Here is a 63,993-nt window from a genome sequence, read left to right as displayed (position 1 = left end):
TGCATCTGTTCACGACCAAATGCTCTGGTGGCGAACAAAAACATTGGCAGGCAGTTTCCCTACGCGCGTTCGTACGCACCAATGATTTGGCATTCTCTGTTTCCCATTTTCTTTTGTTTGCATATACAGGACCTAACGAAGCAGCTGATGTTGCAAAAGGAGTTACAATGTTAACCAAGCAGAGGTCTCAAGTGCTGGAAGAGGTGGGAAAACTATTGCTAGTGTGGTTGAACGAGAAGCAACTTGCAGGGGATAGCGTAAGCGAGGCGATCATATGTGAGAAAGCCAGGAAGATTCATGGCGATTGGCTGAAAAAAAATCCTTCTTCGAGTGGTGAAGGTTAGGAATTTAAAGCAAGTAGAGGATGGTTTGAAAAGTTTTTCAAGAGAAGTGGCATTTTTTTTTTTTTTCCCCTGTGCTTAAAACTCATTAAAAAAAAGTGTTTACAGTGAGCGGTTCGTAGCACTATAGCGCGAACTGTTACAATGTTAGTTTTCTCTGTTGTTCAAGGTTTTTACATTTAGTTTACTATTACACTGTGCATTCTATGGTATAATTGCCTATTTTTGTGCTTAAAAATATATATATCTACATACCGTTTGTACGGTCTGGAACAGATTCATTGAATTTTCATACAATCTTATGTGGAAATTACGTTCGGGTCGCAACCAAATCAGGTCGCGTCCAGAGTTTTGGAACGAATTATGGTCGTGACCAGAGGTACCACTGTATTGGGATTTCTTTGAGGCGGCCACCATCAAACTGTAGAGAACTTTGGTGCTCCACATGAGCTTCAGAGAGCTCACATCTGTCCCCTCCGCCATAAAGCTCAGGCTCTGTTTTTTCTTCTCCCCTTCCTGCCTTTTTGCACTCTTTTTTAACAGAGTATCCGCGTCTCTTTCCATGGCACCCTCTCGGAAATTGTGGCAACAGACCCATACCTCACAAAGGTCCTCCCTATAAACATCTATCCAATCCACCCATCTTAAGTCTTATGCTATATTCCATATGTGCTCCGACGGAGACAAGGTTCACATTGGTTCTAACATAACAGAGAATAAAGATAAACCAGCAAATAAATAAATGTATGTGGCAGTGCTACAACATACCAAGACAGTAAAGAAATTTTGACTCAACAAATTGCAAATTTTTAAGACGTCGGCACACATGAAAATATGCCAAGTGTTGGCTCTGTGGCTAAGGCTGCTATCTAGAAGGCCGTCGGTTCAAATCCCGTTAGTGCCAAAAGTTGATCCTACTGCGTTGGACTCATGAGCGGTGTTTGGGGGAGGCAAGTAGGGCGACCGCCCCAGGCCCCTTTGCCTAAGAGGTCCCCGCTTTTGAGGTCCACGTATCCCGTTTGAGCAGATTTTTCAAGTTATATTCTCCACTATATATATATTTTAGATGCTTCTAACAGGAACCCTTTTAAAATCCCTCTTCTAGGTCTTTGTAAACATTCCATAGTCCACCTTCATTGCCCGAAAAGGGTCACCAGTATAATCCCTTCCTAAAATAGGTTTAGCCCATCAGTCGCTGGGTTGGCTTCTCCTATCAATAGAAAAAGACACTGCAGATCCAGATTAGACTACGACGATGTCATCAACGACTTTTCCAATCGGAAAGCAAGAAAAGTGGATTTTCGTCTCTGAAACCTGGAAACCGGTAAGAGATTTCATGATGATACCTCTACGCTAATGTCACACTTCCTGTCGAAACACTGAAACACATTTTATTTGTAGGCCATAAACATGTTCGAATATTAATACACAAAAACATGTATCGGTAATGGTAACCGGCTGACATGACCACGACATCCTGCATATCGAGACTCCGAGTATACATGCAATTTGGGTACTTTTGTAGAAGAGGCCCTGCTAATTTCCGCATGACATTGCATCACATTTCACACTCGTGGTATTGTCATGAGTTATAAATTGCACTTTTTTAATAGATTATATCATTATATTTTGATAAAGTCCACATGTTATCTTGCAAAAATTTAGCTGAATACTGTCATGAGAAAATCCGGTGTATGTTACCATTATTTTTATTACATTTGCACGCAAGTTTATACAGTCCACAGATACTGATAGCAGCGTTTGATGTAACCGGCCCCACGTGGAGTTGGTCAACCTTAGGCCTCGCACACCCCTAAGGCCACCTCTACCCTTCAATAAGACCCTTAACCTGAAAACTGCTCCAGGGGCACTCATTGTACAATGGCTGACCCAAAGGTCATGTGAAATGTAATAAAGTATATCAAAACAACAAAGTGAGATAGTGTCATGAAAAAGAGATGATGTAGTAAATAACAATAAAGATATCAACAGTCCGAACTAACACTTGGATGTTCCTAAAAGCTAACAAGTTTGACAAAGAAAGCAGTAAGCCTGACAAAGACCGTGAGAGACCACGGAACAGAAACGTCACTAAAAACAATTCCAATTGGCTCTCTCATCAGCAAATGGCCTTTCTGATCTCCCATCATGAGCTTGTTCAGGACATTAATTTCAGGACTCTGAATTTCCCCTTGGATTAATAAAGTATCTATCTATCTATCTATCTATCTATCTATCTATCTATCTATCTATCTATCTATCTATCTATCTATCTATCTATCTATCTATCTATCTATCTATCTATCTATCTATCTATCTATCTAATGTCACGCTGTCTGTTCACCAGATATGCTGTGTGAACGCCGCTCGTTTATGATGTGGCTGTGTTACTCAAGAATTGTAACACCAATGAGATGACATACTTCACACATAAACAGTGGGCCCAGTCATTTCATATGGACTTCGATGAGACCCCCCACCCCCAAACCTGCAGGCTTAGGCACAGTTTAGTGTAAATTCTGAAGTTCAAGTTTTAACATTTCTTGACAACCTATAGGAATTTGTCACCATTCAAAGGTTGATCTTTGATGGCTTGTGAGACATGTATGCTTCATTTAAGATTCAGCTTTGTCGCTGATGTTTCTCCTGAAATGCCTCGGGAGAATTCGCTGCAGACAGAAAGGAGACACGAGATATCACTGAGGTTAAGGGAGTCAGAATTGAGAATTTAGTTTGAAACGCCTGCTACATTTGTCTTATTTTAATCTCTTTGAAGACATCATTTGGTTTTACTTTATCCAAGGTGACTTACAACATTTGAGAGAAATCACTTCCATTTCTTTTGTTTGTCCAGTTTTGGAGCACGGGCTGCTCAATACAATACAGTATAATTTATTTTATTTTATTAGAGCCCAAAATCGCGCAAGGAGTGCAGCAATGGGCTTTAACAGGCCCTGCCTCTTGACAGCCCCCCAGCCGTGACTCTCTTAAGAAGACAAGGAAAAACTCCCAAAAATACCCTTGTAGGGAAAAAATGGAAGAAACCTCAGGAAAGGCAGTTCAAAGAGAGACCCCTTTCCAGATAGGTTGGTCGTGCAGTGGGTGTCAAAAAGAAGGGAGTCAATACAATATAATAAAATACATGGAACAGAACAAATCCACAATACAGTATAATAGTCAGTCAGACATTATCCAACCCGCTATATCCGAACACAGGGTCACGGGGGTCTGCTGGAGCCAATCCCAGCCAGCACAGGGTGCAAGGCAGGATCAATTCTCGGGCAGGGTGCCAGCCCACCGTGGCAGTATAATAGTGCAATAGAAATATTACAAGTACAGAACAGAATTCAACAGTAAATGATATCACATAATACAATTTGGATTTGTTTAGAGTCCTGGAGACCTCGGACATCAAGCTGCCTCCCCCTATTGGCCATTCCACAGCCGAGACAGCCAATCTGATGAGAGGACCCCTCTACCCAATGATTCCTGCGATCCTCCATCAGAGATGAATTTACCTTAGGCAGGCAAAACAACTTGATGCCACGGCCCACCTGCCAAGTGCCACATTTGAGTACCGAGAAGAGAAGTGGAATAGGTAAGGGTTTGTAACAAATTATAACTTATATCTTATTAGTTATGTTTTAGTGCTGATGACTGACAACAGAGATGCAGTCTGTACAATTAATCAGGTGACTTGCTTCTGATCACAATGGTGTCAACAGTGCTTACCAGGGTGGTACCCCGACCTTTTATGGCTGTCTCTGTCAGCCTTCTTCTTCGGGGCACAATTGTCTAGATATACGTAGAGTAAGAATAACAACAGAAGCAGATGAAGATTTAGGGGACCGTATTGAACTCTGTATAATTGTCAAATCGAAACAATTGAATCAGAATAACAAAACTGAATTTTCAGACGCGAGTCTCCATTCAACTGGCTCCAAGATGGCAGTGGAGTGGGTTTTTACTCTGGAGGACAGGAAAAGGCAGGTTCAGGAACAAGAAGTGACGTCATTGGTGTTGCAACTGTCATTCATTACTTTGGCAGAGAGAGCAACAGCACAGTGTAATTACATTTATATGAGCCTTGAAGTTGTCTCCCAAGCACACATATGTGACTATTGCATAGTTTACTGTGAAATAATGCAAAGAGTACATAACACGTGTTTCGCCCTTATTTGGGCTCATCAGACGTAAACACTCCACTGCTCCCCTTGCGGGGATCGAACCTCGGACGTCAGAGACGAAGTCCCTTTACGCTGCGCCACGGCATGTAGTTTGTTTATTTGACAGCCTGGAGATCGGAGTAATTACATTCATTGCATTCGTAGTCTGAGGCCCGACCTGACTGTATGGGAGGTTACGTACCAGGTAATGCATGTGGTTGGTCTGCCATTCGACGAATGCAATAAATGTAATTACTCCGATCTGCTCCTCGCAACTGAAGAGGGCCCCGTGGCGGATGTTTGCTGAATGGCAGACCAACCACATGTGTTACGAATGCAATGAAATATATATATATATATGCAGGTCTGTTGTTGAATGTCTCCAATAGCGTATCACATCTGAGCCACTGGGATTGTCGCCCATTCCTCCAAGCAAAACTGCTTCAACTTCTTCAAGTGTGACAGGTTGTGTTGGTGTCCAACCATCTTCAAGTCATGCCACAGATTCTCCATTGGATTTAGGTCTGGGCTTTGACTCGGCCATTCCCAGACATTTTATTGTTCCCCACTTTAGCGGTGTTTTGTGGGTCATTCATTGTCCGGCTGGAAGGTGAACCTTCATCCCAGTCTCAAAGCTCTGGCAGAATCAAACAGGTTTTCCCTCAAGAATTTCTCTGTGTTTAGTGCCATCCATCTTTTCTTCAGTCCTGACCAGTTTTCCTGTCCCCACAGCGTGACACTTCACTGTGGAAATGGTTTTCATGGAGTGATGGGAAGAGTTGGGATTGTGTCACACATGGCATTTCTCATGATGGCCAAGAAGTTCAATTTTAGTCTTCTCTGACCAGAGAACCTTCTTTTCATGTGTTTTGGGAGTCCACCACATGTTGTTGGGCAAACTCCAAACGTGTTTCCTAATTTGTTTTTTTAAAGCAATAGCTGATTTCAGGCCACTCTTCCGTAAAGTCCCGCTCAGTGGAGTGTACAGCTTAAAGTGGTCCTGTGGACAGAAACTCCCATCTCCACTGTAAATCTTCAGTATTATCCTTGGTGTCTTTCTTGCATCTCTTATTATCGCCCTAATTGCCCACTCTGTGAGTTTTGGTGGGCGGCTTTCTCCTCAGGTTTGTAGCAGTATCAAATTTTTATCCACTTTGTTAAACTGGAATTAATGGTGCTCTGTGGGATATTCAAAGTTTGGACTATTTTTTTTTCTTATAACCCAACCCTGATCTCTGCTCCTTCACAACTTTGTCTCTGGCCTGTATGGAGGTCTTCATGTTGCTGGCTTAGTGGTGTTGCAGAGTTGGGGACCTTTCAGGACAGGTCTGTTTATACATGTGATAGGTCATGTGACATTTTGATGACACACAGCTGGGCTCTAATCAACTAATCATGTGACTTGTGAAGTTAATTGATTGGACCAGAGTTTATTTAAAACTTTATGTGGATTCAAGCATGAAAATATACGCACGCAAACAATTCACAGAATTCAGTTATGTTGTCCCCCCGGGGGACCCCCCCCCCCCCCCCCCCAAGTCCCCCAGCAGCAGCAGCTTTACAGCACAGCCCACAGAGAGGCCTGAGAAGATAAGCTGTCCTGAGCATATCCATAATATAAGGGAGAGTCAATTAAAGGTTTGATTTTTTTAATAGGTTGAAATTTTTCTGTTGCTCTGCATCTTTATTCCCAATCACATTTCTTAAGAAAGTTAAAATATTTGGTTGGAATTTTTGTAGGCCTTTTTTCAGGCCTTTATGAAGATGAGAAGATCAGGCTAAATTAGGAGACGCTGCAGCTGCTTTTAAAACTTAGGACATGCTGCCCAAGTTGTGTTGTCTATGAGGGGAGGTGCCATGTGCTTTTCTACTAAGACCCTGCGTGGGAACATGTGAGACGTTCACCCTTTTCATCATAACATGGCCCATGTAATTTACGTGCTATATCAAAGAACGTATTTTTGGAAAGAGACAAGCAGCTGTTTCCAGATTGGATTACATCTTCCTAATTTATTTAAAGAATCTCGTTTATCGGGTGTCAAGTGGTGAGTGTACAGTACAGCAAGTCAAACCTGCACGTCTAGTTTTAGAAAGGAAAAACAAGTTTGCACTCGATAGGCCATAACTATGGGGAGGATTCAACAGGTGTGACTGTGATCAGCACAGAACTTCTCATATTGTACATGTTTGCGATTCGTTTCCAGTATCTCCTGTCTCTTTAAGTTTTCAATCTGTTCCTTCTTGCTTGCTGCAAGGACAAAATAATAGAAAAATAATTCAACAACAGAGACAGCATAGGTCCGTGATCTCAAGGCCTAACAGGCAGATATACATAAATTAGGAATTTATCAAAGTCAAATTCCATATACAGTAATCCCTCACTACTTCGCGGTTCACTTTTCGCGGATTCACGACTTCGTGGATTTTATATGTAAGCATATCTAAATACATAACGTGGATTTTTCGCTGCTTCGCGGGTTTCTGCGGACAATGGGTCTTTTTACTTGCTTCCGCAGTTGGTTTGCCCAGTTGATTTCATACAAGAGATGCTATTGGCAGATGGCTGAGAAGCTACCCAATCAGAGCACGCAGTTAAGTTCCTGTGTGCTGCTGATTGGCTCAGCGACGGAGTGCTGCATTAACCAGGAAGTCTCATCTCACTCATTCAGCATTAACGTGCTCCTGCTACTGCATTCAGGGGATTATCACCTTCATCGTCATCATTTTTACTGCGCAGCATATTCATCACCATCATCACGCCATATATAGCTACGTGTACTTCGCTATACAGTAAGTGTAAAATTATCTACCGATTTCATATTGCTAAGCAGTTGTCCCTGTTATTAATAGAGTAAAGGGTGGGTTGTAAACAATACAGGGAGGGTTTAAAAACGTCCAAATACACGTTAAATAATTAAATAAATATGGTGTCCCTACTTCGCGGAAATTCAGTTATCGCGGTCGGCCTTGGAACCTATCTCCCGCGATAAGTGAGGGATTACTGTAAAGTATATTCAGCGGGGAAAATAAGTATTACTTATTCCCAGTGTCATTCCACTTTATTACACATATCTTAATTTACAGATTTATTTGTGTTGATTTCTTTGTATGTGTGGATTACTTGGGTTGTTACCGACATCTGGTGAAAATTTCATGTCAATAGCCCCATTAGAAATATATTTACTGAGAAAAAAATGTTGACACGCTTACTGAAGTGAATATATATATATATATATATATATATATAATATAAAATATACTAGCCATCCCCTGTGGCTTCACCTGCGTATTAGTGAAACAGGACAGTGAGGAGGACCCTGACTGACTCCCCACTCCTGACGTCAAGAACCCCCCCTCCCCTCAACCCGCAGCCTCTGTCCCTGATTAGCGTGAATATATCACTCCTTCAAGCAAGCTATGGTACTTACCGCTATGAGAGAAGTTGCAAAATCAACCGGAATGTTCAAGCAAATTATAGAAAAAAACCCGATCAAAATCCGTGAAGTAGTTCTCACGTTCGCTAACTAAGTGGAGTTAAGGTTACGCCCTGAGGCAGACGCGTGAGTGAGGATGTCATCGTCCCCCCCTCCCCGCAGCCCAATGACCCTCTCTCAGATTCACACTAATAAATTAGTACCACAAGCGAACTATGATACTTCGCGCGAAGAGAAAGTCGCAAAATCAATGGAATGTTCAAGCAAATTATAGAAAAAAACCCAAACTAAATCCGTTAAGTAGTTATCTCATGAAAAGCAGAAAGACAAAGACAGACATACAAACAGGTCAAAAAACTATCAGAAATTTTGCGCTTGGACCACAATTTTTAAAACTGTTTCTTAGTGAGCACCTATGGGGCAAAGGGTAACCTACATTCCAGTTTCAAGTCCAAAGTCCTCATGGTTCAGGGGGTTTCGTGATGAGTGAGTCAGTGGTATTTGGCTTTTTTATATTGTAGAAAAGGCACTATATAGCACCCGACCCAGCACAGAATGACACAGAGGCACGTATAAAACACAAGGGCTTTATTTTCTTCTTCACCCGTGGGCGCACATCTTCCCCGTGACCCACAGGCAATACACAGTCCCACAAACACTCTTCTCCACACCACAACAGCACTCTTTTCTCCTCTCCCACCACTCCTCGCAAGCTTTGTCTCCTTCCTCCCAACTCTGGCTCCCCGAGTGGTGGTGGCTGGCCCTTTTTATATCCCACCCAGAAGCGTTCCAGGTGCTTGGCCACCTGGTCCTAATTGCCCTTCCGGGTGGGGCTGAAAATATGACCAGCCAGGCTGCTGACTCCATGCAGCTCCCCCTGGTGGCCATCTGAGCCCCCAACCAGGCAGTGGAGGACTCCATCTCCCATGGAGCCATGCGCCGGGTAGGGGAATCATTGGCTGCCATGGAGGCTGCCACCAAGCATCCTGGGGGAGGTATTGAACAGTCCATGGCTGCTCCCCCAGAACAGATGCAGCAGAGGCGTCCCTGCTGGGCATGGGACCCGGATGTCCTTTACAATATATATATATATATATATATATATATATTTTGTAAGGTTTCTAAACTCTTTTGGGACCTCACCAAACGGGATGACATGGCAAAGAGCATCCCAAAGCACGATTGCCACATCTGTGGAAGATGACTTATCCACTGCCAGGGTAACCATAGGCTCCCAGCGCTGCAGCGGCTCACAGCAAAAACAAATCTGAGCCGATTGCGGTCACGCTATAAGTGTCTGTCGTTGATGGGTGATGCAAGGAACATTATAAATGCAGGGAACAGGATTACTTGGCCCCGACCCTGCCTGTGTGCTGTGTCTCTGTATAGTAGAGTGGTAGATCCCGCTACAATAAATAACCATGCTGTACCTGTTTCAAGTTGAATAAAGCTGGTTTTGCTGAAGTACTGAGACAGCCTTGTGCAAGACAGTGACATGTCACGCACACATATATTATATATATATATATACTGTATATATATATATATATATATATATATATATATATATATATATATATATATCTAATCCCAGCCAACACAGGGCGTAAGACAGGAAACAAACCCCGGGCAGAGTGCCAGCCCACCGCAGTATGTATATATATGTATATATATGTATATATATATATATATATATATATATATATATATATATATATATATATAGTGAATGTCACACAAGCTGGAAGGGTGTCCCAGCCAGGAGTCAGAAAGATCCTTTACCTTGACGGGAGGCCCCACGGGAACATAAAGGCCCCCCAATTGCATTTAACACCTTCCCTCACCATGAAAGAAGAAGACAAGGGAGGACTATCCCTGGAGAACGTTCATTCCCCCCAGGCGTTAGATGACAGCAACCCTTCCTATCGGTGCCCATTCAGGAACGAGCTGAGAATGCTGGGAGTCCGCTGGGGTCCGGGGGTGCCGCAGGGTGATGCGCTCCCCAAAATTTGGGACTTTTGTATGACCCGGGAAGTACTCCATCTGGCAGGTGCCCTGGCACCGGAAATACTCCCAGGTCCTTAATAAAAGGGTCTGCACTCCCTTATCCAGGTAAGTCGGAGCTGGCAGAATGGAGAGCAACACTGAACTGGAGGAGGGCAGCACTGTGGTGAGAGGAGAATCTGTGCTTGTGTTACATTGGAGGTACTGTGGTGAATTAAAACCATCCTTTATTTGAACCTGAGAATCTTGGTGTGTTTGTGTTGGGGTTTGGGGCTCGTTGATGCCCCGATTTCTATCACAATATATATAATTTATTCATTTTAATTTCAGTTTTAGTAAGCATGGTGTGACTAAAGAGATTATTGTTCAGTTTAGTTTTGTGTCACAATCACAGCCGTACACTTAATGGGTTTAATATCATGTTTGTAATTGTTTAATTGATTTTAATTTATAATTGTAAATCAGTCAGTCAGTAATTTTCAAACCTGCTAATTCCTAACCCAGGGGGTCTGCTGGAGCCAAACCCAGCCAACACAGGGCAGGAACCAACCCCGGGCAAGGTGCCAGTCCACCACAGGGCACACACACACACTAGGGACAATTTAGGATCGCCAATGCACCTAACTTACATGTCTTTGGACTGTGAGAGGAAACCGGAGCACCCTGAGAAAACCCATGCAGACAAGGGGAGAACATGCAAACTCCACGCAGGGAGGACCCGGGAAGCGAACCCGGGTCTCCTTACTGCGAGGCAGCAGCGCTACCACTGCGCCACCTTAATTGTAAATGTATGAGATTTTTTTTGAGATTTCTTCACTTGGGGCAATCAACTTTTGTTCATGTCTTATTGCACTTACTTAACAACCAGACCCAGACCCAACCAGCCTAATGTAACTCGCTTGTTTACCGGTTTTGTAAGTCGCTTTGGAAAAAAAAGCGTCTGGTAAGCAAATAAATGTAAATGTTATTTGACATTGATTCCCTTTGTTTTGTTGACATTCAGTGTCATGCTATCTATCTGTTGTATATGATTGTTTAATGATGCTTTTGTCCATTGCTTTATGTTTGGGTGTTGATTGCTATGGTCTGCGTCTTTTGAGACGTATGACGGCCGGAGGGAGGGGTGTGGTTCAGAGGCACGCAGTATGGAGAGTTGGTTAAAGAGGGTTAACAATAAACAGCATTCGAAACGTTATTCTGAGTGTCTCGCTACTTCAATCTAGAAAACACTACACTATCGTTCTTTTACAATTCCGTAAGTTGTTCGACTTCCTCTCTGTTAGCCATGTCGTCATCACCACTGATGAGCCCTATCACGGTTGTGTCACTTGTAAATTTTATGATGTGGCTCATGCTGTACCTGTTACAACAGTAATGGATCAGCTAGGTGAAGAGTAGAGGACTCAATATGCAGTCTTTGGGGTCACCAGTGCTCAGAAGTATGTTTGATGTATTGTTTCCAGCTTGGAGTGAATGGGGTTTTTATGTCAGGAAGTTTAATAACCAGTTGGGGAGTTTCCAGGGACAGGGGCTTCATTTATTAAACTGTGCATGATTTTGAGTGTGAAAATACGTGTACGCCAAAAAAACAGGAAAATGTATACGCTAAAAATAAAAAAATCAGATTTATAAAACCTGGCGTGTGTACATTTCTACGCAGTTTGAGCTTTATAAGGCACAATCCTCTGATAAATGCCTGTCTGTGAATGCGCCTCAAACCCCGTCCCGTTTCATTCTGAAACCACCGTGTATGAACCATGCTAATCAACCTCATACATATGCAATCAGAAGGCGGCAGGCCTTCATTGGCTGACAGCGCAGTCACATGACTCATCTAGTAGCGCGAGAGTGAATTAGTGATGGGCGGAGTGAAGCCTCACGAAGCATCAAAACGTTTGAAGCAATTGTGTCGGAAATCGTATCGAAGCTTCGAAGCATTTGACATTCACCTCTCTCGTGACACCTCCTGACCATTTTCATTAACTTTACACAAACTCATGATCCACTTCAAAGACGTCTGTTACAACTCTTATTGCTTTTATTTTTTCGCTGCAACAGACTGACAAGGAAGAGAAGGGTTCGTCAGCAGGTTCTAGTGTCTGATGTCTAAAAAATATAAATATAACGCCGACAGGCAGAATGCACTATACTATACATGTGAATTTTCCCTTGAGATTAATAATCTATCTATCTATCTATCTATACGATAGCAAGAGTTAAACAAAATAAGACGCCTCACTCATGGATTCCCGGCTCTTTCAATTAGTATTTACTTTTGCACTGTATCATTATAATCGCTCCTGTTATTAGTATTATAATTAACCCTCATCTTTTCTTGAGATCACATTTAATAGCCTTAAATGTTTTCTTTGGTCTGACTTAATTAAAACGGAGTATACAGAAAATAAAGGTTTATCCCTGTACTTTGCCATGATATAGGTAAGCACATTTGAGAAAGAAAAGGTGAAATCCTTAAATCACATATGTTATTACTCGACCAAGTATTAAAATATTTCATTTATTAATACTTTGCAATATTTTGTGGAGCACAAAAGTAACGAGTTCGCTACGAGAAAAGACGCCGTCAGTGGCTCAACTGACTAAGATGGTTGCTTTTCAAATTCTGAGCGTAGTGCTAGCCCGAGTTCGATCAGAATTAAAGACTCATCAAAATTAATTATAATTAAAAAATGTTAAGGAGTGAAATCTTTATAACCAAATTGAACTAAATAATTTTGAGAGATACTGTGGAAGGATCGCATAAGAGATATCTGTTTGTGAATCATCCCCACTTAGAATCGCCATCAAAATGCGATGACTAATTGCGTAAGGCAGCTCACGTATTTACTTTAATTCATCTTCTATTCATCGCCATTTGACGTCCATGAACCCCTCCATTGAATAAGGTGATAACAAACCTACTGTGGTAGATGAGGTTGAATTTGCTCTGCTGCACCAAACACCTCTGGATGAATTCGCAAAGTTTCTTTACAACTTTTTTGTCTCATTAACGCAGATATACCGAGGCTTTCCTAAAATTGCAGAAGACACTGTGGATGGCGCTGATTCTGTTTTAAAGACAGTTGTGATTAGTTATGCAGCACACGCTTTTACTCTCATTGCTTTTTGGAAATCAATAATACAAATCAGCTACAGATCTGGGAATCACTGAATAGAAAAAACGTTAACCGAGAGAGTCTTGCGCATATACTGGTGTAATGACCACGTCGGCTTTAGTGAAGCGTTTCTTAGCCTCTCTGATATGATCGACATGGGGTAGAGTAGATTCTGGATTGTTATAATACGTGCTACCTTACGCAAAATATGCTCATTAATTTGATACAGATTCTAGGTGGACACGATTCCACACCAAGGAAAAAGGTGCCCCATGTAAATCGTTCATAATGTCTCCAAAATATATTTGTTAACTTTCAGACAAGTACTACATAACTGTTTTTTTTTTTTTTTTTACAAAGTCCTTATTTTAACTTTAAACAAGAACCATACGCAATCCCCAATTAGGATTTAAATTCGTGTCAGTACACCTTACCGCTGCAGCAGGGACAACTGTGTTTATGCTTTGAGCCAAAGAAGTTCAGCAGAAGAGTGAGTGATCAAATCGACTACTGACTGTGCAGATCATAGACATAGAATTACTAGACGTCTCATGACCAGCAGCATCGTATGTCAACGTCGCCGCCATATTGCGAGTGGCACTGCTGTGGAGTGAGGTAATGGATAAAGATGCCTAATGTATGTGCTGCTTGGGATTGTACAAACCGCTGTACGCTCCAAACCAGATCACAGGGGATTACATTTCATAGGTAAGGCTGAGCAATTGTTTAGGTTATATTTGGCCATTAGAAAATCCTGTTTTATAATCTTAACTTTAACTACACCAGGCTAAGCTGGCAAAGCTATGCATTTATGTGCTCAAGTGAGCCTCCAAACAACGTTTTGGCTAAACGTATTTAGTCACTAACTATGAAGATTGTTGTTAGCTGTTAACATTTCTCAAACTTTGAAAGTTTCCCAAAGAAATCCACCTCTGGAAGCAGTGGGAGGTAGCCCTTAGACGGGATTTTGAGAAAGCTGTCCTGTGATGTGTACTGTGCTAGTTTGGTAACAGATGCTGTACTGGCATCATATGATCAAAGCTATCACTTACATTAAAAAACAAAGGAGGTTTGATGATTCCTTCTGAGAGTACAGTCAAGGTGGTCAAAGTAGCTGAGCGTGTTATCCGACAGTCGACATTAAGGCAAGCTGTCAGTGTATCTGTGATCAATCAGTTTGTTCAGGCTGAGATTGGTTCAGATGATGTGTTTTTCTCAAGGAGCATGTTGAGGAAACACAGTTTGAAATTGACAACCATCATTTTATGCTCACGTCTTTAATTGTGTCTGTCTTCCACAAACTAAGGCTGCACCATATTGCCAGACTGAATACTCTGAAGTTACAGAGTGGCAACACACAGAAAAAGCTATGTAAGACAGTTCTGTTTCAAGGATTTTAGATCCTATCCTGTAAATATTTAAGTAACCACATTGTGTGTGTGAGAGAGAGAGAGGAATGAGTGAGGAATGAGTGAAATGTTTTCAGAAATTATTAAGCCAATTTGTATACAATAAAATTGTTTATTTTTGTCACTGAGTTTAATATTTCACTGGTAAAAGAAAGAAAAACAAAGATAACTGGCAGTAACAGGGCAAAATTCACAATTGGTATGCCAGTCTGAAAAGATAAGTTTTGAGTGTAGTTTTAAAATGTGTTATTGAATCGAGCTGACATACAGTGCATCCAGAAAGCATTCACAGCGCATCACTTTTTCCACATTTTGTTATGTTACAGCCTTATTCCAAAATGGATTAAATTCATTTTTTTCCTCAAAATTCTACACACAACACCCCATAATGACAACGTGAAAAAAGTTTACTTGAGGTTTTTGCAAATTTATTAAAAATAAACAAACTGAGAAATCCCATGTACATAAGTATTCACAGCCTTTGCTCAATACTTTGTCGATGCACCTTTGGCAGCAATTACAGCCTCAAGTCTTTTTGAATATGATGCCACAAGCTTGGCACACCTATCCTTGGCCAATTTTGCCCATTCCTCTTTGCAGCACCTCTCAAGCTCCATCAGGTTGGATGGGAAGCGTCGGTGCACAGCCATTTTAAGATCTCTCCAGAGATGTTCAATCGGATTCAAGTCTGGGCTCTGGCTGGGCCACTCAAGGACATTCACAGAGTTGTCCTGAAGCCACTCCTTTGATATCTTGGCTGTGTGCTTAGGGTCGTTGTCCTGCTGAAAGATGAACCGTCGCCCCAGTCTGAGGTCAAGAGCGCTCTGGAACAGGTTTTCATCCAGGAGGTCTCTGTACATTGCTGCAGTCATCTTTCCCTTTATCCTGACTAGTCTCCCAGTCCCTGCCGCTGAAAAACATCCCCACAGCATGATGCTGCCACCACCATGCTTCACTGTAGGGATGGTATTGGCCTGGTGATGAGCGGTGCCTGGTTTCCTCCAAATGTGATGCCTGGCATTCACACCAAAGAGTTCAATCTTTGTCTCATCAGACCAGAGAATTTTCTTTCTCATGGTCTGAGAGTCCTTCAGGTGCCTTTTGGCAAACTCCAGGCGGGCTGCCATGTGCCTTTTATTAAGGAGTGGCTTCCGTCTGGCCACTCTACAATACAGGCCTGATTGGTGGATTGCTGCAGAGATGGTTGTCCTTCTGGAAGGTTCTCCTCTCTCCACAGAGGACCTCTGGAGCTCTGACAGAGTGACCATCGGGTTCTTGGTCACCTCCCTGACTAAGGCCTTTCTCCCCCGATCGCTCAGTTTAGATGGCCGGCCAGCTCTAGGAAGAGTCCCGGTGGTTTCGAACTTCTTCCACTTATGGATGATGGAGGCCACTGTGCTCATTGGGACCTTCAAAGCAGCAGAAATGTTTCTGTAACCTTCCCCAGATTTGTGCCTCGAGACAATCCTGTCTCAGAGGTCTACAGACAATTCCTTTGACTTCATGCTTGGTTTGTGCTCTGACATGAACTGTCAACTGTGGGACCTTATATAGACAGGTGTGTGCCTTTCCAAATCAGGTCCAGTCAACTGAATTTACCACAGGTGGACTCCAATTAAGCTGCAGAAACATCTCAAGGATGATCAGGGGAAACAGGATGCACCTGAGCTCAATTTTGAGCTTCATGGCAAAGGCTGTGAATACTTATGTACATGTGCTTTCTCAGTTTTTTTATTTTTAATAAATCTGCAAAAACCTCAAGTAAACTTTTTTCACGTTGTCATTAATGGGGTTGTTGTGTGTAGAATTCTGAGGAAAAAAATGAATTTAATCCATTTTGGAATAAGGCTGTAACATAACAAAATGTGGAAAAAGTGATGCGCTGTATATAAGAGGGAAGAGAATTCCCGAGTTGAGGATCACTATAAGAGACGCTCGAGCTCCCAGAGAACAGAGTTTGATGTGCGGTACAGAAAGTCGAGCTGCAGATGAGGATCTGAGTGAGCGAGAGGAGTGTAAGTCTGGAGGAGATCAGTGAGGTTGTGGAGAGCTTTAAATGTTAAGAGCGGTATTGTGTATTGCATTCTGTAGTGAACAGGGAGCCAGTGAAGTTGAGAGAGAAGAGGTGTAATATGTTCAGTGGATTTAGAACAGCAGGTTATTATCCTGGCAGCAGAATTTTGAAGAAGTTGTAAGCGATGGATACGTTTTTGTGGGATGCCAGATAGAATAGTATTACAGTAATCTACACGTGAGGTGACTGTAGCATTAACCAATACTTCAATACTGTGCTTCCAAAGAATAGGACAAAGTCTAGAAATGTTTCAGGGATGGAAGAAGGCAGTCCGAGAAATGTTATATTTATGGGAGGAATTATTTATTATTATTATTATTAATAATAACAATAATAACAACAACAATACTACTACTACTAATAATAATTATTATTGTTATTATTATTTAATAATTGCCATTATTAGTGTATATAGAGATATAAATAATTGCATTTAAACGATTCGCCAAAATCAGTTGTATGTAAACGATACTGTTTTAAACGTTATTGTTTTTTCATCAGAAAACCCGGTTTCCACGTCTACCTGTATTAGTTTAAATGGCACTTTTGACACTCGCAATATGGCGGACGCGATGACGCAACGTGCAACTGGGCAGCACACGGAATGCGGCGTTAATCTATATACTGTACTGTATGTCTATGGCGCGGATATCAATGACGTCATTACGCTAGTCAGCCTCAAAATCACGTGACGGACGCATTTCAAACACGCCTGGAAGCAGCGCTTCAAAAATCTCTACACGGTGTCGAAACCTCAACATCGTGCGGCCCATCACTAAGTGAAGTTCTCGTTTCTAAATGAGAGCTACGCAAAGAACTTTTATTTGGTGACCTAAGCGCTGGTGTCAGCAACAAACGCAAATATGCGGAATGGCGACACGTTAACGCTGCTGTAAGTGTCTTGTGCTCCAACCACAACATGCCTGAATTAAAACAAAAAAAGGTCTCTTTCCGGTGACGAAGCCGATCGCTAGTCACTGGCAGAGCGCGCACGAAACTGGAAGGGTGGGGGTAACAAATATACGCTCTCTGATTTTGATCTGTAATTTTAGATGCCTTTTTAATTATGCTGAAGCAGTCCTGACGATTGTCGGTCTTATCTTGGCGTCACAGATGACCTGTATGTTAATAGAATGTAACTGCATACGGTTAACGAAATCAGCTTCATTCTCGCTAGGTGCTTTATTGCAAAGTGGGTTCATTAAAGTGTCCCGATTACATTAGGAAACTTTACACTGATACAAATTGCCTTTTTATGTTGGTTAAGAACATGTTGTGTCATATGTACACACCATACGAAAACTGAATTTAGCACTCCATCGACTGGTTAAAGGCTTCCAAGACGGTGGAAACACAGACGATGGAGTCAAGCTTGGCTGAGATATTCCTGATCTGTCGGCCAATTCCCTGAGATGTGAAAAGAGGTGTAGATTGAACTGGCTAAATCAATCAATCAAAACGGTTCTTCAGTGCAGATATGCAGCATTGGTCCTCTTACACTAAAATACAGTCTGTGCTTCATATTCATTACATTTGAGCTTTAATATATTTGTCACGTCAATGCACATTATAATAAAGGCGCGGTGAAATGAATTATTATACTTGTGAGTCATCATTTAACCGTTTGACTGCATTTTCCAGCTTGATCAAAGTTGGTCCAAAATGTTTTGCAGGCATGGGTCAGAGTTGCCATAAATATACGCACGTTGCCCCGTCTCATTTCCTTTTTTAAATCTCAAAGTTTTCAAGCGTACGAACGTTTCGAGTCTCTTTGTCTGCATGTGCAGGCTGTACAAATGAAGCTCCATGCAGGAGAGCAAGTTTGTCTACCAGGTTTTGGGAGATGACTGCATTGAATATGGAGATGAAGTCTAAGAAAGGCATTTAAACGCAAGTGTCTCGACCCCCCAGGTGCGCCATGCTCAGATGAAGTGCATGCGGCGTTATCAATTACAATGGGATCAAGTATGTGAGAGAGTCTGCTTCCTGTTCCTTTCTCTTTATTTTTATTTTTTCAGTTTTTCTTATTTTTGTCCCCACAGTTTCAGATGATAGAGAGAAATGAGGAGGAAGTCAGCTTGGTGGATTTATGTCTTCTACTCTGTGGTGGCTCCGAGGCTAGGGATCTGCACTGGCAATCAGAAGGTTGCCGGTTCGAATGCCAATAGGGACTCTGCACTGTTAGGCCCTTAACCTGCAATTGCTGAGCGCTTTGAGTAGTGAGAAAAGCGCTATATAAATGCAAAGAATTATTATTGTTAAATGAACTTCTCTAATCTATTCTTGCTCATCATGTCCGCATATTTGTTGCAGGTCATACATAGACAGACAGAGGTCTCGATAAATGACTTGACGACTAGGAGCAGAGCTGGACACTCAGGTGGTCACTGAACAGCATACTGCTAGGATATGAACTTGAAAGCCAACGCAGCTCATAAAGGCGCTATATACCTGGCAGTGTCTTCTATCTGTCATGTCTTACCCACTGATGAGACGAAGAGGGCATTCAAACCGGACAGGAATATCACATATCATCACTGATCTTGTCCTCTTCTCCAGTGTTCAGATGGACTTGTTATAGTTGGGGACAGTGGAGTGACCAACTTGGATTTCTGTCTGTCATTCAGAACTCATGGTGTGGACACAAATGGACTGATTTGTGGGAGGCCATTTAGAAATGCCAGCTTCTCCAGGTGTGCATATAAGCAGGAGTAACAATAGGGAAGCTTTGATTTTATAAAGCGCCATTCAGAACAAATGAAACACAATGAATCACAAGGGAGAGCCAACATAAAGGAGGACATGACAGTCCAGACCAGGAAAGGACAGACGGAGGGTCACCAGACACTCAAAGTGATGCTCCACTCTGACCAGTCATCCTCTCTCAGACCTGTCGGGACACACTCCACTCAGCCAGCTGATGACACGGGTTCAAGCTGACAGGTTTGTTGTGACATAGTGAGCATCTCTCTGTGTGTCAATGCACTTACCAGGCATGGTGTCACATCACTCACACGGCGTACGCACTCATCTTTCTAGATTACTTTGACTTGGTTTTGTGTTTCAACACTGCAGGCAAGAATTAAAACATCAACTTTCATTGTTTTCAATTGATTGGATCAGGAAGTTTTTAAAAATGTAAGCATATTGTTTATGGGGTAAAGTGTATTATTGCCATGTTGAGTGTGTAGTTTTGGTTTAGTAAGTGAATCGAGGTTTACAAACTACCACAGTGATGAATATTCCACTTATATTGTGCTATCTTGGGCATTTATAATGTCTTGGACCTCCATAAGGCTTTTACAAAATGTGAATGTTGGGGGTAAGTCAGAGATACGACCATATTATACTTTCTTTGAGGAAAAATAAGTAGGATAAGAGATACTAATTAATTACTATATCTTTGCAATTTAGAACCCGATTGTTTTTAAAGGTCACAAGACACATACAGCCATCTCAGGGCCTCACAAATCGGGAGGTCACTTAACACCCATGGCAAGTGCACACTGCTGTGATAGATAGATAGATAGATAGATAGATAGATAGATAGATAGATAGATAGATAGATAGATAGATAGATAGATAGATAGATAGATAGATAGATAGATAGATAGATACTTTATTAATCCCAAGAGGAAATTCACATACTCCAGCAGCAGCATACTAATAAAGAAAATACTGTATTAAAGAGTGATAACAATGCAGATATAACAGACAATAACTTTGAATAATGTTAACGTTTACCCCCGGGTGGAATTGAAGAGTCGCATAGTTTGGGGGAGGAACGATCTCCTCAGTCTGTCAGTGGAGCAGGACAGTGACAGCAGTCTGTCGCTGAAGCTGCTCCTCTGTCTGGAGATGACACTGTTTAGTGGATGCAGTGGATTCTCCATAATTGACACGAGCCTGCTCAGCGCCCGTCGCTCTGCCACGGATGTCAGACTGTCCAGCTCCATGCCTACAATAGAGCCTGCCTTCCTCACCAGTTTGTCCAGGCGTGAGGTGTCTTTCTTCTTAATGCTGCCTCCCCAGCACACCACCGCGTAGAAGAGGGCGCTCACCACAACCATCTGATAGAACATCTGCAGCATCTTATTGCAGATGTTGAAGGACGCCAGTCTTCTAAGGAAGTATAGCCGGCTCTGTCCTTGCTTACACAGAGCATCAGTATTGGCAGTCCAGTCCAATTTATCATCCAGCTGCACTCCCAGGTATTTATAGGTCTGTACCCTCTGCACACAGTCACCTCTGATGATCACGGGGTCTATGAGGGGTCTGGGCCTCCTAAAATCCACCACCAGCTCCTTGGTTTTGCTGGTTTTCAGTTGTAGGTGGTTTGAGTCGCACCATTTAACAAAGTCCTTGATGAGGTTCCTATACTCCTCCTCCTGCCCACTCCTGATGCAGCCTACGATAGCAGTGTCATCAGCGAATTTTTGCACATGGCAAGACTCCGAGTTGTATTGGAAGTCCGATGTATATAGGCTGAACAGGACCGGAGAAAGTACAGTCCCCTGCGGCGCTCCTGTGCTGCTGACCACAATGCCAGACGTGCAGTTCCCAAGACGCACATACTGAGGTCTGTCTTTAAGATAGTCCACAATCCATGCCACTAGGTATGAATCTACTCCCATCTCTGATATCACTCTTCCAGAACTCTTCACATCATGGAATGGTCTTGACTGTGAGGACCCCATGTGTGCTCAGGGTGCCTGCACTCTCAGCCATTGATGAGCAAATTAGAAGAAGAGCACACGGCCCCAGTCGGACAGCCAGCAGAGTCGTTGAGTTCATTCATCATAAACACAATTGGGCTTCTCGTCTCGGAACATCTGTGGGTGATGTCTTGATTTATAGAAACAAGATGGGCAGAAGAAACATCAATTCTGTTTCATAGACCAGGCCTCAACAATAGGAGCATGCTGGGCCACCTTCTCTCCTCTCTGCACTTCCTTACATGTTATTTGTTCTGTTGATGTGGACTGTCTTCAGTCCTTTGTCTTTCCTACTGATTCTTTGCATTCAATTCCAATTATTTCCCGATTGCTCTCCTCCGATCTGCTGCCACCCCTTGTGTTATTTTCAGTTTTCTCACTCCCAGACTCCTCACTTTCACTGCCATCACTGTGTTCTTATCTGTCATCCTGGTGCCCTCATCATGTCATGTCCTGTTGTGTCTTTGTCATCCTGCTATCTTTATTTCACATGTGCTCATCATGCCATCATCTCCAATGTTCACACATTGATAAATGTCCTCCTGCAGATGGAGGCTCTGATCGGGGCTCTCGAGAGACTGAGCGAGGAGTCTGAGTGTCTGGGCTTGCGAGTGTCCTGATAAAAACCAACATCCAGGCCTTTAATAATAATAATAATAATTCATTACATTTATTTAATGACCTCTTGGGCATGGCCATCAGCAGTGTGTCTGTCTGTGGAGTGAGTGTCGACCTCATTGAGAGGTTTACTTACCTTGGCAGTGACATTCATGTCTTTGGTGACTCTTCCTGTGAAGTCTTTAGAGACCTGGTGCTTCCTGTCTTGCTATATGGTTGCGAAACATGGACACTCTCCAGTGACCTGAGACAAAAACTGGACTCCTTTCTCTCTCCGGAAAATCCTTGGGTACCAGTGGTTTGACTTTGTGTTGCTCATGGAGTCACGAATGAGGCACATTACCTGCATTATGTGGGAGTGTCAGTTACAGCACTACGGCCATGTGGCGCCATTACCCGACGGTGATCCAGCTCATTTTTGAGGATCCGAATGGCTGGACCAGGCCAAGGGGGACACCCATGTAACACCTGGCTATGGCTGATAGAGGGTCATTTCCACAGGGTGGGACTCGTCTGCCTGGGGGGGTTGCCAACTAGGATCCTGAGCTGTTTTTCGTGTGGTGGATGCAGCAACTTGCTGTACCAGTCTATGCCCCCCAACCTGACCTGACCTGATCAGCAGATGCCCACTGTTCATCTGTTCCTGTGTTTCTATCAGATCAGTGAGGAGATGAGCTGAGAGAGTACAAAATGGACATAAAGATCAGAGAATACCACAGCTGAGTTGTAAGATACATGTTGTCCTTTATCATGTCCCTTGAGTAATGGATGATCACAGGCAGCACACAAATGAAAAGCTAAACCAGGACAGGGTTACACCACAGCACTTTAACACGTGTGGAGACTCCCAGAGAGAAACTCACGTGTCGGCTTGAGTGCAACAGGGGTTAGCTCAAAAATGTTCAAAGCTGTCAAAGTGAAGGGTCTCCTGTGAGCCTGTGGACGCTGGCCATCTGGGACAGTCCAAAGATGGCTGTGAATTGTCAGGTAGTGTGTGTGTGTGTGACTGCGTTGTGACAGACAGTGGGCAGAAAATGTGGATTTGTATTAGAAAATTTGCTTTTGTTAATCCGTTAAAAAGATTAAGGACATGCTGGGCATTTGAAAGAAATTAGGGTCCCTCCATGTTTTTGTGTCTATCCTATCAGCACAATGGCAATTTCAAAATGGCCTATGAGAAATGAGCCCGAGTGAGTGTGTAAGTGAGGTGACCTCAGTGTGACAACAGGATGGGTTTCTGCTTAACATCAGAGGTTGGCACAAACAAAACCAGAGAAAGGTTAAGAAGGGAAAAAAGTTCCTGTCATTTTCTTTTTTTACTTTTGCTATTTTTTATTTTTTTGTGCGTTCTGGTTCACTATGGTTCTGTCCTTAAAAGATTTTGGAGGGGTTTGAGGGGTGACTTTATGCTAATGACATAGCCAGTGCAGCAGAGTTATATGTTGCATATAATTTGGTACGTATTTTGCGTGTCTTTATTTGTAGAATTAGCATTTTATTTGTTATAATGTTTAAAGAGCAAAGAAAATGGACAGACTAGTTTTTTTTCTCTCTACCCCCAAAGCTTCAGGAATGCTGTTATTTTATGAATGAATGAATGGCTAACCACCTGTGACAGAGAGGGCTGAGTTTTATTGCTTAATGACTTGCATTTCCTTTCTTGGTTGTCTGTTTGAAGGATGCTGACGAGAAACAAAATTACTTGAGGTGTGTGTTTATGGCGGGGGCTTTACCATTGGTCGGGAGCTATGCAGGGACAATAACGAGAGGGCTTGGACTCTATCTCTCTGTCATGTTACAGCCTGACAAAAGCAGACCAGATGATGGCCTGAAGATAGCAGGCCGCCTGTGGAGATGAGGAACTGACTAGAAAGAGTCAAATGCAACTACAAGTTATTGGGCCACCTGAAATGACACATCTAGCACGAGCAGGTTGTCTGGTCTTGGTTTGCAAAGCCACATTCTGTTTGCTTGTATGGCACTAGTTATAATAAAATGTATTACTCCAAATACACAGTTAAAAGCAGGGCCGGAATGGAGAAGCTTATTCAGGCCGGGAATCCCAAGTCTAACTCTGGCCACACAATCTCTATATATAATCTTCATTTGGATCTTGATCTTTGTTTGTCTGCGAATGAATTAGAAGAAGAAGCACTAGGTGGCAGTAGAGAGACAGCTAAAACATAGGCATTGCATTAAGAATCTCCTCCAGTACTGAAGACTGTAGTACTCCAGTCACACCTCAAAACACAAAATTGTTGTGCTTTAAATTAACTAATCTTTATATATAATCTTCATTTGGATCTTGATCTTTGTTTGTCCGTGAATTCATGCTCCCCTGACACTGCCTTGGTTGTTACTTTTGTTTACAAACACTGTCGATACCACTCATTGTGTTTAGATCTGGTGTCGACTACCTTGAGTAGCAATCGTACCTCGAGTACAAAAAATTAAAATGAAAAGAAACGAACTTGATGAGGAGAGAGAAGAAAGGTTGAGAAGAGATCGTGAGAGGAAACGACAGCGTTGTGAAAACGAGACGGACTGTGAATGGAGAGAAGCAGAAATGCTCCTCCACCACCACATAATTACTATTCGGACAGTGATTCTGAGTAGGCCGTTCCTATCGAATCAATATCTAAGGGTTTTGTTTTGTAATTTTGTTTCCCTTATTAAAAAATCATAATGCTGTGCGACGAAGGGCCCAGTTCACGACTGGCAGCCGCGTTTAAACAGGGAGCCCTTCACAGACAACTTTAACACGCGCAACGTAGTTGGGCGCACATGGCTAGTATACATATACAAAGCAACGAACACCATTTTGTCTTGGAATTTGTTATGAATGAGGAGGCAGTAGATTCAGCTTTTACACATACCTAACATTTGACTCTTAAATATTAGTCTCAAGACAACCTCTGATAAAGTGTGGAACAGTATAATGAAGACAGGCGTCTCCCACAGCTTGAAGAAGATAGCCCTTTTAACTTTAAACTAGTTATCCACACCCTGAACACAGAACATCATCAGCTTGATCAGTCTACACCAGGGGTCTCCAACTCCAGTCCTGGAGAGCAACTGTGCCTGCAGTACTCTTTTCTTAATTTGTGACCAGTTCTTGCTGCTAATTAACTATTTCCCTTTATTTTAATTGACTTTTCTTGAGTCTCTGACCACTGAATTGATTCTTTTTTCCTTAAACGGAACCTAAACATAAATTTGAAGTGAAGTGAGCCAACAGATGAACAATTAAGTTGGGGCCTCAAACTCAAACCAACTCCACCTCATTCAGTTTCTTAATTTGAAGCCAATTCTCATTGCTAATTAATAATAATAATAATAGGTTACATTTATTGAGCGCCTTTCACAAACCCAAGGTTGCTTTACATACAGAGTAAAAAAAAAATTTACACAGATGACAAAAGTTCGTAGAAGAGGAAAGTTTTCAGATGAGGTTTAAAGGTGGAGAAAGAGGAGCAATCTCAGAGAGACCGAGGAAGAGAGTTCCAGAGTTGAGGGGCTACAGCACTGAAGGACCTGCCCTCCCAAGGTGGAGAGTCTGGTGCGTGGGACAGTAAGGACCTGAGAGAGCGACAAGGAGTGTAAGGGGCTAGGAGCTGAGTGAGGTAGAGGGGGTCTTTGAAGGTGAGAAGCAGAATCTTGAATTTAATCCTTGATGGAACCGGTAACCAGTGGAGCTGGGAGAGAACTGGGGAGATGTGAGCAAACCGCTTTGTGTGGCTGCAGCGTTCTGAATGTACTGTGGCTTCTGCATAGATTGGGAGGCCAATGAAGAGGGAATTACAGTAATCAATGTGAGATATTATGAAACAATGAGCATCAGACAAGGACAGAAATGGACGGAAGCGGACAATGTGACAGAGATGATAGAATGACATTTTGGAAAGAGACCTAATGTGTAGCTCAAAGTTAAGTGATGAATCAAACAAAACAACAAGATTTCCGACAACAGCAGCAGGTTTGACAAGTGGACCATCAACAGAAATCCCTTAGAAAGTTGGGATTTTGGGCCTACCAGTAACACTTCAGTTTTATTGCCATTAAGTTTGAGAAAGTAATTTTCCATCCATAGCTTAAGATCAGTGATGCAGTCCATGAGTGTGCTGGGAGGTGAATCTGTAGGGGAGTCTGTACTAAGACATAAGTGTATATCATCTGCATAACAGTGGACGTTAAGGCCATGTCTGTGAATAATTTGACCCAAAGGAAGGAGATAAAGTAGAAAAAGTAATGGCCCACAGACTGAACCCTGAAGAACACCACGCAACACAGATGAGGTGGAGGATTTATATCTGCCGAGTGTGACAAACTGTTGCCTATTAGAAAGATAAGATGTGAGCCATTGAAGGGCTAAGCCAGAGATGCCTACAGCAAAGAGACGTGACAGGACGATTTCATGGTTAACAATGTCAAATGCTGCACTTAAGTCAAGAAGGAGGAGAATATTAAGGGAATCGCAATCTGCAGACCAGAGAAGATCATTGACTACACAGAGAAGAGCTGTCTCAGTGCTGTGCTGTCTACGAAAGCCAGACTGAAACGGCTCATAGAGTGTGTTATCTACAAGAAAAGCATGGAGTTGTGTAGCAACTAAATCCATTATTTCATTTCATGGCACTCATTCTGCCATGGCAGACATTTCCAAAACTGTTGATATTCTTTTTTAAGAGTGCTGTCAAAATATTTTGTGGACCTGAGCAGATCTATGGAAGCCGAGAGAGGATGTGCAATATCATTATTTTTTAAAAAAAAATTTTTTCTCGAGATAACGGACTAATTTTATCGCAATCTCGAGAAAACGAAACTTAACCTTTGCTCCTGGCATCAGGCTCACTTAGATTGCAACGCCTATACAGCTCAAGACTTGCTAACCGTCTTCTTGAACGACGGACACTAATGTTATTATTTTCTAAACTAAGGCATAAACATATTTCGGCCCGTGTCAGGCCTTGATTGAACAAAAATGTGACGCGCTGATCGATACAGTTCTGCTCTTCTGCCATTTCAAACAGGACGTGGCTTCAATAAGCTAAACATCTAAACATTGGATACAATTATTTCATAAGTTCGAGAAAACAAGATGTTTTGTTTTATCGAGATCTTGATAAAATGATTCCATTATCTCGAGGAAACAATAATAAAAAAAAAATAACGATATTGCACGTCCTCCCTTGGCTTCCGTACAGATCAACTTTCCCGAGGCCTTCACCTTTCTTTATTTTCAGTTATTGTGTGATGGACGCAGGTGGTTGTTTATGTGTTGGTACATTTTGTGTCTTAAAATTGTTTGGTTGCTAATTAAGGAAAAAAAGAAATAATTAAGGGGTCAGAGTCTTAAGTTATACATCAATTAAAATTAAGGCAAAGAGTTACTGAGCAGCAAAATCTGGTCACTAATTAAGAAAAGGGTTACAATGAAAACCTGTAGCCACTGTAGCTCTCCAGGACTGGAGTTGGAGACCTCTGGTCTGGTCCTGGAGGGCCGCAGTGGGTGCAGGTTTTCATCTTCTTAATTAGTGACCAGTCTTTGAAGCTAATTAACTTCTTTAGCCTTAATTTTAATTAGCTTGACTCAGGCCCCTTACTTGTTTGTTCCTTAATTAGCAGCCAGACAGTAATGAGACATAAAACAAGCCGTCACATGACCAGCTCACCTGTACCCATCAAACAAAATCTGAAAATAAAGAAAGATGAAGAACTCAGTAAAGTTGATCACTCAGGTTACCAAAACATTTTCACGGAGGTCTTAGGAAAAAAACAAAAACAGAATATGAACAGTTTTGGAAATGTCTGCTGTGGCAGAATGAGAGCAGCAACAAGTCATGATATTCAATAATTAACAACAAGAATCGGCTTCCCGTTAAAAAACTGGTTGGAGTGAAATTGGCTGGAGTTTGACGTCACAATTTAGCCGGTCTTCTGGTGGCTTGTTTGTCATTTAATGAAGAAAAGAATCAATTCAGAGGACTGAATCCTTAAAAACAGGGCTATTAAAATGAGGGGAAAAGGAGTTAATTAGCAGTGAAAACTGGTCATTGACAAGGAAAATGGTTTAGAATGAAAACCTGCAGCCACTGCGGCCCACCAGGCCGGGAATTTGACACCCCTGGTCTAGACTATTAATGAAAGAGCACACCTGTGGGCTGCTCAAGAGGAGACGTGTCAGCTAATAATAATAAGTCAGCCATCATCTGCCAATACCTAAGAGCCTGCCTGCAGGCAAACATCAACCAGTGCCTTCACCTTGAACCATTATCAGAGCACCAGTGAATGCTGCCTGCCCATACCCAGCCATCTTGCACCCCTCCAATACCTTGCACTTGAAAGGGCAGTCTCCAATCAGAACACGGAGTCTTTTAAAATGTATTATGTCATTACAATCGGGAATATGCGACGCTTGAATATAAAAGCAGCACGAATGCATTTGTATGTCGGTGTATTCCTTCTGCACATTGAACCATCCATCAAACATCGCAGCACGCACAACGATCATGAAGGATCCGCATGGCGGCTTTCTGTCACGTGTAGATAGTAAACAGAGACGCTGACGTCACGTTCCGAGTTTTATCACACAGCGCCTCCCGACTTTTTATTGGAATTGCAACTCGCGCACGCGTTGAGGTAGAACGAATCATTCGCTATATGCTGCACCTTTTCTTGGGTAAGAAGGGTATGCCCTACACCTGCCGGCCCCCTGAGAAGTGGTTATGCCCAATCTGAGAAATGCTGAGAAGTACTTGCTAACAGACCCAGTTAAGGTCGCATCTTATACTGTGTAGATTAAGAAGATAGATAGATAGATAGATAGATAGATAGATAGATAGATAGATAGATAGATAGATAGATAGATAGATACTTTATTAATCCCAGGGGTACTAGGGTGCTGTACCGTGTTAGCCATTATGAATGTAGAGAAAAGCCAAGCAAAATGACACCTTGTCATTTTGCTTGGCTTTTCTCTACATTAATCCCAGGGGGAAATTCACATACTCCAGCAGCAAAAAATATTAAATTAAAGAGTAATAAAAAATGCAGGTAAAAAACAGACAATAACTTGAATAATGTTCAACGTTTACCCCCTCTGGTGGAATTGAAGAGTCGCATAGTTTGGGGGAGGAATGATCTTCTTAGTCTGTCAGTGGAGCAGGACAGTGACAGCAGTCTGTCGCTGAAACTGCTCCTCTGTCTGGAGATGACACTGTTTAATGGATGTAGTGGATTCTCCATAATTGATAGGAGCCTGCTGAGTGCCCGTTGCTCTGCTACGGATGTCAAACCGTCCAGCTCTATGCCAACAATAGAGCCTGCCTTCCTCAGCAGTTTGTCCAGGCGTGAGGCGTCCTTCTTCTTAATGCTGCCTCCCCAGCACACCACTGCGTAGAAGAGGGCACTCGCCACAACCATCTGATAGAACATCTGCAGCATCTTACTGCAGATGTTGAAGGATGCCAGTCTTCTAAGGAAGTACAGGCGTCTCTGTCCTTTCTTGCACAGAGCATCAGTATTGGCAGTCCAGTCCAATTTATCGTCCAGCTGCACTCCCAGGTATTTATAGGTCTGCACCCTCTGCACACAGTCACCTCTGATGATCACGGGGTCCATGAGGGGCCTGGGTCTCCTAAAATCCACCACCAGTTCCTTGGTTTTGCTGGTGTTCAGGTGTAGGTGGTTTGAGTCGGACCATTTAACAAAGTCATTGATTAGGTCCCTATACTCCTCCTCCAGCCCATTCCTGATGCAGCCCACGATAGCAGTGTCATCAGCGAACTTTTGCACGTGGCAGGACTCCGAGTTGTATTGGAAGTCCGATGTATATAGGCTGAACAGAACCGGAGAAAGTACAGTCCCCTGCGGTGCTCCTGTGTTGCTGACCACAATGTCAGACGTGCAGTTCCCAAGACGCACATACTGAGGTCTGTCTTTAAGATAGTCCACGATCCATGCCACTAGGTATGAATCTACTCCCATCTCTGTCAGCTTGTCCCTAAGGAGCAGAGGTTGGATGGTGTTGAAGGCGCTAGAGAAGTCTAGAAACATAATTCTTACAGCGCCACTGCCTCTGTCCAAGTGGGAGAGGGATCGATGTAGCATATAGATGATGGCATCTTCCGCTCCCACCTTCTCCTGGTATGCAAACTGCAGAGGGTCGAGGGCGTGTTGGACCTGTGGCCTCAGGTTTATGTCCTTAAACTCCCTCCATTGGCAAGTCCTGGCTTATTCCACATAATTTGGTCCAGAACAATGGAAAGAACCAGGTGGTGTTTAATTGCTCTTTCAAGTACAAAGGTATTGGTTTCAATGACTATCTGCTGCCTGGTCCTGCCTTAAACCCCTCACTTTTGTGCATGATGCTACATTTCCATGAGCCTGCAGTAGCTGTAAGTGGTGACATTAAGGCAATGTGTCACCAGGTCCGTCTGTTAGCAAAAAACAGGCGTCTTCTTCACTTGCTGTGGTGTGATTTAGAGACTGATTCCACACCCCAGGTTTATGAATGGCAAGTGCTGCCATTTGGCACTACGTGCAGGCCCTGTTGTGCCATATATGCCCTCCAGCAGAGAGGAGATTTTACGTAGACAATTGTCTGCAGAGCTTACCTTCGTTTCAGCTGAGCAATTGGTAGATAAATTGACGTGGTCCAAACAAATTGAGGAGGATCTGAGAAACCAGCGACTCAGCCTCAACGATGCCAAAGCTATAGCCATAGGCTGAATAGCATGGTAAGGCATTGTATGTATAATCCAAAATCCAACGGCACCTACAGCAGTGTTAGGGCTCCGGAGGAAATCCCATCCTATCACCCACAGCTAAGGATCAGAGAGAGTGTCTATCTACTGGAGGATTTGAATTTTGTCTAAGGACCGGTAAAGTCCCTCATGTAGTTGGACACCTACACACAGATGCCTACACTGATAGTACTGAACTTTGTTTGCAACGGAACTGTTCAGATGTACAAGAATCCACTTTAGGGCTGAAATGGTACTGTCTGACAGATATACTGGGATATACATATTTCCCAGTAAAGCAGGCCATGCGCTACATAGATTGAGTAGCAGCCCCTCAATTTGACCCTCTCAGATACCATTTATACTGGACTTCCTTACACCGCAACAGCAAAGGTGCTATAGTCCAGGGCCTGTGGGATAAGCAGTAGGACTGGGATGACCCAAAGCTGCCAGTGGATCTGTTGCAGTAACACTGGGAAGGAGAGTTTCTGCCTTGACAATTGGACAAATTCCCAGGTGCTATACCTTACTCTAAACATTTCTACCAGACAAGTTCATATATTTTTTGATGCCACCGAAAAGGTCTATGGACCGGTTTCGTACCTGTGCACAGAAGATAGGCACGGAACTATACATGTTTCCTTTATTATGGCCAGGTCCAAGGTTGTCCCTAAACATCTGAATACTATACCCAGCCTTGACCCGTGTGCAGCTCTTAATGGAGCACAGCTAGGCTGACTCCTCCAAAATGAGCTTACGTCAGAAATCAGCCAAGCAATGCTGTGGTCCGACTCCTCTGCTGTACTGCCATATATACACTCGGAGTCATGTAAATTTAAAGTGTTTGTTGGGACTAGAAAGTCAAAGATCTGGGAAATCACAGAGGGCCACATCTAGAGATATGCACCTTCTGCCCTTAAACCAGCAGATGGCCTGACAAGAGGTAAAACCTTAACTGAGTGGTCTGTGCCTAAAATATGGAGCCAAGGCCCCCCTTTTCTTTATAAGCCAGCATCTGAGTGGCCAGTTGCACCACCTATTGCACCCCCAGCAGACAAGTCAGAACAATATAAAGACGCTTTCTGTGGTGTCACTATCACACCGACTCCCCCACCTCAGTGATCAGAACACCTGGAGTGACTTCATAGGAACTGCAGACTAAAAAAGAGGAGTAGATGCTGAGCAGAGCTGTTGATTTTGCAGAGAGTAGAATAAGAGTTTCTGTCAAACGTACCAACAGTTAATGGCTGAGGGGACAGTACCTGCCACCAGACCTCTTTAGAATTTGTCACCTGAATTCAATGAAGCCAGCCAGCCAGCCTTTATCTCAGTAGTTCACCTCTGTTCATCCTACAGTTTTAGAACCTCATCATCCTGCTAGTAGATTGATCATCCAGGGCTTGAATGGGTTTTTGCTGAATTGAGAGGGTTTTGGATTTTAAACCTTATGGAAACTCCCAACATGTGCCAGGACTGTAGAAAGTGGAAGGCTAGACCCGTTATTCCCAAAATGTCAGACGTTACACCTACCTGGCTTAGACTATTTAAAACTGCTTTCGATGGTAGTGGTCTGGACTGTTTTGGACCATTTTAGATCAGAACTGGAAGGTGTTATGAAAAGAGTTAATGTATAATTTTGAAGTGCCTTACCACAAAAGGTGTTCATTTGGACCTTCTTACAGGTGTACCAATTCTTTTTTGATGACACTGAGAAGATTTGCTATTCAAAGAGATACCAGGTATAAACTATTGTCCGATCAGGGTACCAACTTTCATGGTGGGGAGTGAGAACTAAGAGAAGTCTTTAAAAATGTAAGACTTGAGTTGCAGCAGCAAAGCTCAACAAAAAATTACGTGTTGGTTTGACCCACCAACTGCACCTCATTTCGGTGGGGCATGGAGAGGGGTAGTAAGGTCATTCAAACCAGCACTTTACACTGTTCATAGGTTCATAGACAGTGACAGAGGAGGTACTACAAACTGTATTCATGGAGGTAGAGGGGATTTAGATTATTAAACCAGTAAGATAGCTGTCCTCCAAAGTTATGGATGTTGACAACCCAGTTACCCCAGATGTATTGCTCATGGGGTGGCTAGACAGGGGTGGGCAATATGTCAGTCCTGGAGAGCCACAGGGGCTGCAGGATTTTGTTTCAACTCACTTTCTTAACAAGAAGTCAATTATTGCTGATGGAACAGTTAATGCTTAAGTGACATTTTGATGCTTCATTTTAGTGGTCTCACTTGTTAAGGTTCCCCACCTTTAATTGCTTATTTCAATCTTAAACAGCTGCATTCGGCATTTTAATGGCTTCTTATTAGTAATAAGATGTAAATGACAAAGCAGCCAGCAGTTCTCCATCTAACTTGTTTTGATTTACATCTGTGTGTGTTCAGCATGCGGTTTGATTTAATAAAACACTTACTGGAAAAGTGTGACAGACTGAAAATTATGTTTTATGCTTCAAATCACTCGGATGATTTCCTTGGAAAGGAAAAAATCTACGATATAAGAACCTTGCATGGCAGACTAATAAGCCACAAAATGAGATAAGGTGCGAGACTGGCAAGGATTGCTTTCTAATTAATAAGCAATTGGGTTAGAATGAAATCCTGCAGCCTCTGCAGCCCTCCAGGACCGACATTGGCTAGAGCAAAGGTCGCCAAGTCCACTCCTGGAGGACCACCGTGGCTGCAGGTTTTCATTCTAACCCCTTTTTTTTTAATGACTGACCTGTTTGTGCTGCTAATTAACTTGTTGTTCCCCTGAATTTATACATCGTTCCTCTGAATTGCTTCATTTCTTTCCTTAAATGGCACCCAAACAGAAATGAAATGTGACGTGAGGGAGCCAACAGAAGATCAGCTAAGTCAGGGCCTCAAACTCCAACCAATTTCACTCCAACCAGCTGCTTAATGGAGGTGCCAATTTTTGTCAATTAAATCCGTTCCTTAATTTCATGACTTGTTGCTGCTCTCGTGGTGCATTAGCAGACATTTCCAAAATTGATGATTTTCTCTTTCTAAGAGCACTGGTAAAATGTTTTGGGGACCTGAGCAGATCAACATTCCTAAGACCTTCATCTTTCTTTATTTTCAGATACTGTATGATGGACACCAGTTGTTTTGGTTCATTTTGTATCTCATTATTGTTTGGGTGCTAATTAAGGAAAAAACAATTAAGGGGTTTGAGTCTTCAAGAACAAGTCAATCAAAATGAATTCAAAAGAAGTTAATTAGCAGCAAAAACAGGTCACTCATTAAGAAAAAAGTTAGAATGAAAACCAGCAGCCATGGTGGTCCTCCAGGACCGAGACTGCCCACCCCTGGGCTAGACAGTTCGCTACAACAGGTGGTATACTCAGCTACAGAGTTTGTAGGGGAAAAAAAGGTGGAGGCGCAGTCAAGTGATTGCTGACCACGTTATAATAAGTTTGTTATAATATTAAGTTTGGTGTCACTGTCGCTGTGCGAGTTGTTTTATGGATTCATTCACACATGCAGGCCAAGTATGGCACACAGTGGCTAGGCTGCATTTAGAAACCACTAGTCTAGCAGTTTGGAGAATGAGACAACTGCAAGTAGGCATTGTGCTATTCCTGTATTTTTGGAGGTGGGGTTGAGTCCTTTCCTGTCCTTGTTTGGAGACCAGAGAAAAAGCCTGCATGTGGAGAAACCAATATATAAGGCTTGGACTGCTGCCAAGACACTTTGAAGCTGACGGCCAAATGAGTGATATCATCATTCGTCCCGAAAATCCTTCCTGCACAGCAGACGAAAGATGGCAGACTGCATAGATCAAGATCCCACCCTGATAAAGTTTGTCGTAAGCTTCCCATCTGTAATGCCATGTAAATCGTCAGTAAAGAAAGCTAAGTTAATCTTCTCTTATGTGATTCTTATTCCGCCATATCACTATGGGAGGGATATCGCCTTATAATATCATACCTCTATATTTTTCGGTTACTTAAAACGCCGCAATTTCAAAAGAACATATTTGCGAAGAGCTAGTGCCTCTTAAGGAAACACCACATCTGGGCTAACCTTATTAAATATTAGTGCACCAGAAGTAGAGTATATATAGTATGTGGAGTGTAGTTATGCTTATTGATACCTCTGGTGGACTGGTCAAGTCATCAAGACCTTTCTTTCCCAGCCAAGATGGATGTGTTAGAGGTACAGTAAGGGTAAAGAGAAGGTTTATACTCAGCCAGTTAATCTTTTTCTTGAGTTGCCAGCAATTCTGGAAGAGAGTAACAAAACACAGGTAAACCCTAAATGATGGCTTTGCCTTTTTAAGAGGCATATTTGGGGGCAGCAATGTAAGAAATAATACAAAGCCATGAAGCTGCTCATGGTGGGTGTTCAGGAAATGTGGTGGGATGTTTAACGGGTGGCATGGAGCAGCATTGGTAGACCGATTTAAGTGTGTTATAAACTGGGGTGGCTGGTGAAAAAAATGTGGACATGGGCACAGGTTGTGGGGGAACAAACTCAATCAGAACTTCAGGCGAAATGGGAACAAAAAAAGCACACGCACAAACTGTAATGCTGTAACGTTGCCTTCACACTGTCCAGTAGTGCTACTTGAACATAAATTTTTCCCTCCTTTCCTTCAGGCTTGAAAACTTCTCAATTACTCTTTGGTTAAACTGAGTCATTTCAGTCACCAGTTTCTTTTCCATTGACAGCATGGCCAATTCATTCAGCCTCTCATGCGTCATGGTGTTTCTGAGAAAGGTTTTGATCCTTTTCAAGGTTGAGAAGCATCTGTCGGCTTCTGACGTGGTCATTGGTGTGGTTATTAGGAGCTTCAGGAGAGTGACAGTCTCAGAAAAGACTTCTTCAAGACTGCTCTCCATAAACAACTGGAATAGGTCCACAGCACCACGACAGGCTTTGAACTCTTGCTTGCTGTAGATAAGACTAAGCTCCGTCTTCAGCTTGCTTCTGTTCAACATGGGGTAGGCCTTCACAGTGGTGTTCAGGGCATCTTCAGGAAACGCCATGTTGTACTGTTCAAACCTCTCCCCCTGCAGCAAAGTGGCACTCAGGAGGTGGTTTGTGAAAGAGAAGCGTTCCCTGGTGTGTCCCAGTATGGTATCACAGACCTACAGAGAGAGAAGAGCAAACAAACAAAAATATGAAGAGATGACAAAATGGCAAAGAGATTCAAATAAAACTGGAAAAGCACGGCTTATGAATAAACTTTAATTTGGCTTGGAACACACCATGGTGGCGCAGAGCCTTGTTTATGTGTGTGTCTCTTGTGTGCTTAAGATTCGGAAATAAATCAATTATTAATTTTTATCTACTGTGATTGATACAATTGTATTCAAAATAATAATGAAAAATTGAATAAAGCTCAAAATCCTTATAATAGCTTTTTAATTTCCATTCACACAAATGCATTGGGAACACTGCACATTCTATTCCAAATCAAAACATAAGAAAAATGAATTATTTTGAGTAATTCCTTTACAGAAAGTGAAGAAAAGGGAATATTAGGCTGTTCAAAACATAGCAATGTCTGCATTCTCCTTTACAAACTCCAACATTCACTGTAAAAACTGAAAAATGTTTCAAGATTTTGCTTTCCTTTGAATCACTGAACTAATATTTCGTTGTATAGCCACTGTTTCTGAGAACTGCTGCACATCTGTGTCGCATGGAGTTGACTAACTTCTGGCACCAGGATGACTGGACTCCATTGCACAATTCTTCTGCATTATGTGGTTTTGACTCAGGAAGCATTTTTGAGGTCACCCCACAAGTTTTCTATTGGATTAAGGTCCGGGGATTGGGCTGGCCACTCCATAACATCAACCGTGTTGGTCTGGAACCAAGACATGGCTTGTTTACTGGTGTGTTTGGGGTCATTGTCTTGTTGAAAGACCCTTTTCAAGGGCATTTCGTCTTCGGTATGCTCTTCAAGTATTCGGAGGTATTCAAACTGATCTATGATCTCTGGTATGCCATAATTAGGCCTGACACCATAGTATGAGAAACATCCCCATATCCTGATGCTTGAGCCACCATGCTTCACAGTGTACTGTGGCTTGAATTCAGTGTTTCGGAGTTGTCTGCATCACCTAGACCCAAAAAAAAACAATCTTGCTATTGCCAGTCCACAAAATGTTGTGCCATTTCTCTTTAGGCCAGTCAATGAGTTAACCTCTTCAGCACGTGTCTTTTTTTCAACAATGGGACTTTACAGGGGCTTCTTGCCGATAGCTTGGCTTCACATAGGCGTCTTCTATTTGTAACACAGGCACCCACAGGTAACCAAAGACAATCTTTGGTCTTCCTGAAGCTGATCATTGGCCGAGTCTTTCCCATTCTGGCTAGTCTTCGATCCATTTGGATGGTACTTTTCAATTTTCTTCCACGTCCTTCAAGTTTTGGTTGCCATTTTAAAGCATTTGAGATCATTTTAGCTGAACAGCCTGTCATTTTTTGTACTTCTTTATGTTTTCCCCTCTCCAATCAATTTTTTAATCAAAGTACGCCGTTCTTAAGAATAATGTCCTGAGCGACCTCTTTTACGCAGATTTTCACAGAGAAATGCACCATAACCAGCATGTACAGCATTTGCTGCCTTCCTTCCTTAAATAAGGGCCGTGCGTGACACCTGTTTTGTCACAGAATGAAAGACCTCATTAATTGAACTCCACACTGCTATTTTGAACACGCCCCCCCAATCAATTAATGACTCAATTACACCACATCAGCAGCATGCATGTCATGACTGTTGGGTCTATTGGTTTTCTATTACTCTAGTCCACCTGATAGTACAGTGCATCTGGAAAGTATTCACAGCGCATCACTTTTTCCACATTTTGTTATGTTACAGCCTTATTCCAAAATGGATTAAATTCATTTTTTTCCTCAGAATTCTGCACACAACACCCCATAATGACAACGTGAAAAAAGGTTGAGATTTTTGCAAATTTATTAAAAATAAAAAAACTGATAAATCCCATGTACCTAAGTATTCACAGCCTTTGCCGTGAAGCTCGAAATTGAGCTCAGGTGCATCCTGTTTCCCCTGATCATCCTTGAGATGTTTCTGCAGCTTAATTGGAGTCCACCTGTGGTCAATTCAGTTGACTGGACATGATTTGGAAAGGCACACACCTGTCTATATAAGGTCCCACAGTTGACAGTTCATGTCAGAGCACAAACCAAGCATGAAGTCAAAAGAATTTTCTGTAGACCTCCGAGACAGGATTGTCTCGAGGCACATATCTGGGGAAGGTTACAGAAAAATTTCTGCTGCTTTGAAGGTCCCAATGAGCACAGTGGTCTCCATCATCTGTACGCGGAAGAAGTTCGAAACCACCAGGACTCTTCCTAGAGCTGGCCGGCCATCTAAATTGAGCGATCAGGGGAGAAGGGCCTTAGTCAGGGAGGTGACCAAGAACCCGATGGTCACTCTGTCAGAGCTCCAGAGGTCCTCTGTGGAGAGAGGAGAACCTTCCAGGAGGACAACCATCTCTGCAGCAATCCACCAATCAGGCCTGTATGGTTGAGTGGCCAGATGGAAGCCACTCCTTAGTAAAAGGCACATGGCAGCCCGCCTGGAGTTTGCCAAAAGGCACCTGAAGGACTCTCAGACCATGAGAAAGAAAATTCTCTGGTCTGATGAGACAAAGATTGAACTCTTTGGTGTGAATGCCAGGCGTCATGTTTGGAGGAAACCTGGCACCATCCCTACAGTGAAGCATGGTGGTGGCAGCATCATGCTGTGGGGATGTTTTTCAGCGACAGGAACTGGGAGACTAGTCAGAATAAAGGGAAATATGACTGCAGCAATGTACAGAGACATCCTGGATGAAAACCTGCTCCAGAGCGCTCTTGACCTCAGACTGGGGCGACGGTTCATCTTTCAGCAGGACAATGACCCTAAGCACACAGCCAAGATATTAAAGGAGTGGCTTCAGGACAACTCTGTGAATGTCCTTGAGTGGCCCAGCCAGAGCCCAGACTTGAATCCGAGTGAACATCTCTGGAGAGATCTTAAAATGGCTGTGCACCGACGCTTCCCATCCAACCTGAAGGAGTTTGAGAGATGCTGCAAAGAGGAATGGGTGAAACTGGCCAAGGATAGGTGTGCCAAGCTTGTGGCATCATATTCAAAAAGACTTGAGGCTGTAATTGCTGCCAAAGGTGCATCGACAAAGTATTGAGCAAAGGCTGTGAATACTTATGTACATGGGATTTCTCAGTTTTTTTTATTTTTAATAAATTTGCAAAAACTTTTTTCACGTCGTCATTATGGGGTGTTGTGTGCAGAATTCTGAGGGGAAAAAATGAATTTAATCCATTTTGGAATAAGGCTGTAACATAACAAAATGTGGAAAAAGTGATGCGCTGTGAATACTTTCTGGATGCACTGTATATTATTTGCCATGCAGAAATATAATTTCTACCAAAAACAGTGATTGATCAGGTTAGTGATATTAGACTGTTAGAGAATGTAAAATCATCCATCCATCCATCCATTTTCGAACCCACTGAATCCGAACACAGGGTCACGGGGGTCTGCTGGAGCCAATCACAGCCAACACAGGGCACAAGGCAGGAACCAATCCTGGGCAGAGTGTCAACCCACCGCAGATGTAAAATCAATTAAATAATAAAAAAAAATGGTATAGATTATAAAATGCCACAGATTAAAACATCACACTTCAGTGTAACGTGGATTGTGACGGATTTCTACAACATAAACTCACCTCAACTGCAATCCTTTCATGGTCCTTTGAGCTAAGTGTCCGACGCCTCTTTTTTGGCTGAGGGCCACTGCTTTGCTCAACCATGGAACGGACAGAATTTCTACAAAAAGAAAAATAAGAATTTATAATAATAAAAGATAGAGAGAGATAATAAAAGTAATAATAATAAATAGGGATGCTCCAATCAGGTTTTTTAAGGCTGATACTGATCACCGATTTCATGTTATTTGATTGGACAATTCTGATACCAATTCATTTTTTTTTTTAAACCCATTAAAAAACGGTTTTACACTAAGCACCAACATAACCAGACAAATAGAAATCTAAACTATAGACCACAGGTGTTAATGATTTTTTTTTTTATTAACTGAAATTCTGTAGTCATATTGTTCACTGACCATAAAATATTAAAACATAAAAATTCCTTACTAAATACATACTTTTAGCTAATAAAATATATACAAAAATATTTATCCATAATACAAATGGCATCAAAGAGTACACAACATGTATTTCGCCGTAATTGAGGCCCATCAGGTGTACGCACTTTTGCTTCCCCTTGGGAGGAACGAACCTCAGACGTCAGCACTTGAGGCAATGCCCCAGCTGTTGCCCCATGGCGGTTGGTTTGCTTATTTGACAGAGTGTAAACTGGAGTATCACAGTGCTGTGAAAAAGTATTTGCCCCATTCCCGATTTCTTATTTTTTTGCATGTTTGATGATCTGAAACAATTGTGACAAACAAATTTAAATATTAGACAAAGATAACCCAAATAACACAAAAGGTAGTTTTTAAGCGATGGTTTTATTTATTAAAGGAGGAAAAACAATCCAACCCTACATGTCCCTATGTGAAAAAGTAATTGCCCCCCCTTGTTAAATCATGAAGTAACTGTGGTTAATCACATTTTTTGGAGTTCAGTTTCACTAGCCACACTCAGGCCCAATTACTGCCAGATCACTTAAATAGAACCTGTCAGACAAAGTAGGCCAAAAGAAAGACATCATGCCACGATGTAAAGAAATTCAGAAAAAGATAAGGAACAAAGTAATTGACATCTATCAGCCTGGAAAAGGTTACAAAGCCATTTCTAAAGGTGAGAGCCATTATCCACAAATGGAGAAAACATGGAACAGTGGTGAAGTGGCTGACCAACAAAAGTTGTCTCAAGAGTGCAGCAATGACTCGTCCATGAGGTCACAAAAGAACCGCAGGCCTCATTTGCCTCAGTTAAGGTCAGTGTTCATGACTCAACCAGAAGAAAGAGACTGGGCAAAAATGGCATGCATGGCTGAGAGGCAAAAACTATTGATTCAACAGGTCTGGCAGTAATCAGGCCTGGGTGTGGCTAGTGAAATTGACCGCCAAAAAATGTGATTAACCACAGTTACTTCATGATTTAACAAGGGGAGCAATTACTTTAACCACATAGGGCCATGTAGGTTTGGAGAGTTTTTTTCCCTTAATAAAATTATCACATAAAAACTGCATTTTGTGTTTACTTGGGTTATCTTTGTCTAACATGTAAATTTGTTTGATGATCTGAAACAATTAAGTGTGACAAACATGCAAAAAAAAAAAAAAAAAATCAGGAAGGAGGCAAATACTTTTTCACAGCACTTTACATGCATAGGTCTGATCACAATCTGACAATTGGGTGGTTACCTACCAGGTAACGCTTGTGGTTGGTCAGCTAGTTGGCAGACATTTGCCACGCCCTCCCAGTTGCATGAAGTATTGCATAGACATGTTGTACAATACTTGCCATTCTCACACAATTAATTAATTGTTATTGGCAATTAAATGTTGCTTAAGTGTAAACACACATGCATGTACACATTTTAATCATTTTAAATCATTAATTGTATTACAGCTTTTGCTATTAAAATATACATTTACTATATTTATGCAGATGTGTTTTTTCTTCAGTGTCTCAACTAGACATACACAATTCTTGAGGCATAATTTATAAATATGGACTACCATTTTAATTATGTAGTACTTTCTTACCAAAACTTCTGCTGTATGACACATAGCAACAAATAATAAATGCAGTACAAATCTTAAAAAAGCCTATTGTCTGCTAAGCAGCAATTTCAAATTTGTCTTTTTCCAATTAAAAGTGTAAGCTGCTGCATTTTAACCAAGCTCTGTGTCCAAACTCAAGCAGTGTCCATTTTAATTTATAGGACAAAATATAGGTCTGAATTCCTTAAAGTAGCTTTTCTTGTTGTTTCTCTAATTGCACAGGATGACTTCTCCGATTCCATTTTTCAGTTTATTGCTCCACTTTCTTTAATGTGAAGGCAAATATACCAATCACATCTTGTTTACTGATGAAGAATCCTCCACTCACTGCTCTTTGTTTACACTGCAAGATGTTTGCTGCAAAAGAGAGATGCGTGCTGGCTCAACACCTTGCATTATGGAGCAGTGAAACTAAATTACCGTAAGGCTTAGAAAATGGGTGGAAAATATCAGTTTTTGTGATATGTTTTTTTACCAATCGAGTTTTTTTTTTTTTTTTTTTTTAATAGGCCCATTTCCATCATGGGCTAATTGATCCAAGCATCCCCAGTAATCATTAACTACATGAACACAGCTACTACCTGATATTTTGCATATCCTGCTGGAACTGCTGGATGCACTCGCGGATATGTGCTGCATCTATGTTCCTCTTCTGGAGCTTGGCATACAGGTGGTCCACATGTGGCATAATGTGGTGAAAAAGTTGTAGAAAAAAATTAAAATCAGGATCTTCCAGGAGCATAGCAAAAGCCCCAGCTTCTCTTACAGTATTGGGGTCAAAGTCACCAGAGTCTCGTATGCTCTCAAAACAGTGAATGAGGTCCTCTTTGTGCTCAAACACGGTACTGATGGCACGGCTGTGAAAGTTCCATGTGATGTTGCTGGATGTCGGAAGTCTATGGGCCACTACTTTATCAAGAATGCCTGTCCGCTTGGGTGATATAGAAAAAAAGCTGGCAAATCCACTAAGGTCTGAAAAAAAAATTCTCACTTTGGATATGTGAGAAGTGGCCTGTTGCATTATCAGATTAAGCTGATGTGCGTAACAGTGAATGTAGTGGGCATTTGGGTACACATCTTGTATTTTCCTATGGACACCTGCCTTGGCACCCCTCATCACACTGGCTCCATCATATGCCTGACAGATGAGCCTACTTTTATGATCCTCAGGGAGGATGGCAGCAAGACGTTCTTTTAGTGCTGTAGCAATGGAGTCCGCAGTAGCAGACTGCATTGAGATGCCCTCAAAAAATCTCTCCTGCACGTTGTTTTTGTTATCGATGTAGCGTAGGACAAGCACAAGTTGAGATTGTGTGGCAATATCCATTATCTCATCTACCTGGATTGATAAAAAGTCACTGCTCTGGGCTTCTTTGATAATTTGTTCTCTCACGACAGACAACATACAGTCCAAAAGCTCATTCTGTATAGTTTTTGAAGTCCCCTTAAATACAGTGGCGTTTTCAAGGTGCTCTTTTAAAACTCCATCAAGAGAGGCAACAAAATCCACCAAGCCATGGAAAATCCCAGGCTTATCGGAGCTCTCGCTCTCATCATGGAGACGCAAAGCTAATTCAAATGCACCACAAAATTTCACACAGTCTATTATTCTGGACAAGATGTGCCGATTTTTGGTCACCTCTTCATTGTGCCTTCTAATGCCAATCCTGTAGCCTTCATCTAGCTGTTCAGCAATACTAAGCCTGCCAAAAAAATGTAGCCTCATGCTATTGTCTAGATGACTGTGGCTACATTCATGCCGCTTGCATTTCTCTGAAAGATGTTTTAGGTCTCGTACCCCGGTCGTTATCCACAACACTTCGGTACCGACACTTTGAAATAGCAAACAGGGAAAGCAAAAAAAAGCATTATCCACATCACATCCAGTTAGCCAAGTCCGTTTGTCATAACAAGAGCGTGAAAAGGTACGAGTGTAAGCTCGTCCTCGATCAATTGCCTGCTGCTGAATTCTCAAGTCGGGTCGGTCCGGTCCGAGCTCCTTTATCTTCTTTCTTTCTTCAAGTGAACGATTGGTGAAGGGGAGTTTCATTAAAGAAATGACTGAATTTTCTTTGATTTCCAAAGTTCCACTTGAAGCTGCTAATAATAATAAATAAGCAAATTATTAGGAGAACAAGGAGGAAAACATAATAAGGTAGAATATTGTGCTAAGCTGCATGTAATGGTTACCACTTCATAACAACATTATACATAATGCTGCAATGAGCACAGAGACGGAAAACCTGAGACAAACACACTGAATGAGAGTAAAGCGACATAACAGGCATGTTTATTTGATAATGAATGATCCACAGCTACACTTTAAGGAGAATCACCTTCCTGCAGTTATTGCCATGGGAAAAGTCTTGTAAACTAAATGAACTAACCATTATACTGAAACTAGCCAAAGGTATAAGTTGTGTTCACTCCTCCAGTGTAATGTGGTGTGCAGTACCCCTCACCATGATCCCTCCTTATCTTCTGTGAGGCTCCGTTTATCAAATGCCCTAGAAGTCTGTGCTTGCCTGCTTGAACATTCCCGGGTTTGTATCCTGTAACGCAAATGTTCCAGGGGTTCAAGGAATGCAAAGCTCAGCGTTCTGGGTGACGTTTTGCTGTCAATCATCCACCCTGACACATTTGTCTTCAGGGTAATATGCTGGCTACTATAGTATATTTTGCATCCATGAACACCTGCGTGATTCACATGTGTACAGTGCTGTGAAAAAGTATTTGCCCCCTTCCTGATTTCTTAATTTTTTTGCATGTTTGTCACACTTAAATGTTTCAGATCAAACAAATTTAATTACACAAAGATAACCCAAATAAACACAAAATGCAGTCTAAATTTTATTAAGGGAAAAAAATATATATATCCAAACCTACATGGCCTAATGTGAAAAAGTAATTGCCACCTAAACATAGTAACTGGTTGTGCCACCCTTAGCAGCAACAACTGCAATCAAGCGTTTGCAATGGCTGTGGAGGAATTTTGGTCCAGTCTTCTCTGCAGAATTGTTGTAATTCAGCCACATTGGAGGGTTTCCGAACATGAACTGCTTTTGTAAGGTCATGCCACAGCATCTCAATTGGATTCAAGTCAGGACTTGAAAACCTTCATTTTGTTTTTTTTAAGGCATTGAGAGGTGGACTTTCTGGTGTGTTTTTGATCATTGTCCTACTGCAGGACCCAAGTGTGCTTCAGCTACTGATGGTCAGACATTCTCCTTCAGGAATTTTTAGTAGAGGGCAGAATACATGGTTATAACAATCACAGCAAGTCGTCCAGGTCCTGAAGCAGCAAAGCAGCCCCAGACCATCACACTACCACCACCATGTTTGACTGTTGGTATGATGTTTTTTTTTCTAAAATGCTGTGTTACTTTTACGCCAGGACGCCTTCCAAAAAAAGTTCAACTTTTATTTCGTCAGTCCACAGAATATTTTCCCAAAAGTCTTGGGGATCATGAAGATGCTTTCTGGCAAAAGTGAGATGAGCCTTTATGTTCTTTTTGGTCAGCAGTGGTTTTCACCTTGGAACTCTGCCATGCATGACATTTTTGCCCAGTCTCTTTCTTCTGGTTGAGTCATGAACACTGACCTTAATTCCTGGGACAATTTTTGTAGGCCGGCCACTCCTGGGAAGGTTCACCACTGTTCCATGTTTTCTCCATTTGTGGATAATGGCTCTCACCTTTAGAAATTGCTTTGTAACCTTTTCCAGACTGATAGATGTCAATTACTTTGTTTATCATCTTTTCCTGAACTTCTTTAGATCACGGAATGATGTCTTCCTTTTTGGGATCTTTTGGCCTACTTCACTTTGTCTGACAGGATCTATCTAAGTGATCTCTCAATTCTGCAGGTCTGGCAGTAATCAGGCCTGGGTGTGGCAAGTGAAATTGAACTCCAAAAAATGTGATTAACCACAATTACTTCATGATTTAACAAGGGGTGGGGGGGGAGCAATTACTTTTTCCACATGGGCCATGTAGGTTTGGAGAGTTTTTTTTTCGTTAATAAATAAATCACTTAAAAACAGCATTTTGTGTTTACTTGGGTTATCTTTGTCTCATATTTAAATTTGTTTGATGATCTGAAACATCTAAGTGTGACAAACAAGCATAAAAATAAGAAATCAGGAAAGGGGCAAATACTTTTTCACAGCATTGTATGCTCATTCATAATTGGAGCAACAATGTTTATTTGTGTGCCGATTTGCATAAAAACAGATTGTGCTAACATTTCCCTACCCCTCCACATGAGGTAAAAGTATTAATCTGCATTTTTCCTCATATTAGATGGTTCAAAGTTTGGTGCAAAATTCGAGAAATGGTTGTGACACACCCAAATCACCAGTATTGCTAAGCTTAATTTTATACACATTATTAACTGTTTCTCGTACGCTTGTTAACAAAGGCCGCCACTGATGCTGCTGTTCAGCAGGGCATCGGTGGAAATTATTCTACTGCTCGGTGAAGAAGGCGAAGGAGAACAAGAGGGGGAAATTGGGTTCAAGGACAATGGGAGAGGAGGAAGGGAAAGAGTTTGGAGTTCAAAGTCGGAACTTTGAATTTTGGTACTATGGTAAAGGGAGAGAGCTGGCCGATATGACAGAGCAGGGAAGGATAGATGTAGTGTGTGAACATTTAAAAAGGGAGTAAGGGAGTGAAGGGGAAAGGGAGTAAGGCTAGAAACACTGGAGGCGGGTACAAACTGTTCTACCATGGTGTGGACAGGAAGAGAAATGGGGTAGGGGTAACTGTAAAGGAAAAGTATGTTAGGAGTATTTTGGAGGTGAAGAGAGTGTCTGACAGCCTGATGAGCATAAAGTTGGAAATCAAAGGGGTAATGTTAAATGTCATAGTGCATATGCCCCACAAGTGGGATGTGAGATGGAGAAGAAAGAAGATTTCTGGAGTGAATTAGAAAAGATGATGGAGATTATACCCAAAGAAGAAAGTGTGGTGATTGGAGAGGACCTTAATGGGCATGTTGGTGAAGGGTAGTGATTAGGACATGATGGACAGATACGGTGTAAAGGAGAGAAGTGTTGAAGGGAAGCTGATAGTCGACTTTGCAAGAATGGAAATGGCAATGGTGAATACATATTTTAAGAAGATCGAGCAACACAGGATGACATATAAGAGTGGAGGAAGGTGCACACCGGTGGACTATGTCCTACGTAGGAGATTAGAGACGGTAAGGTGGTGGCAGGGGATAGTGTAGCTAGACAGCATCGACTGGTAATATCAAGGATGGATTTTGAGGTGAAAAAGAGGAAGAGAGTGAGAATAGAACCAAGGACCAGGTGATGGAAGCTAGAAGAGGGAGACTATTGTTTGAAAGAGGAAAGGAGACAGGCACTGGGTGGTGGTGAAGACAGGGTAGGTAATTGGAACACAAGATGAAGTGGTAAGGGAGAGAGCTAGGAAGGTGCTTATTGTGACATGTGAACAGAGGAATTAAGACAAAGTGGTAGATTAATGAAGTACAGGAAAGCATAAAGAGGAAGAGGTTAGTGAAAAAGAATTGGGATAACTACAGGGATGACGAAAGCAGACAGGTATACAAAGAGAGGTGGCGAAGGAAAGAGAAAAGTATGTCATGCTATGAGAAGCTGGACACAAAGAAAGGAGAAAAGCACTTGTACTGATTGGCTAGGCAGAGGGACCACGAAGAGAAGGAAGTGCTGCAGGTCAGGGCAATAAACGATGCAGATGGAAATTTGCTGACAAGTGGGTAGACTGTTTTAAAAGGTGGAAGGAATACTTTGAACAACTTATGAATATAGGAAATGAGAGAGCGAGAGAGTAGGTTGGATGAAGTGGAGATAGTAAATCACAAAGTACTGGGGATCAGCAAGGATGAAGTGAGGGAAACTACAAAGAAGATGAACAGTGGTAAAACAGTTGGCCCGGTGATATATACCAGTGGATCATGGAGGTGAGATGGCAGTAGAGTTTCTAACTAGACTGTTTAACAAAATCTTGAAAAGCAAGATGATGACCGTGGAGTGGAAAAGTAGTATATTAGGGAGATATGAAGAGCTGTGGTAACTACAGGGTTATAAAGTTGATCAGACACACCATAAAAATATGGGAAAGAGTGGCAGATGCTAGGCTGTAAAGAAAGCTGGTAATCTATGAGCAGCAATATGGTTTCATGCTAGGAAACAGTACCACAGATGTGATGTTTGCTTTAAGATGGTTGATGGAGAAATACACAGAAGGTCAGAAAAAAGTGCATTGCGTGTTTGTGGACTTGGAGAAAGCATACGACAGGATGTCAAGAGAAGAGTTATGGTACTGTATGACGCACTGGAGAGAAGGGAAATCAAAGTCAGTAGGAGTGAGACAGGAGTTCATGTGTTTGAATGAGAAGGTGGTGGAAGGGTGTGACTGCAACAAGGAGAGGTGGTAAAGGTAGACAAATTTAAATACTTGGGTACAACAGTCCAAAGCACCAGAGAGTGTGGCAGAGTGCTAGCAGGGTGGACTGGGTGGAGAAGAGTGACAGGAGTAATTTGTGATAGAAGTGTATCTGCAAGAGTGAAAGAGAAGGTCTATAAACAGACAGACATAACAGACCAGCTATGTTATATGGTTTGGAGACAGAGCTGGAAGCGGCAGACTTGAAAATGCTACAACTTTCTTTCAAGAGTAAAGAGGGTACACAGGATTGGGAATGAGTACATTAGAGGGTCAACACAGGTATGACAGCTTGGTGACAAAGTGAGAGAGGCTAAATTGAGATGATATGAGAATGTGCCAAGGAGAGATGAGGGGTACATCCTGGAAAAGAATGTTGAGGATGGAATTACCAGGCAAGAAGAAAAGAGGAAGGCCAAAGAGGAGGTTTATGGATGTGGTGAGGGAAGTCATGAAGGCCTGTCAGTGTGGCAGAAAGTGATGTGAAAGATAGGGATAGCTGGAGATGGAGGATCGGTTGTGGCAACCTTTAAATGGGAAAAGCCAAATGAACCTTCTCATTCAAATCATTGCTGTCCATTGTTTCACAAACATTCTGCCTTTCCCGGGATGTGCACATCAATCTCTACCTGAATCCCATATCTTTAGGCAGCTCCAAGCAAGACAGGACAGAAGAGTTGACAAGCTCAACTAAATCCTGGAGAAGTCAGGAACAGATTACCTAATTTAGATGGATGGATGGATGGATAGATAGATAGATACTTTATTAATCCTAAGGGGAAATTCACATTCTCCAGCAGCAGCGTACCAATACAAAAAAACAATATTAAATTAAAGATTGATAATAATGCAGGTAAAAACAGACAATAACTTTTATAATGTTAACGTTTACCCCCCTGGGTGGAATTGAAGAGTCGCATAGTTTGGGGGAGGAACGATCTTCTCAGTCTGTCAGTGGAGCAGGACAGTGACAGCAGCCTGTCGCTGAAGCTGCTCCTCTGTCTGGAGATGATCATGTTTAGTGGATGCAGTGGATTCTCCATAATTGATAGAAGCCTGCTTAGCGCCCGTCGCTCTGCCACAGATGTTAAACTGTCCAGCTGGCTGCCTTCCTCACCAGTTTGTCCAGGCGTGAGGCATCTATCTTCTTAATGCTGCCTCCCCAGCACACCACCGCGTAGAAGAGGGCGCTCGCCACAACCGTCTGATAGAACATCTGCAGCATCTTATTGCAGATGTTGAAGGACGCCAGCCTTCTAAGGAAGTATAGTCGGCTATGTCCTTTCTTACACAGAGCATCAGTATTGGCAGTCCAGTCTAATTTATCATCCAGCTGCACTCCCAGGTATTTATAGGTCTGTACCCTCTGTACACAGTCACCTCTGATGATCACGGGGTCCATGAGGGGTCTGGGCCTCCTAAAATCCACCACCAGCTCCTTGGTTTTGCTGGTGTTCAGGTGTAGGTGGTTTGAGTCGCACCATTTAACAAAGTCCTTGATGAGGTTCCTATACTCCTCCTCCTGCCCACTCCTGATGCAGCCCACGATAGCAGTGTCGTCAGCGAACTTTTGCACGTGGCAGGACTCCGAGTTGTATTGGAAGTCCGATGTACAGTGGTGTGAAAAACTATTTGCCCCCTTCCTGATTTCTTATTCTTTTGCATGTTTGTCACACAAAATGTTTCTGATCATCAAACACATTTAACCATTAGTCAAATATAACACAAGTAAACACAAAATGCAGTTTGTAAATGGTGGTTTTTATTATTTAGGGAGAAAAAAAAATCCAAACCTACATGGCCCTGTGTGAAAAAGTAATTGCCCCCTGTACCTAATAACTGGTTGGGCCACCCTTAGCAGCAATAACTGCAATCAAGCGTTTGCGATAACTTGCAATGAGTCTTTTCCAGCGCTCTGGAGGAATTTTGGCCCACTCATCTTTGCAAAATTGTTGTAATTCAGCTTTATTTGAGGGTTTTCTAGCATGAACCGCCTTTTTAAGGTCATGCCATAGCATCTCAATTGGATTCAGGTCAGGACTTTGACTAGGCCACTCCAAAGTCTTCATTTTGTTTTTCTTCAGCCATTCAGAGGTGGATTTGCTGGTGTGTTTTGGGTCATTGTCCTGTTGCAGCACCCAAGATCGCTTCAGCTTGAGTTGACAAACGGATGGCCGGACATTCTCCTTCAGGATTTTTTGGTAGACAGTAGAATTCATGGTTCCATCTATCACAGCAAGCCTTCCAGGTCCTGAAGCAGCAAAACAACCCCAGACCATCACACTACCACCACCATATTTTACTGTTGGTATGATGTTCTTTTTCTGAAATGCTGTGTTCCTTTTACGCCAGATGTAACGGGACATTTGCCTTCCAAAAAGTTCAACTTTTGACTCATCAGTCCACAAGGTATTTTCCCAAAAGTCTTGGCAATCATTGAGATGTTTCTTAGCAAAATTGAGACGAGCCCTAATGTTCTTTTTGCTTAACAGTGGTTTGCGTCTTGGAAATCTGCCATGCAGGCCGTTTTTGCCCAGTCTCTTTCTTATGGTGGAGTCGTGAACACTGACCTTAATTGAGGCAAGTGAGGCCTGCAGTTCTTTAGACGTTGTCCTGGGGTCTTTTGTGACCTCTCGGATCAGTCGTCTCTGCGCTCTTGGGGTAATTTTGGTCGGCCGGCCACTCCTGGAAAGGTTCACCACTGTTCCATGTTTTTGCCATTTGTGGATAATGGCTCTCATTGTGGTTCGCTGGAGTCCCAAAGCTTTAGAAATGGCTTTATAACCTTTACCAGACTGATAGATCTCAATTACTTCTGTTCTCATTTGTTCCTGAATTTCTTTGGATCTTGGCATGATGTCTAGCTTTTGAGGTGCTTTTGGTCTACTTCTCTGTGTCAGGCAGCTCCTATTTAAGTGATTTCTTGATTGAAACAGGTGTGGCAGTAATCAGGCCTGGGGGTGGCTACGGAAATTGAACTCAGGTGTGATACACCACAGTTAGGTTATTTTTTAACAAGGGGGCAATTACTTTTTCACACAGGGCCATGTAGGTTTGGATTTTTTTTCTCCCTAAATAATAAAAACCATCATTTAAAAACTGCATTTTGTGTTTACTTGTGTTATATTTGACTAATGGTTAAATGTGTTTGATGATCAGAAACATTTTGTGTGACAAACATGCAAAAGAATAAGAAATCAGGAAGGGGGCAAATAGTTTTTCACACCACTGTATATAGGCTGAACAGGACCGGAGAAAGTACAGTCCCCTGTGGCGCTCCTGTGTTGCTGACCACAATGTCAGACCTGCAGTTCCCGAGACGCACATACTGAGGTCTGTCTGTAAGATAGTCCACAATCCATGCCACCACGTATGAATCTACTCCCATCTCTGTCAGCTTGTCCCTAAGGAGCAGAGGTTGGATTGTGTTGAAGGCGCTAGAGAAGTCTAGAAACATAATTCTTACAGCACCACAGCCTCTGTCCAAGTGGGAGAGGGATCGGTGTAGCATGAAGATGATGGCATCCTCTGCTCCCACCTTCTCCTGATATGCAAACTGCAGAGGGTCGAGGGCGTATTGAACCTGTGGCCTCAGGTGGTGAAGCAGCAGCCTCTCCATGGTCTTCATCACATGTGATGTCAGAGCAACAGGCCGGAAGTCATTCAGCTCATTAGGATGTGATGATACCTTTGGGACTGGGGTGATGCAAGATGTTTTCCAAAGCCTCGGGACTCTCCCCTGTTCCAGGCTCAGGTTGAAGATGCGCTGTAGAGGACCCCCCCAGCTCCGATGCACAGACCTTCAGCAGTCGTGGCGATACTCCAACTGGACCCGCTGCTTTGCTGGCATGAAGTCTCCTCAGCTCTCTGCTTACCTGGGCTGCTGTAATTGTGGGTGGGGATGTCTCACCTATGCTGGTATCAGCAGAAGGATATGTGGAGGGTGCAGTACTCCGAGGTGAGAGTGGGTTAGGGTGGTCCAACCTGTTAAAGAAGTTGTTCATTTGGTTTGCTCTCTTCACGTCTCTCTCGATGGTGGCACCCCACTTCGAGCTGCAGCCAGTAATGATCTTCATCCCATCCCACACTTCCTTCATGCTGTTATTCTGCAACTTCTGCTCCAGCTTTCTCCTGTACTGCTCCTTCGCCGCCCTGAGCTGGACTCGGAGTTCCTTCTGCATGCGCTTGAGCTCATGCTGATCACCACCTTTAAAAGCCCTTTTCTTCTGGTTCAAAAGGCCCTTGATGTCACTTGTAATCCATGACTTGTTGTTAGCATAGCAGCATACAGTTCTTACTGGAACTACAATGTCCATACAGAAGTTGATGTAATCAGTAATGCAGTCAACAACCTCCTCAATGTTCTCACTATGTGATCCCTGCAGGATATCCCAGTCTGTAGCATTCTCTCAGAGCCTTCTACGCCTCCGGGGACCACTTCCTGAATGAGCGTGTGGTTTTAGGTAGGACCCTCACTCTTGGTTTGTAGTGAGGCTGAAGCAGAACCAGGTTATGATCTGCTTTCCCAAGCGCAGGCAGCGGGGTGGCGCTGTATGCGTCTTTAACGTTTCCATACAGTAAATCAATAGTCTTATTTCCCCGAGTGTTACAGTCCACATACTGGGAGCAGGCAGGTAATGTTTTGTCCAGTGTCACATGGTTAAAGTCTCCAGCGATTACAACAAGCGCCTCAGGGTGCTGCGTTTGTAACTTAGCAACAGCAGAATGGATGATGTCACTCACTGTCTCCACGTCTGCCCGAGGAGGGATGTACACAATAACAACAATGACGTGTCCAAACTCTCTGGGCAAGTAATAGGGATGCAAACTTACAGCCAACAGTTCGATGTCCCTGCAGCAAGTAGAGACTTTGACATTAACATGTCCAGAGTTACACCACCGTGTATTAACATAGAGAGCGAGTCCTCCTCCTTTGTGCTTCCCGCAGGTACTTGCATCTCTGTCTGCTCTAACTGTGCTAAACCCAGGTAGCTCCACGTTAGCATCTGGGATAGTGGTAGTTAGCCACGTTTCACAAAAACACAACAAACTGCATTCTCTGTAGGTTCTGACATTTTTCACCAGCGCAGCCAGTTCGTTGATCTTATTTGAGATTGAGTTCACATTTCCCAGAATCACAGAAGGCACCGAGGGCTTAAAACGCCACTTTCTCGCAAGCCGCTTCATTTTTAGCTTAGTGCCGGCCCTGCTGCCACGATACCGCCTTCTTACCTCGTCGGGTAAATAGGGAACCATAACGGCACGGGCATTTGTTTTCAATGCTCTAAGTTGAGTACTTGAATAGACGAGTCTTGGCGTGTAAAAATCCATGCCCACGTTGTAAAAGTAAGTGTGTCCAGTGAACAAATCCACATAAAATAAAGTGATAGGAGTGATAAATAAAAAAGAGAAGAATAAAAGTAGAAAAATAAAGTCGTACGTGGAGCTGCTGAAAAGGCTGCCACTCTCCGTGGCGCCTGAGTCATTGAAATGTCTTTGCTCCTACTCCTAAAAGTAGGACCAACTTTGCGTTATTCTGACATTTTGGTGCCAGAAAGGATTGTTTTCATACCCTGAATTGCTTGATAAATATGGGCACTGATTAGGAAAGGGACCACAGAAATAAATGAACTGACAAGTTTGGAAAGGAGGAATGGCTAAAAATTCAAGACTGATCAGCAGCTTCAGAAAATATTTGGTGGAGGTCATTGCTGCTAAACAAAGGTCAACTAGTTAGTAAAGAAGACTGAAAAGTGAATGTTTAAATGACGTGCTCATGATTGACAAGAACCTGTCCAATTGTTTGTGTGTCATTATTTTATGGAAGGGCGGCACGGTGGCGCAGTGGTACCGCTGCTGCCTCGCAGTAAGGAGACCTGGGTTCGCCTCCCGGGTTCTCCCCGCATCTGCGTGGGTTTCCTCCCACAGTCCAAAGACATGCAGGTTAGTCTAGTGTGTGGATGTGTGTGCCATGAGGTAGGCTGGCGCCCTGCCCGGGATTTGTTCCTGCCTTGCGCCCTGTGCTTGCTGGGATTGGCTCCAGCAGACCCCCGTAACCCTGTGTTAGGATATAGCAGGTTGGATAATGAATGGATGGATGGATAGTTTATGGAAGCTGGGTTTGTCTACTATCGGGGCTTAGTTGAAGATCAGACCACAGTATTAAGAAGAATAAAATCAAACATTCTGGGAATTCCAAAGGGTTAAACTTTTTCTGGCAAACTGTAATTTTGTTGAGCACTCTTTATCAGGGCCTTGCTTAGAACGTTAGCATGAAGACACGACTATAATGGAAGAACAGCAAATTGTTAAATCTTACAACATAAACATAGATGAACTCTCAAACTACACAAAACACACAATATAAAATAAAAAAAATACAAGACCCATCGCTCTCAGGCATTAATCTCCGATCATAAACCTTACACATTATTATTTAATACTTACTTTCTCCAGACTTTTTTGTAGGTGGTGGCTGATCTTTACGAGTTCTAACAGATGAAATTTTCTCAGTCCTCTGTGTGTCAGACTGTAATGATTTAGACTTTACATTGACAGAAGGTTCTGGAGATGAACAGGGTCTGCTTTGAGAAGAGTCTAACCCAGACACCAATTCGTCTTGACTACCATTATGAAGGGTGTGTTCCTCAACCCCCTCCAAACTTGTATGGTTGTGTGTTTCAATACTGACAGACTTCTTCTCTGCAGTCTCTTCTTTCACGTCCACTGATCCCAGTTCACTGCCCTCCTCCGTTATGTCCGGACTCTCCTGTTTACAGTGGACAGACTCCCACTCACAGTCCTCCTCCTTAACACTTGAGGTCCTTTTCTCCAGGATTGTGTCAGTGACACAATTCTCCTCTTTCACATCCATCTAAATATTTCCTCTGTGGAAAGAGCAGAAATTACCTTCCATTAGAAATACCATTCAGATCTAAAGTAATTTAAATTTCAATTTATGACAGCCTCGCAGGTTTATATCAAGTCAAACAGTTCATAGCTTGTTGTTAGCATCACACTTCATATCAAATCATCAGGTACAAAAGAAACTTGGGAGTGGAGTGAAGGTCCAATAGAAAGAAAGAAAACCATCATGCATAGTTGTGGTTTAAGCCTACACGGATAAAAAGTGTTTTTGGGGTCTAAGAATTGTGTTATTCGTTATGTTGAGGAATGTTTACAGAGGTAGAGTCTACGGGATTTTGTTAAGAAACAGACACATCCACAAGGGGAAGAAGAATGAGAATCTTGCTGAAAATATTCAGGCTGCAATGGAAGACGATGACAAAATGAAATAATTTGTTTGCTAGCCTGCCTGACGTGTAATTAATGATGCTGTCCGTTTTTGTCAGCAGGTTAGAAAAACCTTTGCTTTATAAAAGATTAAAACTATTCATAAAGAGCCACTAGTCCCCAGTTACACACGGACTCAATCTTAATATTTGATTACAGCATCCGATTTTATAAAAACCCATGTTCTCATTTTAAGTTTTAAAATGCTTTGTTCTATTGAACTGTGAATTTCCCTTCTGCAGCAGTAAAGATCCAGTTGCCCTGATTTGACCTCCTTCACTGCACTGCCATTACAGGGACAGATGCAGATGGAGTTTAAAACAACAAGTGCTGTATGGCTGGCCACTGGATTTGCTTGCTTACTGTGTTTGTTTGAATCGGTGCAGATGACCCAAAAAATTCAAAGTAACTTCAAGAGTAAGTCTGATGTAACACATATTCAGCCTGAGCTCATTACTGAGTTAGATTGTGTCTGTCTGCCTAATAATTGGGCAGTTTGGTCATAAGTGGACACGGAGGCAAAATCTTTGACCAGAGGTGCAAATCGTGCCAGTATCTTTAAAGAGAGAAGCATTTAGTAAGCGTGAGGCAGCACCATGTGTCTTGACTGTTAATGGCAAATGAGGTAGACATTTGAGTGTGTTCTAGTTTTTAAATGAATGTTATGATCTTGGGTTTACTTTGTGTCAGGAGATAAGCATTGTTGATTAATTCTAAACAAGTCAAGTCAAGTTGGGGAGTATGCACTGGTACAGTGCATTGCCGCAAACACTACATGACAAAACAACTCAGGATCCCGGTTGGCAACCCCCCCCCCCCCCAGGCAGTCCCACCCTCCAGAAATGACCCTCTATCTATCGCAGCATGGGTTACCCCTTGGCTTGGTCCAGCCACTCAGGTGACAACAATGACAATCAACAATGAGGATCTTATGAGCTGGATCACCCTCGGGGAAACACGCCATATGGCTGTAGTGCCGTAACTGACAGTCACTCACAATGCAGGTAATGTGCCTCATTCGGGACGCCATGAGTAACCGCTCATTCAACACAAAGTCAAACCAACGGTACCCAAGGATTTTCCGGAGAGACACAGTACCAATGTCCAGTCTTTGTCTCATTGTCACTGGATCGCGTCCATGTCTCGCAACCATAAAGCAAGACAGGAAGCACCAGGACTCGAAAGACTTGGACCTTCGTCCTTTTGCATAGATATTGGGAGCACCACACACCCCTTTCCAGCGACCTTATGACCCCCCATGCTCTTCCAATCCGTTTACTGACTTCATAGGAAGAGTCACCAGAGGCATGAATGTCACTTCCAAGGTAAGTAAACTTCTCGACAAGGTCGACTCTCTCCACAAACAGACACACTGCTGATGGCTGTGCCCAAGAGGTCATTAAAGGCCTGGATCTTGGTTTTTATCAGGACACTCACAAGCCCAGACACTCAGACTCCTTGCTCAGTCTCTCAAAGCCTCCATTGACTCCGCGAAGATCACAGCATCTTTCTTCACTAACAGATGCCCCACAGCCGCAGGACCCCACAACTTTGCCCAACACCCAGTCCATACAAGCACTGAACAGAGTAGGAGCAAATCACACCCCTGACGATCCCCAGAATCAACTAGCAAAAACACAGAGGTCGTGCCTCCACCCTGCACAGCACTCACAGTACCAGTGTACAGGCCGGCCATGATATCCAGCAACATTGGAGGGGATCCCGCGAACCCTCAGGATTTCCCACAGGGCAGCTCGATCAAGTGAGTCAAACACTTTGTGAAAATTGACAAAGGCTGTAAAGAAACTCTGCTGATATTCACGTTTGCGCTCCATGAGAACTCTCAGTGCCTGGATTCTAAACACTGGAGCCATAATCTTTACGAAAACACTACTCGAAAATCCATCCATAAAGTGATTATCAGAAAGGATAATTCTTATCAGAAAGAATTAGATTTTTGTTTTGTGCATTTTTAACGATTTATTATGTGTGGTAGTTTTGATACTGTATTAAGTTTGAATCACCACTGATAGAGCCTGATGTATCGAAGGAGTAGCCAGATATACACTTTAGTGAACTGAAACACCATGCATTTACTGAGCTGTTCAATACAAACGTTAAATATGTAGGGGTCCTGCCATGAATAAAGAATGGTACCAAAACATCCTCCGAGAGCAACTTCTCCTAACCATGCAAGAACAGTTTGGTGACCAACAATGAACAATCCAGCATGATGGAGCACCGGGCCATAAAGCAAAAGTGGCTCGGGGAAACACAACATTGAAATGTTGGGTCCATAGCCAGGAAACTCCCCAGACATTAAACCCATTGAGAACTTGTGGTCAATCCTCACTAATAATAATTCTTAATAATTCTTTGCATTTATATAGCGCTTTTCTCACTACTCAAAGCGCTCGGCAATTGCAGGTTAAGGGCCTTGCTTAAGGGCCCAACAGAGCAGAGTCTCTATTGGCATTTATGGGATTCGAACCGGCAACCATCCGATTGGTAGTACAGATCCCTAGGCTCAGAGCCACCACTCCGCCACTCCACCACTCAATAGGTGGGTAGACAAACAAAAACCCACAAATTCTGACAAACCCCAAGCATTGATTATGCAAGAATGGGCTGCTGCCATCAGTCAGAATTTGGCCTTGGAGTAGATTGACAGCATGCCAAGGTGAATTGCAGAGGTCTTGAAAAAGAAAAAAAAGGGCCAACACTGCAAATATGGACTCTTTGCATAAACTTAACTGTCAATAAAAGCCTTTGAAAATTACACAATGCTTGTAATTTTACTTCAGTATACCATAGAAACATCTGACAAAAATATCTAAAAACACGAAGAAAGCAAACTTTGTGAAAACCAACACTTGTGTCATTCTCAAAACTTTTAGCCATAACCGTACTTTATATAAATCTGGAAAATTCCACCAAGCGGCAGTACAAGATATTATCACAGTCAGAAAACGTTTGGCTCCACTGTGTTGTGAATTGCCCGAAACATCCATTAAATTCTCCAGGACACCTTGCCACAATATATCTGAAAAGCATGGATGTTTCATTATTACATCCATCAATCCAGGGATGCGCCCATTCCAGCAAGCATCAGGCACAAGGCAGAAACCACCTCTGGACGGGGAATCAACTCATCACAAGGGGAATACAAGCACACACATAGAGTAGCGTCACTTTAGCGTGGCACATCAGGGTGACCCACACTGCCTCGGTGGACTCAACACAATAAACCTACACATAGAGGCCACCTTATGCTACTTAGCCTCCTCCTGACCACCATAATCTGGTACAAAACAAATACAAATGGCAGTCAATGAGATATAGGAAGAAAACAAGAGGAGCTGTATATGTCAGGAATAAACTATGCTTTATCCAAAAATACACTCAACTTTATTGTCCACTGTTATGACCTACTCTAGATATTTTTGTTAATTTAATTTAATTTGGTGCAGAAGACTTAAATTGAGTTCTATTCTAATTACCCACCTATTGAGTTGCCCACTGTTAATAATCACCTGGGTTGTGGGTGGATTGTAGGTTATAAAATAAAAAGCTTGTTTGGGCTTTAGGGGAGAGAGAGCGCAATTTGAGTTTCGGGTTTCACAGAGCATGGGATGGAGAGTTAGGGTTGGATGGCCTGGCTTTTTTTTTTTTTTTTTTTAAATTTGCTCATTAAAAAAATGCAATTGTCATAAGCTAGCCATCTACGTGATAAATGTGGAGAGTGTGCCTCTAGCTGTGGAAACTTTGTTTAGCTAGATAGCTAAGTTAGTGTTGCCCTCCTGCCATGCTTCTGTTTTTGTGTAACTTTTTTTTCTTTTTCACAATAAGTAGAGTCTGTTTGTTTTTATTTAGCTGGTTTAATGTTTTGTGTTTTGTCTCCCTCTCACTTGTGTGCAGCCTACTTATATACCACTAGACCTTTTGGTAGGCCATAACATCCACGACCACACCAAGCCAAGTTAGGTTTGACGGTCCATGCACCTTTTATAAAGTGTTAGAAAGTGGGAGAAAACAACAAGGCACACATGGAAACTGCATACACATAAACAGGCTGAGGTTCAAATTCAGTCTGCTGGAGCCGTGAGGTAGTCACACTGACCTCAAAACTTTATTAATGTCTGTCAGCTGGATGATAAATTAGACTGATAGATAGATAGATAGATAGATAGATAGATAGATAGATAGATAGATAGATAGATAGATACTTTATTAATCCCAGGGGGAAATTCACATATTCCAGCAGCAAAAATATTAAATTAAAGAGTAATAAAAAAAAAAAAAAAATGCAGATAAAAAAACAGACAATAACTTGAATAATGTTCAACGTTTACCCCCTCTGGTGGAATTGAAGAGTCGCATAGTTTGGGGGAGGAATGATCTTCTCAGTCTGTCAGTGGAGCAGGACAGTGACAGCAGTCTGTCACTGAAACTGCTCCTCTGTCTGGAGATGACACTGTTTAATGGATGTAGTGGATTCTTCATAATTGATAGGAGCCTGCTGAGTGCCCGTTGCTCTGCTACGGATGTCAGACCGTCCAGCTCTATGCCAACAATAGAGCCTGCCTTCCTCACCAGTTTGTCCAGGCGTGAGGCATCCTTCTTCTTAATGCTGCCTCCCCAGCACACCACTGCGTAGAAGAGGGCACTCGCCACAACCATCTGATAGAACATCTGCAGCATCTGGACTGCCAATACTGATGCTCTGTGTAAGAAAGGACAGTGTCGGTTATACTTCCTTAGAAGGCTGGCGTCCTTCAACATCTGCAATAAGATGCTGCAGATGTTCTATCAGACAGTTGTGGCGAGCGCCCTCTTCTACGCGGTGGTGTGCTGGGGAGGCAGCATTAAGAAGAAAGACGCCTCACGCCTGGACAAACTGGTGAGGAAGGCAGGCTGTATTGTTGGCATGGAGCTGGACAGTTTAACATCTGTGGCAGAGCAACGAGCGCTCAGCAGGCTCCTATCAATTATGGAAAATCCACTGCATCCACTGAACAGTGTCATCTCCAGACAGAAGAGCAGCTTCAGCGACAGACTGCTGTCACCGTCCTGCTCCACTGACAGACTGAGGAGATCATTCCTCCCCCAAACTATGTGACTCTTCAATTCCACCCGGGGGGGGGGGGATAGAATGGGTGGAAGGGATTAAACGGTAACATTATACAAAGATAGTCTGTTTTTTACCTGCATTATTATCAATCTTTAATTTAATATTGTTTTTTTTATCAGTAAGGTGCTGCTGGAGTATGTGAATTTCCCCTTGGGATTAATAAAGTATCTATCTATTACACAGTAACAGGCATTACTAGTTTGGGTGTGAACACCAAAAGGTGTTTTTGATTTTTATAATAGAGAGTTCTACATACATACAGTGCATCCGGAAAGTATTCACAGCACATCACTTTTTCCTCATTTTGTTATGTTACAGCCTTATTCCACAATGGATTAAATTCATTTTTTCCTCAGAATTCTACACACAACACCCCATAATGACAACGTGAAAAAAGTTTACTTGAGGTTTTTGCAAATTTATTAAAAATAAAAACATTGAGAAAGCAAATGTGGAAAAAGTGATGCGCTGTGAATACTTTCTGGATGCACTGTACATACGGACACATATTTATATGTAGGTCTGTGAAAAATTTTGCCCCTTGCTAATGTCTTATTTTTTGCATGTTAGTCACACTTAGAAGTTTGAGATCATCAAACAAATTTAAATATTAGACAAAAATAACCCAAGTAAACACAAAATGCAGTTTTTAAAGTAATTTTATTTATTAAGGGAAAAAAACCAACCTAAACCTACATGGCCCTATGTGGAAAAAGTATCTTCCCACCCTTATTAAATCATGAAGTAACTAAGGTTAATCACATTTTTGGAATTCAATTTCACTTCATACCCAGGCCTGATTTCTGTCACGACCTGCTGAATCAAGAGATTATTTAAATAGATCCTGTCAGACAAAGTGAAGTAGGCCAAAAGATCCCAAAAAGGAAGCCATCACGCCACAATCTAAAGAAGTTCAGGAAAAGATGAGAAACAAAGTAATTGACATCTGTCAGTCTGGAAAAGGTTACAAAGCCATTTCTAAAGGTGAGAGCCATTATTCACAAATGGAGAAAACATGGAACAGTGGTGAACCTTCCCAGGAGCGGCCGGCCTACAAAAATTACCCCAAGAGTGCCGCAATGACTCATCCATGAGGTCACAAAAGAACCCAGAAAAGAATCTAAACAACTGCAGGCTTCACTTGCCTCAGTTAAGGTCAGTGTTCATGACTCAACCAGGCAAAAATGTCATGCATGGCAGAGTTCCAAGGTGAAAACCACTGCTGACCAAAAAGAACGTAAAAGCTTGTCTCACTTTTGCCAAAATTCATCTTGATGATCCCCAAGACTTTTGGGAAAATATTCTGTGGACTGACGAAACAAAGGCTGAACTTTTTTGGAAGGTGTATGTCCCATTACATCTGGCATAAAAGTAACACAGCATTTCAGAAAAGGAACATTATACCAACAGTCAAACATGGTGGTGGTAGTAGTGCAATGGTCTGGGGCTGCTTTGCTGCTTCAGGACCTGGACGACTTGCTGTGATTGATGGAACCATGAATTCTGCTATCTACCAAAAAATCCTGAAGCAGAATGTCCGGCCATCAGTTCGCTCATGCTGAAGCACATTTGGGTTCTGCAGCAGGATAATGATCAAAAACACACCAGCAAGTCCTCTACAGCGATGTGAAAGACTGGGGGCCAGTTATCCCAAACACTTGATTGCAGTTGTTGCCGTTAAAGGTGACACAACCAGTTATTAGGGTTAGGCGGCAATTACTTTTTCATATTGGGCCATGTAGGTGTGGATATTTTTTTTCCTTAATAAATAAAATCATCATTTAAAAACTGCATTGTGTGTTTACTTAGGTTATCTTTTTTTTTTTTTGTTCTTTATTTCGTCTTATACGATTTCTCGTATTAGAAATTTGTTAGTTTTCGCATACCCCTTGGGGTCAGAGCGCAGGGTCAGCCATTGTACAGCGCCCCTGGAGCAATTACAGGTTAAGGGTCTTGCTCAAGGGCCCAGCAGAGTAGGATCTCTTTTGGCAGTGACGGGGATTCGAACCGGCAACCTTCCGGATACCAGCGCAGATCCTTAGCCTCAGAGCCACCACTCCGCCCCATCTTTGTCTAATATTTAAATTTGTTTGATGATCTGAAACAATTAAGTGTGACAAACATGCAAAAAAAAAAAATCAGGAAGGGGCAAATATTTTTATATAGCACTGTATATATACAATCACAGAGCAAAAAAAAAAAAAATCCATACAATTTTTCATCCACTCAAGTTATGTAAATGTAAGCTGTTAAAACTGAATTAGGCAATTTTATTATGTACAGTGTACACACAGATACAAAGGAAGATGTCCAACACCTGTTCTACTCACGAATACCTTCACAATAAAGTTAACAGAGTAATAACAGTGAAGCAGCACTACAATTTTCCCTCACTTTATGTGGCTGCATTTCTTCACTGTTCGTATCCCTCTTACTCATTAGACGCGTTTGTGCTCTTTCGGTACATGCACGGTCATCGATTCCACGGATTTCAATAAACTGGACATCGAGGACTGAATGGAGAAAGTAAGGCGCAAAGCAAAGCAAAGCGCAGCGTTTGCGGAATCGCCGCCTGCTTGAGTTGGGCGATTTCAGAAGGACACGAACGAAGGGAGATACAGAAAGAAATGAATAAAAGGTGGTGGCGGTGTGTGGACGTTGTGAAGTAGAAATGGAATCCGATAAGGCCAAGCGAACACACCTCGATGAATTGCAAAGCCAATGGGTATTCACTGAAGGAAAGTTCAGGAGCGATTGGTGGACCCTAATTCAAGTCTCACGCGATAAGTCAAACTTAGCAAATGAAAGCTTACTCCTCCATAAACTGGCATCCACAAAGCGCAAACAGAGAACTTACCCTCTCTCTGTCTGTCTGTCTGTCTCTCTCTCTCTCTCTCTCTCTCTTTCTTTCTTTCTTTCTAAACTCGTTCGCACTCCTACTTCACTTGACATCAACCTCTATTCGCTCACTCAAGTACCACGTGGTAGTGTGTCTTCAGTTTCCGTCGCCCGTTGATGGCGTCAGCCGGCACCGCGAGTTTAAAGCGGGCGTGTCCTCAGCCAATCATATATTATATTTTTTGTCAATCACTTCTTCATCCAATCATATATTAGATATTTGGTGCCAATCGCCTTTTATATAAGCAAATCATCAACCGGGGTCACTTGTCATTCATTTTCTTCTTCAGCCAATTGCATTAGCGATATTTAGAAAGAAGGGCGTGAGTAACGGAACCGTTCTGCGTGCTTGTAAAATCAAGTACGTATGTCTTTGTATTCAGCAATCATTTAAACGACAGACAGGTGTCGCTTCCATAAGGTGGTGTGGCATATCGTTAGCTACACCTGCGACGGCAGCCTAGGAGTGCCAATATTTTTTGGTATAGCACTCTGTCGAGTAGATTATTGCGATTATACTACAGTGCTACCACCTTCATTGATTACATCTTGCCTGAAAAAAGGGCCTGAGTTGCCCCGAAAGCTTGCATATTGTAATATTTTTAAATAGCCAATAAAAGGTGTAATTTTGCTTGACCTCACCACCTTCATTTATGTATTTTTGTGTTTAAAAATAATGATCAATCTAGGATGCACAAGTCTGAAAAATGTTTTATTAAGTTGTTTAATTACCATCATTACTATTCATATACTATTTATGTAATATTCCATTGCACCCGGGGCGGTACGGTGGCGCAGTGGGTAGTGCTGCTGCCTCGCAGTAAGGAGACCCGGGTTCGCTTCCTGGGTCCTCC

The 63,993-nt window shown here is 42.4% G+C and overlaps 1 protein-coding gene across 1 annotated transcript; it reads right to left on the bottom strand.

Annotated features, from left to right (window-relative positions):
* Nucleotides 1–35,204: 35,204 nt before the first annotated feature.
* On the bottom strand, nucleotides 35,205–43,480 carry LOC114668631 (zinc finger MYM-type protein 1-like). The gene is made up of 3 exons (XM_051934345.1): nucleotides 41,968–43,480; nucleotides 39,357–39,456; nucleotides 35,205–35,732 (listed from the first exon to the last, which is right to left on the bottom strand). Exons 1-3 carry the CDS (start codon nucleotides 43,434–43,436, stop codon nucleotides 35,205–35,207), a joined length of 2,097 nt encoding a protein of 698 aa, XP_051790305.1. The 5' UTR covers nucleotides 43,437–43,480.
* Between the last annotated feature and the right edge of the window lie 20,513 nt (nucleotides 43,481–63,993).

This window comes from Erpetoichthys calabaricus, chromosome 1 (genome assembly GCF_900747795.2).
Source record: "Erpetoichthys calabaricus chromosome 1, fErpCal1.3, whole genome shotgun sequence".
NCBI lineage: Eukaryota > Metazoa > Chordata > Cladistia > Polypteriformes > Polypteridae > Erpetoichthys > Erpetoichthys calabaricus.
This window is presented reverse-complemented; position numbering and strand designations above follow the sequence as displayed.

Excerpts from the sequence above, each read along its gene's own strand:
- LOC114668631 (XM_051934345.1), bottom strand. The coding sequence starts at position 43,436 with ATGAAACTCCCCTTCACCAATCGTTCACTTGAAGAAAGAAAGAAGATA. Across the intron at positions 39,457-41,967 it reads CAGGATATGCAAAATATCAG|AAATTCTGTCCGTTCCATGG; the intron begins GTAGTAGCTGTG and ends TTCTTTTTGTAG. Across the intron at positions 35,733-39,356 it reads ATGAAAGGATTGCAGTTGAG|GTCTGTGATACCATACTGGG; the intron begins GTGAGTTTATGT and ends CTCTCTCTGTAG.